The sequence below is a fragment of the Ursus americanus genome, chromosome 2 (assembly GCF_024610735.1).
Source record: "Ursus americanus isolate L20-20 chromosome 2, mUrsAme1.1.p, whole genome shotgun sequence".
Taxonomy (NCBI): domain Eukaryota; kingdom Metazoa; phylum Chordata; class Mammalia; order Carnivora; family Ursidae; genus Ursus; species Ursus americanus.
Window position 1 is genome coordinate 65739084 of NC_142128.1, and position 60948 is coordinate 65800031.

The 60948-nt window shown below is 54.4% G+C and overlaps 2 protein-coding genes across 4 annotated transcripts; both read left to right on the forward strand.

The window, feature by feature from the left end:
- Positions 1 to 13849: 13849 nt before the first annotated feature.
- KLHDC8A (kelch domain containing 8A) lies at positions 13850 to 21572 on the forward strand. 2 transcript variants are annotated; one of them, XM_045787530.2, is made up of 7 exons: positions 13852 to 14306; positions 14660 to 15261; positions 18280 to 18444; positions 18687 to 18902; positions 19512 to 19613; positions 20498 to 20552; positions 21075 to 21572. In XM_045787530.2, the coding sequence occupies exons 2-7, from the start codon at positions 14886 to 14888 to the stop codon at positions 21343 to 21345; spliced, it is 1185 nt and encodes a 394-aa protein (XP_045643486.2). In that variant the 5' UTR covers positions 13852 to 14306; positions 14660 to 14885; the 3' UTR covers positions 21346 to 21572. The 2 variants fall into 2 exon arrangements, with proteins under 2 accessions (XP_045643487.2, XP_045643486.2); XM_045787531.2 differs by having other exon boundaries at positions 13850 to 14306; positions 20498 to 21205.
- A 10310-nt stretch (positions 21573 to 31882) lies between these two features.
- NUAK2 (NUAK family kinase 2) lies at positions 31883 to 50327 on the forward strand. 2 transcript variants are annotated; one of them, XM_087856700.1, is made up of 8 exons: positions 31883 to 32253; positions 41340 to 41460; positions 44140 to 44291; positions 44642 to 44707; positions 46651 to 46770; positions 47338 to 47470; positions 48134 to 49146; positions 49764 to 50327. In XM_087856700.1, the coding sequence occupies exons 1-8, from the start codon at positions 32008 to 32010 to the stop codon at positions 49827 to 49829; spliced, it is 1917 nt and encodes a 638-aa protein (XP_087712826.1). In that variant the 5' UTR covers positions 31883 to 32007; the 3' UTR covers positions 49830 to 50327. The 2 variants fall into 2 exon arrangements, with proteins under 2 accessions (XP_087712826.1, XP_045643488.1); XM_045787532.2 differs by having other exon boundaries at positions 48134 to 50327.
- Positions 50328 to 60948: the final 10621 nt, after the last annotated feature.

The following is a 60948-nucleotide window of genomic DNA, read 5'->3' on the forward strand; positions in this document are numbered from 1 at the left end:
TCCCCTCCTTTGTCTGTCCTGTGAACCCCGGAGTGTCTGAGAGCTACCCATTTTGTCTCTGGGTTCAGGCAGAAGGGAGAAATCTTTTCCAAAATAGCCCATAGGATGGCTGGGTTCCCTGAGACAGGATTTGGGGGAGGACAAAGGCATCACGTGGACATTTCATGAAGGGTGTCTGGACTGGGGGCTCTGTCGTTTGGAAGGCGTCTGCTCCTGCTATTTGTCCATCTTCCACTAATCCTCTCCCGACTGCCTGCCTCGCCTCGTGCTCCCTCCTGCCCACTTCGACTGGCCCTCCCCACCGTGCCCTCTGATGTCAGGCCCCTCTCTCACTGCTCTAATTCAATGCCTTCTAATTGGATGCTCTGCCTGGCTAATGGCTTCCACCCAACGGCAGGGCTGACATTTACTTACTTGATTTCCGCCCCTCCCTGTGCTCTCTGGCCTTCTGTGTGAGCGGAGCTTAAATTAGGCAGGATTTCAGATCCAGCACCTTTTTATATTTCAGCTTGGGCCTCTTTTTTTTTTTTTTTTTTTTTTGGCGGGGGTGGGGATGGTGGCTGAGTAGAGAAGAGCCTTGGAAATAGACCCTGGGCTGATCAGTCCTGACACCTGCAGATAAAGCCAGCTTTGTGACTTATCTGTACCCCAGGACCCCAGCTGACTCCGGGCTGCTTGCCTTTGTTTGCTTTTTAACCTGGACCCCAGCCTGCTAATTTCAACTGGAACATGATTTCTTTATTTCATCACCTAATATGAAACCCCTGGCGAAAGAGTCGTTTTCATCATTGGAAAGGTTCTGGGCTGCACATCAGACCTTCTCGTTCCCAGGATTTCACGTTCAGACCGTCATTTAGGGCGGCCATCACCTTAATGGCTACCTTTGCCGTCATGGTCTCGCCTCCTCCCCTTCTCTTCCCCCCCGGACGTGAGCGTCACTGGAGAGATGAGGGAAATTCTCCCAAACGGATTTCACGTTTGAAACATCTTCATCCATCACTATCTTCACATCTGTGTCTCACTCGGTCTTGCAGCCCCAGACAAAACAGAGAAGAAAGCAGAGACCGCGCCTCCAAATATTTGCTTAGAATGGACCATCACCCACTGATGTTCAAATTATTCTCAGATTATGGATTATGGAATTTATTTATTTATAGGCATCGCCCCACAGGACAAACAGGGATCAGCAAGCTTCCCTTTGGTTTGGGGCCATCTGGCAGCATGGCTCCAATCTCCAGCATCACCAGGCGGCTCTCATTTAGGCAAGCTGTTTGCTTGTGGTCTGTAATCTGTCTCCAGGGATCAGTTTCACTTGATTCTTAATTATATTCTACTTTCCACCCCCTCCAGTCGCTTTACACACACACACACACACACACACACACACACACACACACACACACACCCCTTCTCTTTAATTGGGCTGTAGCGATCTCTCAGGCATTTCTAATGTGGTGCATAGCTCATTCTTCGGCTGCTCTGAAGGACAGCCATCTCCCCAGGCCAACACTTCATTAGGTGTGACAGCCTGCAGCCAATGGTCACCAGGCCACCCTATTAAGGGGCCAAAGTGCAGCTCCGAGGGGAGTGGTCCCGGCAGCGAGGCCATGGTGAAGAAATGGCTCCCAGAACAGGTGTTGAAGCAAACTGGATTACTGTTCGCTCCCTTAGACCAGGTCATGCAATGAGGAGCTGCGTTACTAAAGGCAACTCGGTCACCCAGGTGTTGCCTCTGCAGCTGAGAGATTGATGTTCAAGCCTCAGGAAACATCTAGAATACCTCGAGTCTCCATAGGTGGCCCATTACCGGCAACATCAGTAGGGCTGAGGTACAAGCACCTCCCCCCCACAGCCCCCCTCTTCTTGCACTCACTCTCTGCCCTCTTTTATGGGGAGAAGCCCGGGGCATAAGGAGGGAGTGACTATTCCCTACGTTGAAATGCTCATGCTGATGTACCTGGTCATATAAGCTCACATGAATGTCGGGGTGTCATTTACATACAATAAAATCCATCGTTGGATGGTTTTTGACAAATGTATGGACCGTTGTAGCCACCTCACCAAGTCTGAGCTCATAATGAGTCCTCACATTTAGCACTCATGAGACAGATCGGTGTTACTAGCTGAGTTTTAGAGCTGAGCAAACAGTTAAGATTTAGTTAAGATTTTCTTTTACTCCAGAGAGTCAATGCCCCCAAACAGAACTCAAAGTCCGAGAAAGGAGAAGGACCAGGACCACATCTCTGTGAGCCCGCACCTGCTTTCTGTCCACTCCAGACACTGCTCTAACTTCATGGACAGAGGCAGCCATGTTTTGTTATCCCTTGATAACAAGAAACTTCTGCGAGCTTTTCATCTAAGAAACTTCTGCGAGTCACTTCTCCAAGCAAAGTGATCCAAACTGTCCTGAAATGTTCAGCTTGACCTGCTAGACCCCGTCTAGCTTGGCCAGCAGTGCTGAGCGTTTCTGAGGGAGGTGCTTACCCTCTCTGAACGCTGCTGCCCCATCTGAGAATGGAAAGGCAAAGGTATGGGGTGGCTCTTTGGGACTCTAGCACCAGAAGGTCACTCCACCCCTCTGCCTTTTGCCCACTGCAGCCCCACCCCAGAGGGAGGAAACCTGCAATCAACGGATTAAGGGCTGAGGTGGGTTTTTGCCCCTTGCATAAATGCCCTTCCCTTTCCCTCTTCCTTCCATTCTCTTCCATCTGGCAGAGAAGTCCGGCTCCCTAAATCTTCTTTTTGTTGGTTAGTTTCCATGGCAGTTATTGTCTGTGTGTGAGCGAGTCCGCCCCTCACCCTCTCCCCTTCCAGAGCGGGCCCTCGCCGCTGAGGCGCGGCAGCCGGGAGGCAGGCGAAGACGCCAGGGCTCTGGCCGGGGGGCTCGGGTCCCCTTTTGGGGGGGCGGTCAGGCCTCCTGGAGCTCAGGGACCCCCGAGCTTCCGTGCATTCGGGGTGGGGCCTTCTGCAGACGGGCCTGGCTGTATCTCAGTTCATTGGCCAGAGGCAGCAGCCGTGGACTTGTCCATTGTGGAGGAAGCCCTGGGGACCCTGGCTCCAGCCAGCTCCTGGGAGGAGCCTCCGAGCCAGCCCCTGCCCGACCCTCTGCAGCCCCCTGCCCTGCTTTGTCTTTGGCAGATGATCACCTGATATCCTTTTTCCCCTGGTCAGGTAAGCTCTATTTCAATCTGTCTACGCAGAGTGTGGCTTGGCATTCTCCGCGGCTGCTGCCGGGGAGACAGGCGGTGGTGCTAACGGGAGGAGGGCTGCTCCGCCCAGACAGGCTGGCAGGAGATGCGGAGAGGTGAGGGTCTCAAAGTGCTTTCTTGCTCAGCTGGGCCTCTCTGGCTTTGAAGTTAAGGGTTCCTTCCCAGCTGGTTTTAACCCAGATAATTACATTCGAAGAGCAGCATCTCAGGCACAGACTGACTGACGTACAGCCAACATCCAGGACCGCTGGCTTCATTTCTGGATTCATTTCAACGTATTCCATATCAACCATGTACAAGTTGTTGTGCTTGGCTCCAAAGGAGCTGCACGAATGACCCGCAACCGGGTCCCTGCTTTTAAATGCTTACCATCTGGTGAAAAAGATAGAACACCTACACAGATGGGTATGCGGACTCCAGGATCAGGTAAGCTATTCTGGCTATGTGACCTTGGCCAAGTCACGTAGGCCACCCAGTCTCAGTATCCTCATCCGTAAAATGTGGATAATAATAGTGCCTACCCTACAGGCTAAATCACACACACACACAATCATAAAATTTAGATCAGTTCATGACGTGTAATGATCACCATATGCTTGTTAACTATTATTACTATTATTTAAATTATAGAAAATGTGTAAAGAATTCAGCTTAGCCCTCTGAATACCAGTGGTTATGGTTATTATCATGCAAGGCAATTATTAAGTGCTAACACAGGGCACTTACAGAAAGTTCTATGGAAACACAGGAGAGCTCACTCTCACCTGCAGGGATAGTGTGAGGCTGCTGGAGAAGGTGGCATTGGGACTGAGCTCTGAAGAATGAATGGGATTTTGGCATGCAGGGAGGGGTGTATCCAGCAGAGAGCACTGAGTTGAGGTGTGGAGAAGGGAAAAGGAAGACCTCTTGGCCGCCAACTCAGAGAGCAGCTTGGCTGGGCCCCAGGCATTGAGCCTGGCCAGAGGCTGGGCTGCATTTTGGGCTCCCCAGCAACTTGAGGACAAGGGCCAAGTTTGGGGTGTGACACTGTGAATACTGGAGTAACCTAGCTAGCATGTGGAATGTGGCACCTGAAAGAGACCCAGGCTGGGAGCCTGAGACCAGGGTTCGGGTCCAGAGTGAGCTCCCAATTAAACTGGGTGCTCTGAGGCTAACCTCTTCACCTGCTCCGGGTTTGTTACTCACCTATGAAATGGGAATATTGAAACTTGATATACCTGACAATTTTACTATCACTATTAACCATGGCATAGGAGTACGCCATTGTAAATCAGTATGTCAGTCTTCAAGATAAAGGAGAGTTAGGTGTATCATCTGTTCAGCGCTGGGGGAAAGGCAAAGGACTAAATCATTCAACAAGGAGGCTTATGAAAATCATCTAGTACAATGTCTGACTCATAATAGTAGTTGAATGATCTTTCTCATAATTGATTGGTTGACTCATTCATTCATTCAGTCCATGTTCTTGGAGTACCTACTGCAGGCTTGATGGTGGGTAAGAGGGGTGAATAAGACAGGCACGGGTCCTGCCCTGAAATGCTTACAAGCAGCTCACGGAACTGGCAACCTGAGGGTGTGCCTGTGCCCCGTGAGCAGCTTCCGTCCCCCTGGCCGCCTTCCAGCTTCTTACTGCTGTTAGACATTTATTTTTAGTTTATTTTGGGCTCCCAAGACACACCACCCCCATGGGTCTTCAGAACACCTCCTCTCTGCCCTCTACTGGCGGGGAGTTGTAAGGGCTTTGCAGTAAACAGCTCCATATTCATTACTCATAAATACCAAGCATTCCCTCTGCCTTCCATCACCCCTGAGATGAACTGAAGTGCCTTAATATTTTAAAAGGAATGAATTTGTAATTAGCACCTTAACGTTATATCAGAGCCATTCCAGAGGTTTTCTATTTATATGCAAATTGAACCTTCCCGAAGGAAAGCTAATAAGTGTTGAAAATAGATAGTAGGAGAGGAGGAAGCAGGCAGGAGGAGGGAGGGGGAGCAGATGTGAGGTTGTTACTGTGGCCATGTTGCTGCTGCCTGTGGTCCACACTCCCCTCACCAAATACCAGGCTCGGGGAGCCAGAGGAGGGGCCTGGGTTCCTAAAACCTGAGTCTCAATTTCCCCTATCTGTTCAGGGGAGGAGGGGAGGGATCTCCAAACCAGCAGCCATGGGGGTGGGCCCTTACTGGGCTGCTGGAGGTCATCTCAGCGTCGTGGTGGCCTGGAGAGGATATGGTCTTTGGCATCAACCAGACTGGAATTTGCATCCGGGATCCTCTTCTGAGTGGCTATGACAGCTCGGGCGATCTCCTCATCTCCCAGAGCCTCCATGCTTCCCTAATGCAAGCAACCGTTACTGCTCGCGCCTCTCAGGATTGCTGTCGAGGTGATAGGATAAGCAGAAAAAAACGTGCGTGGTATACAGCAGGTGCCTAACAAGTGTTAGTTTCTTTCCATTGTCTCAAGATATTGCTCTACCGATTTAACCTGTCAAGGTAAGTAAGAAAAGAAAAAGGTGGTATCCCTCTTTCCCTTAAAATAACCTAGATGAGAGGTGGGGGAACGGAAACATTCTCTGTAAAGGGGCGGATAGTAAATATTTTGTGCTTTGCGGGCCATATGCTCTCTCTGTTGCAATGACTCCACTCCACTGTCGTAGCGGGAAAGCAGCCACAGGCAACACGTAAGTGAATGAGCGTGGCTGTGTTCCAATATAACTTTATTTAAAGACACTGAAATGTGAATTTCATACAATTTTCACCCATCAGAAAATATTTTTCTTTGGATTTTTTTTCCCCAAACATTTAAAACTGTAAAAACCGTGCTGAGATCACGAGCCATAGGTGGCAGGCTGGGTTTGGCTTCCAGGTAATGGCTTGCTCACCCCTCCCCTAAGATGTGACAAGAGACCTTCACCCGTGATTTGGGTGGAGTCTGTACTCCTGAGGCTAGGACCCCAGGGGAGGGATGGCATCCAAGGAAGCAAATAGCCCTTTCTGGGCCAGGACCCCCAAGGACAAAAGGACGCACAGGATCCCTGGTGGTGGCCCCTGCTGGGGTGCTGGTCGTTAGGTCAGGGCACGAGTACAGGTGTCCTTCTACTTCTTCCTCGTGACGTCCAGGGAAGAACTACTGGCCCCTGGGTGCTGAGCAGGCAGACACATTCTCCTGGTGACAAGCCCTCGCCCAGCACCAGGAGGAGGGGGAGTGTGAGTCTGAAAGAGATCCAGGCTAGGAGCCTGAGGACAGGGTTCCAGAAGGATGCTCAAGGGCTCAGACCCTACAGCTGTCTCCTCAACTGGGAGCTCAGGGCAGCTTCCCTGGGCTCCTCAGCCCACCCTGGGAGTGCCTGCAGATGAGGCCGGGCAGGCCCTCTGGTTTGCCCCAGGCTTGGCCTGTTTCTCCCCTTTCCTGGGTTCTCTGACATCTGTTCGTAAACACGCACCCAGAGCGCACGTGCAGAGCCCGTCGTGCCTCCCCGCCTCGTCTCTGTCTCCAGCACGGAGGGAACACAGGTCACCGCACCAGATGGCAACCTCACTGCTGCGGCAGATTGCCGGCCTCCCGGGGGAGGGGGCGTAACTCAGGGCGCTGGATGATGCCTGTTCTCCGGTTTCCAACCCCCCTCCGCAACGTGCCTCTGCCCAGTGCCTTCTCCAGAACCTCTGGGGAGGAGGGCATGTGTGTGTGCACGTGCCTATACGTGTGTACGCGTGTGTGCATGTGTGTAAGGTGAAGCACCAGAGAAGGGAAAGGGGTGAGGAGAAATGGTGCCAGAATGAAAGGCACTCTGTACCTCTGTAGAGGCCCGAACCACGGGGGACCGGCCCCTCTCTCCAGCTGCAGGGCGAGCCGGACCCGCCTTTCTGGCACAGAGGGTGGTGGGCTCCTGGGGGTGAGCAGAGGCACGGCGACACGGGGACACGCAGAGGGAGGCTGCTCCACTTCAGAAGCCGCCCCAGGGCCTGGCTAGAAGGCAGAGGCCAAAGAGGGGCTGGGACCTCTGAGGGTGACTGTCCTCCCATACTGGCTCTCTAGTGTCATCTCAATACCTGTCCACCCCATGGACCCCCATCAGCCCCTTCCCAGCCCCGTGAAGGGCCCAGAGCCTTGGATCCCACGGGACATCGGGCTCAGACAAAATGTGGTGCCAGCAGGGGAGCAAGGAAGGAGAGCCAGGCCAGGAGAAAACCTCCTCCCAATTTTAGCGGTGACAGCCGAATAGAAGCCCAGGAATGTTACTTATCAGGTGAGCAGGATCCATCTGGAAATAAGGGGAACCTCTAGGGAATGGCCCCTTTCTCTCCAGGGAGATGAGACAACAGCCTCGCAGCGTGAGCTCCTGTCCTGCAGATGAGGTCGTCCTGCCAGGATGAGGGACCCCAGCGGGAGGTAGGCTGGAGAGCCTTTTGTTTGGCCTTCTGTTGGCAGAAGGCTTTACCTCTGGGCTTGCAGAGATCTATGGGACAGGGGTGAGTCCCCGCCTCGCTCACTCGGAGCGTGTCAGCAGGAGAGCCAGCCCCCCTCACCTCACCCCCCCCCCAGCACACACACATGCACCATCCATGACAGGCAGGCTGGCCCATCTGCCAATCAATTTTCCTTGCCGATTTCCTCGCTGGAGCAGCGGGGCTGGTGTATAAATCATTCAGAGCCCTCTCTCAGCTCTGCCAGGACGTGGAGCTCTTTTTAATGAAGAAGAATGGAGGTGGCTGCTGGCTCTGGAAATGGCGATATTAGCTTACTAATGGGCCTTTAAAGAGCCGTGTTCGAGTGGTGGTCGACTGCTGCCTTCCGCAGTCCGCAGCCTCTGCTGCTCCACAGAGCGGCCCCGGCCGGCATGAAGAAGGCTCTGCTATCCTCTACAGGAGAAGGGTTAGCCTATAAGCCCTCCCACCCTCTCCCCTGCCATGGCCCCAGCGCCCAGCCGGATAAACAGGCTCAATTTTGCATTTCGAGGAAGGGCCAGAATCAGGACGACGCCGTGAGCCCTCGAGTCCTCTCCCTCCTGTCCTGGCAGCCTGGCCGCTCGGCAAAGTCAAGACCCAGTAGGAAGCGCAGTTAGGCTACCAGGTGGGTGCCCAAGGCCCATGAGGAGCCAGCCCGTCCGCACTCGCTGCAGCTGTGGGAAATGAGGGCGGTGGCAGCAACAGGGCCAGGCAGAGGCCCTCCGTGAGTCCCTTCTGATGACTGGACCTTGGGCAGCTGGCAGTGCCTATGAGAGCCGTTGGAGCCAGACCCCTGTGTTAGTGCCACCTGGAAGAACGTGAGGATGTCCATTCTGGAACCTGCTGCTTTGTCACCTTGGTGACGTGCTTCATTCTCTCAGGCTCCCCACCCTGTATACCCCTAGGAGGGAAGAACACTCCAGCTGGGAGAGACCTCAAGCTATGTCCTTCCTCTTTCTCCCTTCTCATTTTACAGACACGAGAATGGACACAACTGGTCCAGGGGTGCACAGCCCAGTTATGACAACACGTGGCCAGAACAGAGGTCTCCTGACTCTCTGCCCGTGTCTTTGCTATTTCCAGTATCTCCCGGAGGAGGTGACACCAAGGCCTGGCAGCTCACCTCGTGCTGGTGTTTTCACTTTCTGACGCTCTCGCTCTCGGGCAGGAAGTTCTTCCTTGTTTCCTACCCAGACCCTCAGGCTTTATGCTAAGCCCCATTTCCATGTCCAGTCTCCTCCGTAAGCACAGGGAAGGGGCCGCGGTCTCTCCGAGAAGGTCTCGCTTGCTGCTGTCACTCATCTCTATGCACTAAACAGCACATGAGGGGGCTGCTTCCTGACTCTTTCTTCTAAACCGTTCAGCTCCTGAATCTGAAAACCAAAATGGCCCCTCCCCGTACCCCACCATCCCGTACCTGAGACTCACTTTCCAGCAGAGGCACCCCTGAGCTGATCCCCCCTAAGTCCCTCTAGGCCCCAGGCGGGTGCTCTGCCCTGGAGGAGAGGAGGGGGCAGGGCAGGTGGCTGAAGGCATGTGGCTAAGTCAACTGTCTACTCAAGGCTGTGGGGTCAGGAGGGGGCCATGGCTGATGTTGAGACCCGGCGGCAGGAGGCCCCGAGGAGGCTTTTCCATGTGGGGAGGGATTCCCCCTCCCTGGATCTGCTCGCAGCCTCGGTCTTGATTGGATGAGGTATGCTCGCTCCCGCCCCCTGAATATGGCCACGCTTCTGCTGAGGAAGGAGAAGGTGATTCCCTATAGGAAGGGCACCAGCTGTTCTCCATATCGGGATGCGGGGGAGATGTCAGTGTGCCAGGAGGGAAGAAATCCTGCCCAAGACGCAGGCCCAGACGTGGTTGGGCACAGGCGAGTGCGAGCCCTGGTAAGGTGCCTACTTTGTGAAACGGGCCCCTGCTGTTCGGGCTCCTGGCCTGGGTGCACTAGGACGTCAGGGCGCGGGGACTTGCCGTCACGCAGGGAGGAACAGACTACCTCCTACATGCCCACGATCTATGCCTGGCATCTCGTTCCTCCCATACCTCTAGAAAGTAGACTTCCTTATTCCCCATTTCCCAGGTGAGGAACTGAGATTCAGGGATATAAGTGACTTATTCATGGTCACACAGCCTGGGGTGGCCAAGCCAGGGTTCAGGCCCAGTCTGTGGGATTCCAGAGTCCCTCCACTTTCCCCCTACCCCATGCTGTGTGGGGCACCGCAGAGAAAGAACCACGGAGAGAATGGGATCCCGGGGTCCGGGAGCTCCTGGTGCGTCCCTCCAACCCGCATGGAACCCCTCAGAAAGCATCCAGGTGGTGCCCACTGACAGGAAGGTCAACTGTATTTCCGAGGAGGGAGACGGAGCTGCTCCAGCTTCTAATAACTAAACAACTCCTCTCCCCATCCCCCCCAAAACGTGCCCTACAGTCTGAATTCCACCAACCCCTTGCAGCCCTACACGGTTCCTCCGTCCATGGGCTGCCCTGCTGGGACTCTGCTAGTTAACACGGAAGAAACTGTCCTCCCAGCCCGCCATTGGCTTCCCCATGACCCACCCCAAGATGGCGGTGCCAGGCCCCTGCTGGATGCGTAATGAACTCAAATGTTACCGTGCGTTTTATCATACGTGAAATAGACCTTGGGGCACCTGGGGGCTCAGTCGGTTAAATGTCTGACTCTTTTTTTTTTTTTAAAGATTTTTTATTTATTTATGTGACAGAGAGACAGCCAGGGAGAGAGGGAACACAGCAGGAGAGTGAGAGAGGAAGAAGCAGGCTCCCAGCGGAGGAGCCCGATGTGGGACTCGATCCCGGAACGCCAGGATCACGCCCTGAGCCAAAGGCAGACGCTTTAACGACTGCGCTACCCAGGCGCCCCCAAATGTCTGACTCTTGATTTGGGCTCAGGTCATGATCGCAGGGTCGTGGGATCAGGCCCCACGTCGGGCTCTGCACTCAGTGTGGAGTCTGCTTGTCCCTCTCCTCTCTCTCATGCTCTCTCTCTCAAGTAAGTGAATAAATCTTAAAAAAATAAAATAAAATAGACCTCAGGTGCGACTTCAGAAAACAAATACTGAGTGACTTTTCCTAGAGCTGAGCCCCCTCCACAAGGCCGATGCAGCAGTATCACAGTCAGAACGGCTCCACGGTACCAGAGGAAGGCTTTACTGTTAGAGGCTTTCATCAAACTTCCCTTCCCCCGCTTCGCCACAGTCCCCCCCACGCCACCTTGCAACCAAGGCGGCAAGTCAAACACTTTTTAAGAGAGAAGAGAAACCCAGGCTGGATGCAATGTACGGTCTCAGAGGAGAAGGGTTTCGGCTTGACAGGAAGAAGAAGGTCCTGGCAGGGAAGGTGGCCTCACTCTAGGGCAGGGTGGTGAGGCGTCAAAGGGGTCACGGGACTCCCTGGCTCTGCTTGGCACGCCTTCAGGCCCCAGCTCGGTGCACTCTGCCCAGGCGTGGAAACCGCCCATGACTCAGGGAATCTTAAGTGGCGGTTGCTAGGTTACAAGTTTCCTCCATGTGCACTCAATGTAAGGATTAAAGGATGTCACCTGGCTGAGAGGAAGAGCCATGGGGGAAGGACTGGGGGAGATGGAGAGAAGCCAGGACTTCCAGAACAAGCAATTAGGCCATGGCCTGAAAGGCATCCCGTTCTTAGTACTTTTCCAAGGGTCTGAGTGCCTAGATCCCGTGGTCCTCACAGAGGGTGGTGTTTGCAAAACATGCACGTTAGGCTAGAATGGAGCCTCATCTGGGGCCGGATTCCAGTCCTTTCCCAGTGATGCTGCCCAGCACACAGTCTGGCAATGGGGAGAGAGGTCGCTGGAACCCTTTGGGGGCCTGGGCTCCTTCCTTCACTGTAACTGGACAAAGAGCCGGAAGCCAGGTGTGAGTGGAAAAGCTTAGTGTCCTTAATAATACACAATTCTTTCGTTTGTGATTGAACTGTTAAAGTGGAGGAGTGTTGGATTTGGAATTCACAAACCAAACCCACCCTGGTCCTGGCCCAGGAGTGGCCATAAGTCCATTACTTTTTCTCACGAAGTCTCAGATTCCCCATCTGTAAAAGTGCGGATTGATACCTGCCCAGGCCACCTTTCCCAGGGTTGTTTTAAAGATGGTGAGGAAATGGATGCTTGAGGGCTTAGGTTAGCTGGATGAGTTTTGCAAACGCAAAGCAGTAGGGAACTCTGCTGCCCCGGCTAGGGTGGGTGGGGACACAAGGAGCCTCTCCTCACTGCTTTGGTAAAAGCTGCAGTAGGCAAGGGGAGCCTGGGGCGGTGCAGTGGGTTAAGGGCCCGACTCTTGATTTTGGCTCAGGTCATGATCTTGGCTCAGGTCATGATCTCGGCTTAGGTCATGATGTCAGGGTTGCAAGTTGGAGCCCCAAGTCAGGCTCCACACTCAGTGCGGAGTCCGCTGCAGTTTCTCTTTCCCTCCCCCTGATCGTGCTCTCTCTCCCACACCTAAAATAAATAAATAAATAAAATTAAGAAAAAAAATAAAGACTCAGTGGTCAAAAGAGGCTGAAGACCCACCCCAACAAGCCCCTTTGAGGAACGCCTTCCAGTCTTTCTGAGCACCCTGTGCTGGTTTTGTGAAGACAGTTCAAGTTGGGGGTTAAGGGTCTGTTCCCTAGTCCTCCGGGGAGATTGTGATCCCTAGGACAGAAGAGAAATGTTTGGTGCTTCCTGTAAAACTCATTAATTCAGACCACATTCTTTTGGAATTTATGAGCCCTTACTGAACAGAGGAAACAGAACACAACCTTCCTCTGAAGGCTCTAGAGCTGCTTACTTTGGAAGTACAGAGAATTCAAACTAAAAGAAACTGGAATTTCTAAGCCAAGAACTCAAGTTATTAAGATGGGCCTGTTGTGAGTCTTGACTTCTGCTTCTCACAGGAAGTCATTTCTGAGCAAGGGACAAAATGTGTTTGTTCTTAGTCTCCCTTTTTCTGCACATTGTTGACAATAGTTGGTAGTAATGGTATTAATAGCGATTTATCAGGCCCTTGCTATGTGTCAGAAACGGAACGGAGCCTTTTGCAAACAGTATCTCATTTAATCTTCACAAAAACCTGCAAGGATCCATCCTTAGCATGGAATACTATGGATATTTCTACCAGAAATAGAAAGGAATGAACTATTAGCACACATACAAAACCTGGCTGAATCTCTACGGATTTATGCCAGGAGGGGTGTAGGTAGCCAATCCCAAAGGTTACATACTGTGTCATTCTATTTATATAACATTCTTGAAATGACAAAATTATAGAAATGGAGAACAGATTAATAGTTGCCAGGGGCTGGAGAGAAAGGGGTGGGAGCGAAGTAGGCGTGGCTATAAAAGGGTAACAGGAGGGAATCCTAGTGGTGAAAATGTTCTGTACCTTCACTGATCAGTTTTCACAGCCTGATTGTAATATTATTGTACTATAAGTTCTGCAGGATGTTCCCGACGAGGGAAACTGGGCAAAGGGTGTTACTTCCTACTACTGCATGTAAATCTACAATTTATCTCCAAATAAAAAGATAAATTAAAATCATTAAGGAAATTGGGTCTCAGAGTAGTTAAATAATTTCAGAGCCGGAATTCAAACCCAGGTCTGTCAGACTCCCAAGCCTGAGTGTTTCAAGACTTGACTGTATTCAAGGGAACCAAGAAGAAGGAGGATCCCACAGGCCTTACAGCCATGACTGGTATCACGGGCACCTTCGTTACAAGGGGACTACTGTCCTGAAACGGCTATGAGAACGTGGCTTGAGAAAACTATTTGGCATGCCCTGTGGGCTGGTGCTGAGTGCCACTGAATAACCAGGTTTCCCCCTTCTCAAGGTGTGTGAAGAAGGGATGGGAGTGGGTGCCCCCCCCATGTGTTCGTCTGTCTACCGTGGTGTCTCCGGTTACCTGTCCACACGTCTGTGCATTTGTCAGTTACTCTGTTTCCGGATGGGAGAGGCTAGGGTGATGTGTAAGTTATGCAGAGGTGTACGGGTCAGCGCACACGCTATGTTTGGGTGTACCTGTGTCAGGTCGGCGCGTGTCACACCCACGGAACTTGTTTCTATTAGGTTAAACCATTTGATCACACCTCCCCCCAACAAAGCTGACTGTTGAGCCAGCCTGTCACGAACTGGGTCTGTGTACTGTAGATAAACTGGGTAATTGGACTCTCCGTCTCCTCATGCAAAACAAACACTCACAAACCGCCCACCCCCTCGCTGAAGGGCGTCTGGTCCCTGTCATCTGGGTTCAAGGCTCCCGTGCCCCGCCTCCTCTGACCCTGTAGACAAGGTGAGCGGCTCCCGCGGGGCCCTTTCCCTCCCCCACGGGCGGGCGCCGCCAGCGCTTATGTAAAGAGGTCACGGCCTGCTCCGCGGCGGGGCGCACGCGGCCTCCTGCACAGGTGTGGCGGCTGCGGGTGGGGAGGTGCGGGGAGCCGCCTGGCCGCCCTCCTCCCCGCCGGCGGCTCCGCTTCGCCTTCGCGTTGCTCGTCCCTTCTCCTCGCCTGCATGTGTGGCGGCGGCGTGCGGTCTGGGGAAGGACAGCGCGCCCTCTCCCCGGCTCCCCGCCGCCCCGGGTGGGCTCCCCGCTCCCGGCTGATGCGCGCTCTGCGCCTCGCCGCCGCGCTCCTCGGGCCTGGCAGTGTAAGTGGCGCGGGGGCGTGGGCGGCAGGGCGCGGGCAGGGGGGCGGGGGGAGGGAGGCGGCGGCGCCCGGAGGTGCTAACTCCTCGCTCCGCCGGGAGGCAGCGGGGCGCCGCGAGCCCCGGAAAGCCTCCGCCCCGCGCGCGCCCCGCGGGCGTCCGAGCCGCTGGCCCGGAGGGGCGGGGGACACAGCGCTGCGGGGCGCGACGCGGTCGCGGGGTGCCGCCCTCGGCCGCCGCGTCTTCCCTTTAAAGTTGGCAAGGACCTGGGAGCCGGGAGCCCGCCCGGCCGGCGGCGCGAGGAGGCGAGGGCGCGGGGCCCCGACCGCCCTTGATTCGCCCCATCCCTCCCGCAGGGCCAGGCGCGGACGCCGCCGGACCGCGCAGTGTGGAGGGACTGTGAAGCGCTGGCCGGCGTCGGGGCCCTTGCCCGGGGTCGGGCGGGAGCCGGCGGACGGGAGCCAGATGGAGGCGGCGAGAGGGGGCGCGGAGTAGCGGGCGGCCCCCCGGGCTCGCACCTCCCGCGGCGGCCTGGCTCTCCGCGGGCACGGGGGCGCGGCGCGCGGGGCCCCCGGGGCTGCCATGGAGGTGCCTAACGTCAAGGACTTCCAGTGGAAGCGCCTGGCGCCGCTGCCCAGCTGCCGGGTCTACTGCTCCCTGCTGGAGAGCGGGGGGCAGGTCTATGCCATCGGGGGATGTGACGACAATGGCATCCCCATGGACTGCTTTGAGGTCTACTCCCCCGAGGCCGACCAGTGGACCGCCCTGCCCCCCCTGCCGACAGCCCGGGCCGGGGTGGCCGCCATCGCCCTGGGGAAGCGGATCATGGTGATCGGGGGTGTGGGCACCAGTCAGCTGCCCCTGAAGGTCGTCGAGATGTACAACATCGATGAGGGCAAGTGGAAGAAGAGGAGCGTGCTGCGCGAGGCCGCCATGGGCATTTCTGTCACTGCCAAAGGCGAGTGGGGCCAGGGCTGAGGGAGGGCAGAGAGAAGAGCGTGGGGGGCCACGGGGAGAGGGATGGAAACCAGCACTGAGTCGGGGCCCACTATCACAGTCCTGATCCCATTTGATCCTCATAATAGACACTGAAACTGAAGGCCCACTGGCCTTATTTTACAGATGGGAAAACAGACTCAGCAGGTGAAGTGTCTAGGAATTCCATATGATGCTAGAACTCCCCTTTACCAGGCTCCTCCCAGCAAGCTGGGCAGGCCTGGCCACAGAGGAGAGCTGAAGGTCTAGTGCCTGTCTCCGCAGACCCCTTCATTCAGCAGCACGACAGAGCCTTCTGCCCGCAACACCTCATCCCCTGAAATCTGCCTTCTAGGTACCACCACCTCCAGACAGATTTTTGAGGTCCTGGGGACGTTTGCTGCCTCTTTGTACCATCCCCAGGCGCTACTAGTGGGGCTTTGAGGCCTGACTCCTGGGCCTTTCCCATAACCCTAAACCTCCCCCTCTCCTCCTAATCTCAGAGATGCTAATGAATGGAGACTAGAAAGTTCCTGAGGGTCTTGCTCCTGCAGCACCTTGCCCAGGTTCACAGGTCTCCGGCCAAGCATGTGCTGACCACGAGGTTATTTGATCTAGATTTCACTTTCTCAAAGCCCCTTGTTTCTTTCTCATTGGGCCTGGTACAGCCCAGAGCACAGAGGGGGCTCCAAAAGCGCTTTTGCTGAAACACGAAGGGTTTTATGGGAAATGGTCCAACAGAAATTAGAAGAGCCCAGGTGCAGCTCAGACAGCCTTAGTGGGCTGCAACCCTCCCTGCTTCTCTGGCAAAGCCGTCTCGTTTCCCTGTTGGGTCTACTGTAGATCGAGAACCAGTATTTCATTTCTTTTCTTTTCTTTTCTTTTCTTTTCTTTTCTTTTCTTTTCTTTTCTTTTCTTTTCTTTCAAGATTTTATTTATTTATTTGACAGAGTGAGAGAGCACAAGCAGGGGGAGTGGCAGAGGGAGAGGGAGAAGCAGGCTCCCCACTGAGCAGGGAGCCTGATGCGGGGCTCGATCCCAGGGTGCTGAGATCACGACCTGAGCCAAAGGCAGACGCTTAGCCCACTGAGTCACCCAGGCGCCCCAGGAACTGGTATTTCTTGAGCGCCTGCTCTGTCTCTGGCACAGTTCTAGGTCCCAGGGAGGAAGGAGAGAGGCCGAAGACCTGGCCCCTACTTTCAGAAGTCTGGGTCTGACCAGTGAGAAACTCTAACCCAGAATCCCTCAGGGCAGTGGCCAGTGGGGCCTCCATGAACTCTGGGTACGAAGGACGGGAGACCTGGAGGCCCGTTGGGAAAAAGAGATGGAAAGGGTTTTCCTTGGTCCCCAGGCCTCGATGAATGCTGCTGGAAGATTAAGAGGTACCATTTACTGAGTCCTTACCATAGGTGATTTATATAGTTTAGCCCCTCTGATCTTCACAACTGTGTGATGAGGTAAGTGCTGTGATCGCCCTCATTTTAGATGGAAGCAATGTGGGGCGCGAAGACATTAAATACCTTGCCTGATGTCACAAGGCTAGAGAGTGATGAGGGCACTGAAGGGGTTCAGCAGTTAGTCAGGGAAGCTTTCACATGCTTGTGTGTCAGGCATTGAAGCAGATGCTGGGGCCGCAGCTTAACAAACTCTCGAACCACCTAGTGGAAGAAGCGGACGAGCATTATCTCGGTAGCGCACGGTCAGTAGGGTAAAGCCGATGCCACGGGGGCACTGAGCCGGTGCTCTCCGCCCAGCTTTGCCGCTGGGGGCACCCCGGTGACGGTGCAGGGATGGGTAGGAGCTGGCCCAGGAGTGGGGGCGTGGCGTGGACAGAGGGCTCTCAGCTAGAGGCGTGTTTCGGGTGACACACCGATGGGAGAGGCAGAGCCCGTGTAAGGGAAGCCCCCCCGATATTAGCAGGCCCGATCTCCCGACCTGAGGCTCTGCTTGGGATTTTTTTTTTCCTTTTTCAGTAAGCCTGGAGGTAGTACTCGATCGCAGGAAATAGTACTCATCCCTACAATTCCCTTGCAGAATAAAAGCCTCTTAGAGCCGGAAGCAGTGAAGACTGGCTACTAGGTGACAGAATCCCAGGCAGGGGTGGGTCCCTGGGAAGGAGAGCGGCTCTTGGGGTGGGGGAGGAGGAGAAGCTGTGTCTCTGGCAGGCTGCAGGAGGTGCTGGAGGGAGGCCCCGGGAAACGCGGATGCCTTGCTCATCGTCGCTGATGCAGTGTGTCCCCGAGGTGCCTTGAAAGGCTACCTGCGGCCAAGAGCAACAGAAAATGGGAGAGAACTTGCTTCTCCTCTCAGAGTGCCCAGCTTACTGCCCTGGCAGGGTTCCTTAAAGGGGCTAGTTTTCTGTCCTCCAAAGCCTCACCCTCATTCACCCCTAACCCTATCCCATCTAGTGCAGGAGGCCTTCTGGAGCCCGCAAGCTCCCGGTGTGCGAAGGAAGATAGCACTCCCCCATGGGGGTGGCAGACAGAGAAAACCAGCAGCAGGCCAGTGTCCCATAAGGCCAACCATAGCAGGGCGGACCTCATTTCCAAAGGCTCCCGCTGGGTCTGGAGAGTTCTAACCTGGGAGTGCCTAAGCCACAGTCCACCACTGGAGGGAACTGGAGGAATAGTCCTCCTCACTGGTATCCTCTCTGGCTGCCTGGGTGGGAGAAACATGGAGGGGACAAGACCTGCAAAGGGTGGTCTGGGCCTCAGCTCCACCAGAGTCTACCCCGTGTGAGGCTCAGCCAAGGGCTGGACACCAAGGAAGACTAAGGTTTGCAGGCCTGATGCAGCTTCAGGAAGACCAGGCTCAAGCCGTCAGGGACTTCTCACGGTTCCATCAACCACACTCAGTGAGGTCGCAGTGGTTGGGAACCTGACCTGACCTTGGTGCTGGTGTTCAAGGGGTTCATGGAGCCTGGCCTGGTAGGTGATTACTGAGGGGACTGTCTCACAGTGTCCATGAGCTGAGCCAGGCGTGTGTGTGGCCTTCTCCTTAGATTACCGAGTGTACGCGGCAGGCGGGATGGGCCTGGACCTCCGTCCGCACAACCACCTCCAACACTATGACATGCTCAAGGACATGTGGGTGTCGCTAGCACCCATGCCCACCCCGAGGTATGCTGCCACCTCCTTCCTCCGAGGCTCCAAGATCTATGTGCTAGGTAAGGACAAGTTATCTGTCCCACGTCTATCTCTCCTTCCCTCCCTTGGGTCCGTCCCCACGGGAAGCAGTGCCTGTGTGCTGAGCACCTCCTTGGCACTGGGGGGTAATCACGACGCCCCACCCCTCAGGGAGCTCCCTGTACGGTTGGGTAACAGTCAAAAGGGGAAACCCAGCCCTTGCCCTCAGGTACTTACTGTGGCCCCACCTCCTCCACCCCTCCAACCCCTTTCTGGCCCCCAGGGGGACGACAGTCCAAGTATGCAGTCAATGCCTTTGAGGTCTTTGACATCGAGACTCGCTCCTGGACCAAGTTCCCCAACATTCCCTGCAAGCGGGCCTTCTCCAGCTTTGTGACCCTGGATGACCGATTGTACAGCCTGGGGGGCCTGCGGCAGGGTCGGCTCTACCGGCAGCCCAAGTTCCTCCGGACGATGGATGTGTTCGACATGGAACAGGGTGAGCAGGCCACCAGCCTCTAGCTGCCCACCACCCCTCCGCTGACTCCCCCGCACCCAACCCCCCATTCCATCCACCCTCCCAGGGCCGCTGACCCAGCGGCATGAGCCTTTCAGAGGTCTGAACATTCTGGGCTACTCTTGGGGTCACTTTCTTTCATCTGGACAGGGCTCCTCTTGGCTGGCTGGTTATTTGTCTCCAAGCCTTTCCCATCTATTTTCTCGTCTTACAATGTCCTGGCAGAGCCAGGGGAGGGAGGGCTTTTCCTGCTTTTTACCAATTCAGAGACAGAAGGATCCCGACTCCCACGCTCGCTGCCTCTGGTTAGCCTTCTCTCCAGCTCAGAGTCCACAAGAACAGAGGTGGAACAAGGTGATTCGTTGTAGGGGATTATGATTCCTTGGACTGTTGCAAGCCTGGGAGAGGGGAGAGGCCATGGAGCACGTCATTGCAAACAGCAGGAGGAGAAGTTTATGCCCTGAGCACAAAGGGTGGATGGAGTGGACTTCTGCCTCGGGTGTGGGCTCTGGGGACTCAGTATGTATTTAGTGGGGGAGGTCAGTATCTAAGTCTCTCTAAATTTATCCTGCCGTGCTCCATGGCTCACAGGGGGCTGGCTGAAGATGGAACGCTCGTTCTTCCTCAAGAAGCGGCGGGCAGACTTCGTGGCCGGCTCTCTGAGTGGACGGGTCATAGTGGCCGGAGGACTCGGTAAGGATGGGGCTTCCAGACTCTTACTGCGGGTCTGGTCCTTGGTGGGCACTTGGCGTTCTCTCTGCATGAGCAGGAGAAGGTCCTGGCTGCTTGCACACTGCCTGCCTACCACTTTATCCCAAATAATTCAAAACACTCCCTCCCTCCCACGTAGCTACAAACGGGCCCCTGTGTGCTCTTTCCGTCCTCTTACAGAGGGGAAACTGAGGCCAAGGGAGCATGCAGGACATGCTGTAAACCATGGAATGCAGGCTTGCTGAGCACAGATCCCTGGGGCCCAATCCAGGAATGCCTGGAGACAACAGTGTGGCAGGGATTAGCGTGGTCCTCTTTCTCTGGCCACCTCCACTCCCTGGATACCCAGCTCTGTCTCGGAATAGGAAAGCAATCTGATCAGACAGATCTTTGGAATGGATTCAGGACTTGCTGGGTTACTCCTAGCAGAGAATAGTGGTATTTTGAAGGCAGGACCCCAGCTTCAACAGGGGACAGATAACATGTGTAACAGGATTTGTAGGCACCCAGAGCTCACTCAGTGTGGACAGACTCCCACTTTGCCTAAGCATGAAAGGAGCTCAATATGAGCCACACCATGGGGACAGCTTTTTAGTAAAAGGCAAAGGAAACGAAGCAGCAGAAACTTCTGGTAAAAGCAGAGGGTGGAGGAGATGAAAAGAGGGAGAGAAGGCAGGAGGGGCGAAGTAGCTGTTTGACAAGAGCAAAGGCCCAGGGTAGGGAGGGAGCCAATCTGCGGCCCAGCAATGGAGGTCCCTTGGCTTCTGCTTTTGGGTTCCTGAGAGAACCAGGGAGGTGGGGGCACTGTGGGGCCGGGATCGGTGGCTGGGCTCCTTTGTAAGGTCCAGGTCCCTTGGCACTTTCAGGGAACCAACCCACGGTCCTGGAGACGGCAGAGGCATTCCACCCAGCGAAGAACAGGTGGGAGGTCCTCCCCCCCATGCCCACGCCCCGCTGCGCCTGCTCCAGCATCGTCCTCAAGAACTGCCTCCTGGCCGTGGGGGGTGTCAACCAGGGTCTGAGCGACGCAGTGGAAGCGCTGTGTGTCTCGGACCCCTAGCTGTCCCCGGGCCCAGCACCTGTGCCCCGGACCAGATCACTCCACTCTTGACAAGAGAAATGGTCTCATCAGAGCCATTTGGGTGACTTCCCAGGAGGCCAGCTCCTTTCAGCAGCTAGTGGGGTCAGGCCCTGGGGCTCTGAGGGACCTCCCTCCACCGCCACACCATCCCAATCCCAGGAAACCATAAGAAGACACGCTGACTCTGCCAGCCTCCAGCTGGAGCCAGCTGAGCTCTGGGGAGCCCCCTCCCTTACTGCTCAGGCAGAGAAAGGTGCAGAAGCACCTGCTACCGCCCTTTCCTGTGAGTTCTGCCTCCCCCGGTGTCCAGGGTAGGAGGTGGGTAGGGCAGAAGACAACGGCTATCACTGTCTTCTCCCCAGCTCTGCACAAGTTGGAGGGTCTCTTGGGATGGAAGATGGTGAAGGCTTGCAAGGAGTCCCAAACCCTTCTTCTCTCCCGTGGTCCACATCCCTTCCCCATTTGGCGGTCACCTGCGGGCCTGCCCTAGCCCTCATCTGCTCAGCAAGAATTGACCTTGGAGCAGGAGCCGCTGAATTGGAAGAGAAGTCAGGTTCAAATGGACGGGTCCAGGTCAGCAGCCTCGGCCAGGAAGAGCCCATGCCTCTCGGGCCCTTGATAAGAATGCGGTGATGAGGAAAGAAGGAGCAGACACCCAGCCCCAGCTCTGCTTCCAGCGTCTCTCCTCACTCACTTTCTCCTTCTGTCACGCCTCCCCGGCCCTTTTGTCCCCAGCGGCCCCAGAGTGTTTCTGTGCAAAACCTTCTCATGTACACTGTGGCATCAAAATCCGCGAAGGCTGGATTAACTGCACTCGGGTTAACACAGCAGCACAATGATTAAAATCTATATTCCTATCCTCTCGGGCAGCTGGTGCGGGGGGGGGGGGTGGACAGGTGTCTCGACGGGTAGAGGGGACCCCAGGAAACATTTCCTCTGACATTCTCAGATTAAATAGGGCCCCAGGTGACCAGCTGTCCTTGGCTGTTCCCACCAAGGAGGTTCCATCTCCAAACCATGGCCCGCCACGTCACCTCGCTCCCGGGACAGCTGCATTTCTTCCTTGTCCTCGGTGTTGAGACTCCGCTTGCAAGTTAGGAAAGGCTGCGCTCGTTAGCTGACGTCTTCACATCCGGCCTCCACATCCACATCCTTCACTTAGCTGAAGTTCGCTCCTGCCTCACCCCAAGGTGACAGGGGATTGCTCATGGACTTAAAGACTTAAAGCTTGTAGGGCACCTCTTCTTTTTTTTTTAAGATCTTATTTATTTGAGAGAGACAACAAGCGGTGGGGAGGGGCAGAGCGAGAGAAGCGGGCTCCCCCTGAGCAGGGAGTCTGATGTGGGGCTCCATCCCAGGACCCCGGGATCATGACCTGAGCCGAAGGCAGACGCTTCACCGACTGAGCCACCCAGGCACCCCTAGAGCACCTCTTTCTGATTCCCAGTTATTTTTAAAAGCTGTACCAGCACCAGGGATACAAAGAAAAAGCTGCCTCGGGAGGGGTTGCGGGGCAGTCAGCGGGCACTTACTACGTGATGGTGTAATTCGTTCTCCAGAGGCAGGAACAGAGGAGAAACACCGTCTGGGTCTCAGGGCTCAGGGGGAGCCTCCTGGAGGATCCCCTTCTCCTTCAGGACAAGTGGAACCTGGTCTTTAAGGGGGCGGGGCTTTTCTCCCTTCCTCCAGCCCCAGAAGGGTGCTGCCCCCTGCTGGCCCAGCCTGGCCTTCCCACCCAGGCTAGAGGCGGCCTGTGGACTCGGGTGCCCCCTGGTGAGCAGACTGCAGGGGAGCCTTTCCTATTGCTTCTGGACACCTCTATTTTGGTTCTGTAAGTTGCTGAAGTGACTGTCAGAAGAAGGTGCTGGAAGAGCTACAGATCCTGGGAGGGATGGAACAGCATGTTTGGGGAGCCACTCCCAGGTCCAGCCCTGGTCTGCCCCCGCCACCCTTCTGCTCCCATTTCTGCACTGTCCCCTTCCGTCCTCCTGAGAAAGGTGTTTACAAACAGGGGTCCCTCCACCCTTTCCAAGAGAAGCCAAAGCTGTGTGTGTGTGTGTGTGTGTGTGTGTGTGTGTGTGTGTGTGTGCTGGAGGAACGGGCTTTCCAAGCACACAAAATGGTACCAGGTCTGTGGATGGGACTGACTGAGGCATTTTTAAATGGTTGGAACTTCACGGGTACAGTCAACTTGAAAAACGCTCTTCCCATTATAAGAATGGGGGACGGGCCCCCAGAACCCATGAGGGCCACTGCGAGCTGGAGCTGGTATCCGCTAAGGACTTACCTCTTGGAGGTGCATGCTGGGAAGGACTCTGGGGGTGCCCCACTGGGCTGGGGAAACAGGGACTGTCAGGGGTAAACATCATGGTCTGTACCTCACGGTGCCCTGGAGGCAGCTCAGGCTCTGTGGTGAGCCCGCCTGGCTCCAGGCCTCACTCCACCCACCCCCCCCAGGCTTTCCTGTCAACATCGCTGTCTGGAAAGGTCCCTCCCCTCCTCATTCTCACTTCATCTCCCAATCTGTAGAACAGGAGTAAGGATCTGCCATCTGACAAGGTGGTGAAGCCCTCACTTCAATCCTTAGATCAACTGTATGAGGTAAGGGATGTCCCATTTTGCAGATGAGAAAGCTAAGGCTCGAAGAGACCACATAACTTGTCCAAGGTCCCAAGCTAGTAAGTGACTGAACCATGTCTGATTTCAAACGTCCTGACCACAGCACTCCGTTGCCTCGAACAACGCAGCACACAGAGGAGGCAAGGACATCAGCTGCGACGTACTCATGTAAGGGGTTCGAGATGTCGAACCCAGAAAGATGGGTGCCTCTTGCACCCTCGTATCCCTGTGAGCTCGGGCAAGCCTGGGATCGGTCTGTTTTAGGTGGGGAAACAGTGACTTCCACAAGTTGTCATGAGCTCTGGAAATGGGGGAGCCCAGTCTTTCTTGTTTGTCCTCATGTACTCGGCACCTGGTTCATGCCTGGCACCCAGCCAGCTCCTGATAAACGTGTCTGAGCGAGTTTAGGGGATGGTTCCTTGAGGGGAAGAACTTGGAAAAATTACTGGAGCCCCAGTCCCCATTCCTCATTAGCCAGATTGGACTCTCCTGAGTCCTGAAACAATTTCTTTAATTCATGCAAAACACCTCCTAAGAGGAAATATTTGGCAGGTGACTCGGAGGGTCAGTGGGGTGAGGGGCTGGAGGCGCGGAAGTATCTGAAGACTGGACACCTGAGGCAACACCTTGAGTTGGTAAGTTTTCTAGACGGTTCAGAGAGAAGTCTGTCTCCCCCCAGCCTCCCCCCACCCTCCACATTGCTGGAGTGAGGACCTCCAGGCTTGCCGCTGGTGGCCTGGCTTACCTGGGGCCTAGGTGGGCCTTCCGGGCTCCTCCTTGTGTCAGCCTGGCAAGGGAGGGTGTGGCTGTGCCCTCAAGGCAAGGGACTCCTAAGGCCCCACTCACTGTCCCCAGAAGGTGGGCTGCCTTGCCCTCTTTATCTGGAGGATGAGAAGGGGGACTTCGGGGGCACTCTCCCTCCCACTCAACAGAAAGTGAGGCCTGGTCCTCACATCTTTAAAAGCAAAACATCTGTAAGGGGATAGTAATTTACAAATCCCTTTCCCAGGCTCCCCTATCCGGATCCAGTGTTCCCATCCATGGGAGAAGGGGACTGGATTGGAGCTACCCTTCCAGATGGGTCTCCAGCACCTGTGGGAAGCCGGCCCAGCCCTGGTGACAAACGACCATCCCACCTTCGTTCTTCTCATCACAGCCCCCTCAGGCTGGTCCCTCCCCAATTTCCGTGGCCACCACCCTTGTCCACACCCTCATCCTCCTGCATGAGCACAAGTCACAGCCTCCCCACTGCACTGCACCCCCGGCCCTCTCCTCCAGCCCACCCTTCGCATCGCTGTTAGAGCCTCTGCGCTTCGGAAATCTCTCTCGTCTCCAAATCCAAGTGTCCTTGCGGAGCTTAGCATCCCCAGCAGCTCCCCCTACCCTTCAGGGGATTCCCAGCCTCCGTCTGGGCCTCTGAGGCCCTTGGCACAGGTCCCACCTCCCAGCCTCCCCTCTGCCCAGGGTTCCTGCCCCTCGTGTACCTGGTGAATGCAGCCACCGCCCCCACACATCACCCCCAGACACAAAACTTTCTAGGTTCTCCTCGGGACCACGACAGTGCCATTCACCCTCGGAGGTTCAGAACATCACAGCTTGCTGGGCACACAGTGTCCAAATGGATAACAAATAATTGATGGAATAAATGTGTAGCAAACAACAGGACTGAATGAAGCCAGAAATCAAAGAGCTGAGAGAGCACCAACGTTGCAAGTAACCTCTACAATGGCCCCTGTTCCCCGGAGCCCATCTACAGCCTGTGGCTGGCACAAAGCATCAGAGTCAGGAAATCAGCAGTATTTCAAATCCCCTCGCTTAGGGATCGGGTCCCCTCTCCCTTGGCTGCAGGCTCTGATGGGAGGGATAGGTCAGGATTGGGCTTTTCATAAACTGTGGGGGACAGCCTGCCTGTTAATCCCGGCTTGTGATAACAGCCCCCAGCACCAGATTGTGCTAGCGTCATTCAGGGCCAAGAGAAATGCTGGCTCCTGCCTTCCCTTAAGGAGGGTCAGGAGCTGGTGACCGGCTCAAGAATGTGCTTTGTTTGGGGTTTACATTCCAGGAGCAGCTTGGGAGGCCAAGGGCTCAGGTTGCCAGTGGGAGCCAGACACGGGGCAGGGAGGTGGCACCAGGCAGTCCTCCCCACCCCCCCCACCGGGCATGCCTCCCATGCCCCGTCCTGCCTGGTCCTCTCCGGACCACCCACACAAGTGCAGGGGCGCAGCTGTGGAGGCAGAGCCAGGAGGAAGGACACACTCAGCCCCTTCAAGGGAGCAACATTTAAGTGGAGTGCGGGGTACTGAGCTCTGAGCCGCTGCCGCAAATGCCCCACTGCTGGGGAGACTTTAACAGGCTTCTGTGTTCAGGGTCTCTTTTGACTAATTATGAACTGAGACGTAGGGAAACTGAGTCATCTGCTCCAGGTCATGTGGCCAGCCAGGCGTCGAGCCAGGTGTAGAACCCCATCCTCTGACTGCCTTTCTGGGGCTCGCGTACCCCTTGCCTCATGGACATCGACAGCCCCTGTACCCCAGGATCCAACCTAACTAAGGCCCTGACTTCCCAGGGTCAGTGAAGGATCAATAAAATCGTGGATGTGAAAGTGTTGACCCTGTAAAGATGAGAATTTATTTTTTAAAAAGACTTTATGTATTCATTTGTCAGAGAGAGAAAGAGAGAGAACACAAGCAGGGGGAGCGGCAAGCAGAGGGAGAGGGAGAAGTAGGCTCCCTGCTAAGCAAGGAGCCCCATGTGGGGCTTGATCTCGGGACCCTGAGATCATGACCTGAGCCAAAGGCAGACACTTAACTGACTGAGCCACCCAGGCGTCCCTTATTTCTATTTCTTACGTCCCATCTCAGTCCATCTTGCTCTCTGATGACTAAAGCAAGAGCACAGCAGAATTACTCAATGGAAATTACCCGGTGACTGGGTGCCCAAGGGATGAATCCCATGAAAACCCCGGGCCTAAGCCTAGGTGCCCCCGCTCCCACCTGCAAACCCCACAGCTATGGGAGTTACACAGGCTCAGAGACTGAGAAAAGGACACAGGAATGAAAGACAGCAAAAGAGAAAGATCTTTTCATTTTGCCATCAACAGCAGGGTAAGAAGACCCTTTCCAAACCCTGCCTAGAAGCCCTGCCCCAAGTCTACACAAACAACCACCCATCCCACCTCCCAACTCTCAGAATATCCTCGTTCTGGCCAGAAAACCAGCACTGAGAGTAATTCACAGGCCATTCCTCTTCTCCCCCCAAGTCAGGCTCCTCTCTCCCTTCCCCAGCACAGAGCTCTAGCCCTGGGCAGTTTCAATGCTTATCTTAACAGTCCTGTGCCCCAGATCAGATCAGCTGTAGCTCAGGGAGTCTGATAAGCCCCTTGTTGTCACAGCGCACAGACCAGACGCACATGGATCTCTGCCAGAATTGGGGGGAGGAGACTTGAGAGCGCCAGAGCCCAGCAAAACCCCAAGCAGACATAGGAAATCATCAATCTGACCTCTTCACATCTTGTTTCATCCCACAGAAAGCCCACAAGACAGTCATGAGGCACATTTCGGGTTGAGTAAACTATGACGTAGAGAGTCATAGACTATTTGAGACTCTGGGCAAGTCAAGTATCTCTCTAAGCTGAGGTATGATGGCTGAGAGAGCTGTTTCTGAAGCCAGATGGCCTGGACTCCGGTCTGGGTCCACTACTTGCCAGCTTCGTGACACTACAGTTCTTGAATTTCTCTGTGTCTCAGTTTCCTCATCTATGCAATGGGGATAATCATATGCCGGCACCCACTTTACATAGAGTTGTGGTGAGGGTGGAATTCATGTATACAGTGGCTAGCACACAGCGTGTGAGCTGTGTAAAAGCCAATTCTGGCCCACAGAGTTGCCAAGAGATGTGAGAGCGTCATGGCCAGTTAGTGGCGGGGCAGAGTAGAACCTAGAGCCTGGGTTCAGATTCCTGAGCCAAAACATCATTCCAGTCTGGGGCTGGGAAAGGGAATGGAGCCCCTGAATGTCTTGTAGTGATGAAATCACTTACCAGGTGGGCAAAAGAAGGGGAGTGATGGAGATTTCTAATTCATCCTTTCTTACATATAGCAGAGGAGTCCCAGCAGAGTTGAAATGAAACTCAGAGTAGGTTTATCCAAATCTCTTTTTAAAGACGAGGAAACTTTCCCAAGAGAGAAAGTCCTTGGCCATGACCCAAGTGGCTGCATTGGTGGTTAAAACAGGAGCTGGCCCCCGGGACCCCTGACTCTTCCGCTGCATGAGCTCTCCCTGCCGCTCCAGGCAGGAGACAGGCAAGCTTTCTGGTTTGGGGAGAAGAGCTAGGGTCATGTCCCTCCCAGGCCTAATCTGTGAATAAGATTCAGTTTCCTGTTGTAATCGAGAGCCTGGGGACTGCTTTCGGTGTTTGCTATACACGATTCCCCCAAATTCCTGGTAAGGCTTACAGAATTTAGATTGTAAGCAGCTCATTAGTTCCAGCTTGTATTTCCAGAGCCCATGCGGGCGCCACAAAGCAATACCATCCTTAGGAGCTCCAGCTGCGATGCTGGACCCACAGGGTTAACTTCTCAGCTCTGTTACTCCCGGTCAAGGCTGGGTGGTCTTGGACAGAACATTGTACCTAAGACAGAACCAGGGCTGGCTCAATAAATGTTAGATGCTATTATATCTATTATTGTCATTGCTCAGTACATATTTGTTGAGTGAATGAATGAATGAATGAATGAATGAATGAATGAATGAATGAATGAATGAATGACGAACTAACAAACGAATGGAGTGATTGGCTCATTGAAGGAATGATTACGATTACCTAAGCCGACCAAAGCTTGCAGTGACAGCTTTGGGCATCCCGTATAGCATGCTAGGCTTGAGTTGGCCAGTAGGGAGCAGCATTGAGTCAGGCATCCTAACTTGCCAGCCACTTCCAGAGTTTACAACACTCTCCTTGTACTTCCACCTTCTGATCTTGGAGGGCCACCTCTAACTCATCAGTTCCTATCCAGACAGTTTCACCAGCACCTGAGAGGGGAGGGGCAGCACCTTCAAGGCCATACTGTCCACCACCTGGGGGTGACTGAGAGCTGTAACCCGTCCTCAGAGCTCCAGGGAAAGGGAATATAATGGTTGGGGGTCTTAGGCTGGAAGGGCCCACCAGCCTGTAGCAGCCCTTTCCTCAAAGAAAAGGAAAGATGGGCTCAGGCATCAATACTGAGGTAAATCGCAGGGAGGAGGTGCTCTAGGGCCTGGGAGCCCGCCTAAAGTTCATCAGATCCAGAGAGTGCTTGGCTGGCTCTTCTCTACTCTCTTGCCTGCTTCCCCCCCACCCACACACACTCAGCATCGCCTCCCCTCACCCACCTCCACCCCATCCCTGAAGGCCTTTCCCCACACTTCTCCCTTTAAAGTCCTCTGTCAAGCCCCTGAGTCAGAATAGGATCCTTCCTTTCAGGCTCCCATGACACCTTATACTTCTCTTGAGGGCCTGCCTACTTTCTGCCTCGGGTTATATGATAAATTGTGTATTTATCTCATTTCCTTTACTAAATTGTATACTTCCTGAGAGCCCAGAGCTAATTCTTGGTCACCCCTCAAGGCTTATCTTAGATATATTTATTTTTCAGAAGAAATGCTTTACCCGTCACCCCCCAAAATATGGTTTTGGTGTCCCTTACCTGCCGTCCAACCAGCACCCTGCACTCCATGCCCCACAGCAGTCCTTACTCTGAGCCACATTAACATCTGTTTTTACTAGTCTAGACCCACACAGACACACATGCACACAGGTTATGAAGTGTATAGGGACTGGGACAGATGCTTATTTCTCATTGCTTGCCTGACGTGACCCAAAGAATGGTTATCCCCAGAGCCCTTCACACAGCGATCCGTGATGGGACATGGGGTTGGGGGGCCAGGCTTCCCCTTCCCAGGAGGGGATGATGGGGCAGGCAGGATTAACATGGCCTAGCTCAGCCCAGCTTTCCAGCCACATCCGAGCACATGACCCAGGAATGTCCTAAAATCTGCGGCAGCGAGGCCCCAGATATAATCAGATTCCCTGTTAGGGAATTCTCACTCTGTTGCAAGAGAGCAGGTCTTCCTTCAAGGAATTCGAGAGTTGAGTTTCAGCAGTGAACTGCACTTCCGAGTCACAAGCTGTTTTGGCTCTGAGTCTACGTCTGCCTCCTCTGCCTGTCTCTGTGGACAGACAGCAGCCTGGTCCACTCATCACTACTGTCTCGTAGTCCCTCGGGGGCCACCAGAGCGCACCTGGCTGGAACAGGACAGATTTCTTTTCTCTGGCTTCTTTGATCGTACATGGCTTGCCCCCTAAATGAGGATTCACTTTCTGGTCAAAGGAAGCTGAAGTGGGGTGGGGAAGGCCCAGGAGGCGCAGGGATCGACACCCCCCCCCCCTCCCCGCCCAGCCAGGGCCAGTTCAGGTGGCGATGGAGGGAAATCAATCGTCTGGAGACACTTCCGCTTTAGTGTCTGAATTCTATCACATATACGTTTCTTTGGTCCATAAGCATCTACGGCGCACCTTTTTTCGTGCCTAGCGGTGCGCTGGCAGTATTGGGGATATCTGGCAGAATTTATAGGAGTCTAGATTAAGCCTGAAAGGGAATCTTAGGCTCATGTGTAGAATTCTTTCATCTTATTTATGAGGAGGTGTTGATTCATCTGGCTAATTGTCTCCCGTCTTTCGTCCTTCCTGCTGCAAGCTGCCCCTGACCGACTTCCTCCTATTCAAGCTAAGGGCTCCCTCCTGTTATACACCCCAAGGGCATTCTGTTCTCCCATCTTGAGCACATCTGCCTCTGTCGAGGATTTGCTTGTTTATTTCTCACAAGACTGAGAAATCTCTGAGGGCAGAGACCATGTATAGCCATAGGCCCAGCACATAGTGGGCGCCAGTATTTATAGAATGAGTAAGTGATTGGTAAAAGGCCACAGAACTGGTTGGTGTCAGCAGGACTAGAGCTCAGGGCCCTGTGCTTGCTCTAATATTACCCATGCTTCCTCTTATGAATCCTAATCCATCTGGATGGCCCCCGCTAGCTGGGCCCCCAGGATGAATGCAGATCTCAGGGGAGAAAGAAACCAGCAGGTCAGGGGGACTGTTACCTGGGCCTCATTCTATTTTGGCAGATGACTCAGAGCAAGAAGGGAGGCTGTAGAGGGAAGAATAGCAAGTCGGCTACTCCTGCAACCATCCAGATTTGGGGAAGGGAGGTTGTTTTCCTACCTAAGTGGATCTTCTCCAGCTACAAAGGAAGAATTCTCCAACCCTAACTCACACTAGAAAGGATCAAAGGATCAGTGGAAGTAGGAAAGTAGGCAGACACTAAACACAAAATCCAGTCACTGGGGATGTAGTCCTTCTTGATCTTCAGCATGCCCTGAATACACAGCTGGAGATACAATTCTCCTTTTGGGTGTGTGTGTGTGGGGGGGGGTGTATCTGAATCCCAGCTCTGCCAGTTTCTCTGTATGGCTGTATGACCTTTGGCAAAGTAAGACCCACTTCAAAAAGTTGGGTTAGTATGAAGACTCATGGGGAAATGTCTCTTTCTCCCTACTACACTTCACATTTGGAGGAAGGAGGCGAGCCTATGGATATTCTCATTTCATTCTAAATGACACTTAGAATGGGGATTTTAGACCTAGTGCTCCATGCCTTAAATACCAAGCCAAATCTCATGACCCACCACCAGTCCTCCTGGCTCCAAAATCACAGAAAGGAAAACTGAGTGGGCAGCTATATACAGATTTAGGGAACACAAGTTAAATAATAGGAGTGTAATGCATTTTTTAATGAATGGGTGTTTCCCTTTGCCTTGCTCCACCTCCTTCCAACATTTCATAAATTCCACTACATCTTGAGGGAGCCACTTAACCCTAGAAGCCTTCTTTGACGAAGAGGTAAGAACTTTCCAGATCTGGGATCCAGTTAAGTTTGATCTAACCGTAGACAGGTGAACTCAGAGCCCTGAAACAGCTCTCCACCAGCCCTCCCACTTCGTTGGAGTCTGCCTCCATCCCACTCCATTCTTCCTTTCCCCTTTATGGTCTGAAAGAAGTGGTCAAGTGACTTCATAGGTTTTGGTTTGAGAGTTGCAAATTAGTCAGGATGGAGAAATGATACTTCGGTGACCTCTAGTACTGTCAGATCGCCCCTCGATAACAGAGAACACAGTACAAAAGGACAACAGGTGGCTCTAACCAGGACAGAGTGCCACTCAGAGGCAAGAGCAGTTCCAGGGCCTCTCAAAGGCTCCAGACCCCAGTAGCACCAACCAGCCAAGGAGCCTCCTCTGGTGTCTCCTATTCCCCGAAGCCTGTCCCTTTGGGGCCCAGTGGGCGGGGCTCCTTTGACACCTTTGCCAGACTCGGCCAGGGGAGGAGTCGGGGCCGAAGGCCCGGGCGAGCCAATGAGGACGGCCCTGGTTTCGTACGGCCGGCGAGCAGACCAATGGGCGCGGGGCGGGGGCGTGGCCAGGTCCTCTGGCTCGGAGCGTTTATAACAACTTGGAACGCGGCTACTTGCCGCGCGCTGTTGTGCGGCTGCGGGTTCCCCGCCCCGGGTGCGGGTCTTGTACCCCGGGCTCTAGCTGTCCCCGCGCAGCCGGCTTCCCCTCCACCCTCGCTCGCCTCCTGCCCGCCATGGAGCCGTTGGCTTTCCCCCGGCGCCCCGGCCCGGCTCCCTCTACCGCCCCCGCCCTGACCGCCGAGCTCGCCCGGCCCCTGACCGACGGGCTCATCAAGTCGCCCAAGCCCCAGATGAAGAAGCAGGCGGTGAAGCGGCACCACCACAAGCACAACCTGCGCCACCGCTACGAGTTCCTCGAGACCCTGGGCAAGGGCACCTACGGGAAGGTGAAGAAGGCGCGGGAGAGCTCGGGGCGCTTGGTAAGTGCGACTCCCTCCCGCGGCGCTGGCCGGGCGCGGGGCTTGGCCGCCGACGGTGAGGGATGCTGGCTGGGCCGGGGGCTAGAGCCCTCTTCGATGGAGTGGCCAACCTTCAGTCTTTGCGCGCGCGCGCGCGCGTGCGTGTGCGTGTGCGTGTGTATGTGTGTGTGTGTGTGGTGCCAACCGGGGGTGAGGCGTGCATTGGACCTGAGAACCCCAACACTAGCCCGCATATGATGACGGCCCGGTTAGTGAAGCCGATGGCTGGTCCAGGGTGCATAGAAGATGCATAGTGTCCTCTCTTGAGATGAGAAGACTCCCTTGCCTACAGAAGATGAGCCTTAAACGTTGAGTTTTGCTTGGAGCATAGTATCCAAAAGAGTGTAACACGAAGAGGAGCTAGAAGGTGCCTGATCTTAGTATGAATTTAGTGAATGAGTGTGTGCTCGGATGAATATGTGAGGTCCAGTTCCTCAACTTGGTTCTTACAATCTGGCAGCCCAGCCTACTCTGGGGGTCTGCACTGGGGTGGGGTGGAGATGGGCTTAGGTCCTTCCCAGTTCTAAAACTGACTCCAAGTTTCATTAGGATGGATTTTTTATTCTGGGAAATGTGAAACCAGGCTCTGGTGCAATGTCTACTGTGTCCCAAGATACCTTTGGGTTTGGGCCTTTTCAGAAAAATGTCCAGTTAATGTGGGGAGGGGGATGTAGGTAGTAGTAGTGATAGTAGTGATAATCTGTGAGACCTTGAGCAATTTATTTTATCTCTATACTCAGTTTCCCCTTCTGCAAAACTGAAAACAAAACAAAACAAGGAAACCCACAGCCTCCCTCCCAAGCTGCTGTGAGGATTGAATGAGCTACAAATGTGAATTTAAATTGATCCTGATACACAGAAGCTGCAGTGAGAACCGATATTTATATCTGGAAAGGCAAATCCTGGAAGGGTAGCAAGTTTGCCAAAAGTCAGTTAACAAACATGTGTTTCATGTGCATAGGAATCACCTGGGGGGCTTCTTTTGAAATACTTATTCTCTCGTTCCATATCCAGACGATTTTATTCCGAAGGTCTAGGATGGGGCCAGATAGCCTGCATTTTTTAAAAATTGTATTTATTTATTTGACAGAGAGTGGGAGAGCACAAGCAGGCGGAGAGGGAGAAGGAGAAGCTGGGAGCCTGATGCGGGTCTCGATCCCAGGGCCCTGGGATCGTGACCTGAGCCAAAGGCAGACGCTTCACTGACTGTGCCACCCAGGCGCCTCCCGATAAACTGTATTCTATCAAGCTTTTTAGGGCAGGTGGTCAAGGGACTGTTTTGTAAAATTCCATCAGGTGCTGGTTATGAGACCAGTGTATTTGTGCGTATCCATGGTTTTTACCCTATGGACTGCGGGAGCCGTCGCCTCCCCAGATTGTTTGCTTTCAGTCAGTAACTGGTTTGAAATTCAAGAAGTCATTTCATTGGTGAAGGAGAGTGGATGCTGGAGAAAGGGTGTGGATTATGGCCTCATCAATAGGGGCGAGTATGTTTTTCCTGCTAAGGCCTGGCACAGTCCCCGGTTGCCTGCTGCCAGGTTACAGCTATTGGGCAATCATGTACTTCCTGGCTTTCCTTTCTTTTTCTTTCTCTAAAGTGTGAGGGCCCAGTGAGGCTCTAGGCTTGAGACCCCTGGGCTCAGGCTTTGTCAGGGGCTTAGCTGCAAAACACCATGTGCCTCTTGTTGGAGGACAGACTGGGTTGGGGGACTGGGGTGGCCCAGAAACTGGGAAACTGAGATTGAAGTTGAGATCCCATCAGACTCTCGACCTGGATCACTGTGTGTGTGTGTGTGTGTGTGTGTGTGTGTGTGTGTGAGAGAGAGAGAGAGAGAGAGAGAGAGAGAGAAAGAGAGAAAGAGAGAGAGAGAGAGAGATATCATTGATTCTGGAATGAGATAAACCAGCTTTCGGTTTTCAAACCTCAGTGGCTGTAGGCAGGGATTCCAGCTCTTATTACATCAGAAAAGAGAGAATTCAGAAGGTACTCCCCGGCCTTCTGCCTCTCTCTGTGTGCAGGGAGCTAAGGTCAGTAGGCACGGGGCCACCCTGATCCACAGACCACTCTGTATTTCTGCTGGAAATTTGCGCAGGGTCTCTGTCCTGCTTGGAGAGGAGCTGCCTGCGGGGCTAATGGTTTCTCCGTTCTGGAGAGGACTCCTCTTCCTCACCCCACCCCCACTCCTGCCTCTTCACTGTCCTCCCTTAAGAGAGGCTGACCTGGTGCCTCCGGATCTTCTGTGAGGGAGAGGGACATGAGAATGGTCCATGACATCCCTCAAAATGAACGGAGGTTGTTGGTGGGGGGCTAGATTCAGAGGAAAGCCTGGCGGGTGACTCCCATCCCAATATTCTCTCTACCTTTCCTGCATATTTCCCTTTCCCAGCCTGCCCAGATGAGATTATCAGGGGCCAGATGGGACTGTCCGAAGGGAGGGGCGAGTGGGCAGGACTAATGGCTACTCCAGGAGGGCATCAAAGGACAAACAAATATTTGGTCTGGATCTTCTCCTCTCCGAGGACATTCCTGGTGTCCAAATGACATTTCCTCCTGTGACTCTCCCAGCTCCCCTGACTGCCCCTCCCCCCAAAAGAAAAACACCTGCTGGGGTCCCTGGAATGGTAGAATCCACCAAAGCCTTTGGGATGATCTGCATGGCTGTCTTCTCTGCAAGGGGAGTCCAGTGCATAGTGATCTGGGACAGGGATGCTTCTGTGGCTTGTAGTTGTTGGACTGCTGCATGGGATGTCAAAACATTGGAAAGTGACCGAGATGGTCTGATCCCTTCATTGACAGATGGGGAAACTGATGCCCGGAGAGAGGATGGGACTTGTCGTGTGGCTGGTTAGTGGCATGTCTGAAACGCAGGCTCCTGACTTGACCACCCCAGGCCATGGGTGACCAATACTGAGTCTTGGACGGGGAGTTGGTCTTGAGCTAAGCCTGGGCTTGCCTGCGTGTGCTTTGTCATTCCAACAGTGAGCACAAGCCGCCTTTCCCAGGGCTCCAGGCAGTGCTGAGGGTGGGAAGAGTCACTGGGAACAAACTCCCACCCCCACACGTGCTGACGATGTTGAGGGATTCTGGATGAGTGAACTACATGACATTCCTGGTTCTGACCTCGTCAGGAAGGCTGTGTAGCTCAGAGTCAGACCATGGGTTTCCAGCTCTGTGACCTCTGTGCATCTCCGTTTCCTCCTCTCAGCGAAGGAATCGGACCAGAGGGTGGGCCTTAGAATAATTCCTACCTCGTGGGGTTCTGAGAGGATGACATACGATCGTGTTGGTAAAGGGCTCAGCACAGGAGCCGACACACACCGTGTTATTATCCCAGCAAGGCTGGCTTTGACTCTCGGCCCACCCCTCTCCTGGGGTACCCCATCCTGGCTCTGTGCTGCCCTGAGCAAGAGACAGGGTTGTGCTGTGGTTCCCTAATGCAAACCACTTTGCTCTTTGCTTTGTTCAAAGTCCTAGTCTCTCCTTCGGCCCCTGCTCCAGAGAAGGGCTCTGCCTGGCCAGCCGCCAAAGGCCTCTTCTGCGTGACGCTGCCCTCCCAGCCCCGACTACACCTGCCTGCTCAGCAGCCGGGAGGGAGGCTCCGGCTGCAGGCGACTCTTGTCCTTGGGCTGTGGCCAAACCACACAAGAGGGCTGGGCAGGGAAGCGCCTTGCCCGGCAACCTGGCGGAGCGGGCAGGAGGGTGGCGAGGAGAGGGCGGGCACAACACGGGGTTTAGGGGAGGTAGCTAAGGCTCCCCTCATTCCCGGAGCCCATTCCTGCTCCCTGCCTGGGTCTCTGGCAGGCTTGGTGGGATGGTGAGCCACCCCCAGACCCATTCCCACTCTGCCCAGGCTAGCCCGGGCCAGCCAAACCTCTCCTCCGTTATCTAAATGGGTCATCCTCCAGCTCCTTGCCCCACCTCCCAGATGGCAGCTGCTCCGTGAAAGGCCAGAGAGGAGTCAAGGATCTTGGCTCCAACTCGTGGAGATGGCTGTGACCGGAGATGCCCAGCTTGCACCCTGTCTCCGGGCACCTGAAACCAGCGCTGCTAGATCGCCTTTTTCTAAGACCTTTCTGCCATCCTCTCCGGAATCCAGATTATTCCTGATCTGAGTTCCTGCAGGGGAGGAAGCATCTAACCAATTGAGCCCCAACACTCATTTCCCAGGTGTGTTTGCAGATCTCTAAGTGGAACGGGGTGCCTGGTGGTACTGCATAGCCTGGCCCAAGGCAGGGGGTGAAGTCCTCCCTTCTCCAAGAGTGGGAGGCAGGGAGCCCAAGGCAGGGCAAGGCCCCTGCAAAGAACTTTTGTCTTCTGAGATGGCAGCTTCTGCAGGCCACACCCTACCATCTTGGTTCTGCCTTGGTGCGTCAGGGAACCTTGGAAGTCAGTGTACCTTTCTGGATTTCAGTGTTTGCCATTTGCAAAAGGAGATGGGGCATTAGTCCTGCTGTCTTTGCAAAATGGGCCAGTGTCTATAGGACTTTTGCCCAGGCAGATTTACACGGACATAGCACAGGGCCTCCGAACAAGCCCATTCCAACCATCCTTGGCCAGTCCCTTCCTGGCAGAGTAGTCAGTGACCCACTTCTGAAGAAGCTCAGCAGAAAATGCTAGAGTTTGGAAGGGAGCTTAGAAGTCCTGATGTACAAATTCATGAATGGTTCCTTTCTTTTTGGCCTTTGTACAAACCTTTCTCTCTGCCTATATGCCCCTCCCCAGCCTACCCCCTTTGGCTTGGCAAACCCCACTTCATCCTTCAAGACCTATGATGAAGTTTTCTCCCAGAGGTGGTTTTCTCTGCTCCCCCCAGGCCAAGAAAACTCTCATCAGCAGTCCTGGAGCCCCTGGGCAGGCAGGGACTGCAACTGTCCTGTTCATCACGGTAGATTTCATTGCCATTCCTCCCCCTGGACTGAGGGCCTTGGTGCAGGGACTATTCGTTTTCTGTCTAAATCTCCAACACCTAGTATAGCACCGGGCACACAGTAGGTGTTCAGCGGATATTTGAAGAATAAATGCCCTTTCATTTTTCAGATGAGGACTTTAAAACTAGCCACACCAGTTAACCAGATTATTTAAGTGGCTTGTCTTGAGTTGCATGGCTCCATAGAGACAAATAAGAATCAGATACCTAGACTCTTGACCCCCACTCCATTGACCTGGCATTCACACTTCTATTATCACATAATTATTGTGCCTGGGGGTCCTGCCCCACTGAGTAGGGTGGCCATATAACATATCACCTAAACTCGGGTGCTTTTACTTTGGAGAGTAAAAGGCGTTCTATTTTTTTTTTTTAATTAGGGTGAGCTTTCCTATTTTTTTTAAAGATTTTATTTATTTGGAGATAAAGAGAGCGAGAGAGTGCAAGAGTAGGGGGAGGGGCAGAGGGAGAGGGAGAGAGAATCTCAGGCAGAATCTCTGGTGAGCACAGAGCCCGAGGCGGGGCTCGATCTCACAACCTGGAGATCATGACCTGAGCCAAAATTAAGAGTTGGACACTTAACCAACTGAGCCACTCAGGCGCCCTAAAAAGGGCTCTGTTAATAATTCTATCAGAATGAACCAGGATTGTCTCCAGGCAGGTGGCCCTCCTACCTCTGGGAGATCCATTCAGCAATTGTTCTCCTCCTTGGCTCTAGTGAGTATATTTTAATTCTGGAGGATGGTCGCTTCACTAACTAGCGTATGAGAACAAAGGTCCTTCAAATTAGTCCTGTAACTGAGGTTGGCTCTCCACCCATACCTCGGAAGAAGGGCCGAAAATCTTATCTGGGTGTCCATCCTATCAGTCAGGGGCCAGCCCAGCAACTTAGCAATAACTACTTACTTGTGGTTTGTGCTGACCAGCAAACAGTCGTTGAATGCTTTCTGTAGGCTGAGCGCCTTCTGGGCCCGAGCTGTTTCTGTATCTCCTTTACTATGACAGACTAGCCGGCAGATGGCGAGGGGCCTGTCCTGTGGGGCAGGAATAGGTGGGGGAGCAGGGGCCCAGCCCCCCCAGGGCAGTGAGACATCGTTCTTGTATGTCTGCTTGGAGACTAGTGGAGGCCTGATGACATAACTTGTTTCCTTCATAGGAAGTGCCAGCCAGCTGTGGTTTCCTGGGACCTAGTGTGGATAACCTGAGGTGGGGAGGATGTCGGGGCGGGCGAGGGCCCTTGACCTAGCCCCCTGAGGCCAGAACGTGAGCTAGCAGGAAGATAGAACCATTCACGGAGGATTAACAATCCTGACTGGAATCATAGGCTTCCAGAGTTGAAAGAAATGGACCCCGGGTTCAACATCTATACTCTCTACTGACCCAGGGACTCCTAGCTCCGCTCAGACCCTCTTTTTTGGAACCTCATCTCTTTTGGGCCTTGTCTTTGTGAGACCCCCCCCGCCAAGCCTGTGATGACTCGTCTCCTTGCCGTACAGGTCTGCGTGGACACAGCGGCAATACACCAGGTTTTTGCTCTTATGTGCATCTTAAGCTCTTGACTATTTCTGTGTCATTATCTAGATATGTGATTTATATATGATTTTTAAAATACCTATTCATACAATGTTTATGGCCCTTTATCTGAAGAGCTCATAGGACTTTATCTATTGTCTGATTTTTAAAAACAAAGAATTTTAGAAAAGAACGAATCCATGAAAGCTCCCCCTCTGGGAGAGAAAGGGGTCTGGAGAGAGGTTGATGCTGCAAGTTGAGTCTCCCTCATTGGGGGATCCCATCCCCCCCCCTCCAATTCTAAGCCAGGATTTTTCTGCTTAGCTCATCAGGGTGGTTTGGGTCCCTGAAGAAAGGCCCTGAGGGGCAGCCCCGGCCCGCCCCGGCCCCTGCAGCTGCAGCGGGGGCCTCTCCAGCATCTTGGGAGGAGGCTCCATGGTGACAGGTCCCTCCTGTGGCCATTGTCCTCTCTGCCCTGCTCCGGGAGGGCACAAGAGCTGGGCCTCCCTCTTTCAAGGATGCAGCTCCGGGGGAGGAGCGGGGTGGAGGGCACGCCATCCCTGGCCCGTTGCCGGGGTGACCGAGCCCGGCCTTTGTGCGCAGCTCCCCTTATGGGATTAAGGCTGTTCCGCATTCTTGTCCGATGGGGAGCGCGGGCCTGCATGGCCGCTGTCCCCGCCAGCCGGAAGCCATTGTCTGCCTCCAGAGCCCTGTGAAAGGGTGGATTAGAGGCCCCTCCCCTGGAGCTGTGCTTACTTTTTTTTTTTTTCATCTCCTTTTGAACCTTGAGGGGAGGCAAACGCTCCTGGGACGTTGAATGCGGAGCAGTTTCCCTCAGTCTGGGCCTTCAGATTTTGTCCCAACGGGTCCTCCTCCCCTGAAGAGGAAGTCTTGAATTTATCATTCCTGTCCTTGGACAGGACTGGTCAGGAGCTGATCGGCCCTGTGGCACCCCACCCGGCCCCCGCCCAGCACCTCAGGGACCTCCCACCCCCTGCACTTGTAGGGCTGGTCCCGGCATCAGACGGGAAAGCACCCCACACGGCTTCCCTCAGCCTGTTGTTGCACAGAAAAGGCAACCGAGGCTCTGAGAGCAGGTGGGTCTGGCTCCTGGGGACAGGAGAAGATGACTCAGGTCCCCGGACTCTCCCCCAGGCCGCGTCTTCTGCACATGAAGGGCCCTTGTCACTCTCCTCTTTCTGCCCCCATGGTTGCTCAGGGGGTCGAGGCAGAGAAAGCAGAGGCTCCTCAAGTTTTCTGCTTACTGGCCTGGCATCTTGGCAAGTCTCTCATTTCCCGTTGCCTCACCCCACCCTTCCTGAACTCCCTGCGCTTACCAGCCCCCCCTCCCCGGGCTAGATCCTTATATGGTATTTTCACCTTTGCAGAGGAGACAGCAAAGCCCAGGGGACTCGCACTTCCCTGTCTGGTTGTTTGTTTGTTGCTTGGAGAGGGACATTCCTTACCTAGACCGAAGGGACTGGTGTGGGTTTTTTCATCATTTGTTTGTGGTTAAAAATATATATAACATATAATTTACCATTTTAACCATTTTAAAGCTACAATTCGGTGACCTCTTACGTACATTCACAATGTCATGCAAACAGCTGCACTACCCATTTCCAAGATCTTTTCATCACCCCACACAGAAGCTCTGTACCCGTGAAACAGTAGCCCCCCCCCACCTCCACGACCCCCCACCCTGGGAATCACTGTTCTACTTTCTGTCCCATGCATTTGCCTATTCTGGTTACCTCCTATACGGCCAATGGGACAGGCGCCCCTGGGGGGCTCAGTCAGTGAAGCTTCTGCCTGGCTCACGTCATGATCCCAGGGGCTCCCTGCTCAGCGGGAAGTCTGCTTCTCCCTCTGCCCCTCCCCCTGGTTGTGCTCCCTCTCCCTCCCTCTCATGCTCTCTCTCTCTCTTTCTCTCTCTCTCTCTCTCGCGTGCGCGCTCTCTCTCTCTCAAATAAATAAATAAAATCTTCAGGGAAAAAAAGGAGAACCGTCCATCTGTACTTGTATGTCTGGCTTCTTTCACTTAGCGTAATGTTTTCAAAGTTCATTTCTGTTTGTGCCAGTTAGTCGCTGTACGACCTTGAAGCAGGTCATTTAACCTCTCCGGTGCCAGTTTTCTCACCTATCCGTGAGGACGATGAAACTTTCTGTGCCTGACTCTCAGGGTGGCTGGGAGGGCCGATGCAGTAGTAATAATGCGACAGAGGCTCATTCAGCGCCTCCTGTGTGCCCGGCACTGTGTGTGGCGTCAGGCATCCGGTGCCGAGCAAAACCAGGCCAACCCTTGTCCTCATGGTGTCGTACGGTAAGTTTGCTTTGTAAGTCATAAAGCACTGGCCTTCCAAATGCAGGTTGTACCTTCCTTGTTCATCTGAATAAGGTCACTGGCCCCTACTTCCTGCGGTGTGGCCTGTGCCAAACCCAGAGAAGGAGCTCTCCAGCCTCTCGGTCACCGACCCGGGGGCTGGATGACATGGCTTCTCTGGTGCACGCCTGCAGGCGGCCAGGCTCAGAGCTCCCAGAGTATCCTTAGGAATGCCTGTACCTGCCAGAGCTTTCCCCTCAGTCTCCTGCATTCTCTGTTCCTAGGTGGCCATCAAGTCAATCCGGAAAGACAAAATCAAAGACGAGCAAGACCTGATGCACATTCGACGAGAGATTGAGATCATGTCGTCACTCAACCATCCGCACATCATTGCCATCCACGAAGGTATGGAGGCAGGGCATTTGAAGCTGCGTGCGCGTGAGTGTGTGTGTGTGTGTGCGTGTGTGTGTGTGAGCAGTCAGAACGGACAACACCGAAAAGTGAAAAAGACACAGGCTGTGGAGTTGGACAAAGGGTGGATTTGAAACCCAGCTGTAAGACTTTGGGCAACTAATTTAATTAGGCCCTGGGTAGGCCTCAGTTCCTTGTATGTAAAACGGAACAATCCCACCTATATCCCCGGGTAGTTGCAAAGTTCAAATGAAATGTCACTGAGTATTCAGCTCATGGGAGGAACTCAACAGACTGTAGGCTTTTTTATTGTTATTGTTAGGTTTTCCATAATGGAACACTACCTCCCCAACCCAGTGAGATCCTTAGCATTCTGGGGGAGGCTGGGACACACATAGACCTGTACCTGTCTCAGGGGCGTGGAGGTCATTCTTCACCCGTCCCAAGAGCCAGGCCTCCTACAGTCTGATCCAGACTCTGAATCATTCCCTCCATGGGGCTGGCTCCCACCTTTCCTCATCTTTCTTAGGCTCCTCTTGCTCTGACATCAGTGTTGGCTTTCCACGCCATCTGCCCTGTTCCCTGTGACCCAGACAACAAAGTGAGCAAGAGAGGGTGACGAGGGAAAGAGGGGGAGCGTGCTCCCACACACGCCTGTCTGCTTCCAGCCTTTACATAATAACAATTAGATGGGAAACCAGGAGTAGCAGCAGCAGCAGGAGGGAGGGAAGGAGGCCTGTGGCTTTGCCCTCTGTCTGAATACTCCTGGTAGGGGAGTAAGAGCAAAGTCTTTCTTGGGTTCTGTCCATGGGAAGACTAAGAGCAGAGCCACTGACACGGCCCCGTGGCCTGAGCTCCCCAAGGAGCCCAGGCAAGTGGCTGAGAAGGCTAATTGTAGCTTTCTGTATTTCCCCCAGGGAAAAGTGGGTAGATGACAGAGTATTGGTTAAGCCAGTCTGAGCTTGGTGATTGGGCAGAGAGAGAGAGTGAATTCTCCCCCACACCCCTACCTCAAGCTACATCTGGGAACTGAGTCTTGAAGCTCAGTAGATTCTCCTGCCCCTCAGATTCCACAACTGAGGTAGGGGTGTCACAGTTGCTGTGTGACAGGCGGCACCCCCTCCCCGTCCATCTCCGGCCTGCCACAGTCTTCAGGAGAGAAGGACTGGGGTGGGCGGGCTCCAGTTTTAGGAACCTAGCAGCTCTTCAGAATGTACCCTGGCTGGCTCTTGACCTCCAGTTTCATGGCACAAAGGTTGCCTGCACCCCTGCAGACATCTGGAGGACCACAGGAGTAGGGTCTCACCGGGGAACCCCCCAGGAGATGGGACCACCATGCATCAGGACCACTTGCCCATGTGGGAGAGGAAAAGAGCACAGTCCTCCTGGCCATGTATCCAACCGCCTGGCATGTGGGATTCCCCGGGGAGAAGCCTCCTCTCTCCGCACCTTCTCCCAGGCTAGACAGCAGTAGCTCTGGGGCTGGCTCAGCAAGCCAGACTCCTAGGACTCGTTTGACACAGAGATGCAATGTCACGGACGTACAAGCTCGGACGCACACCCAGCCAGTTTGATGAACCAGTCCTCCCCTACCTTTCCAGGCAGCTCGAGCCAGGACAAAGCCTGAGTGGCCCATGAGCTGGGATGGGCTCATTGCCAGGAGGTCAAAGGTGCTGAGGGTGCTAGAACTCTGTCTCAGCTTTCCACGGTGCTCTGTGGTTTACAAACCACGTTCATGTACCTTTATCCCTCTTCAGATGCTTAAGGCAAACATCATGACGGGCATTATTTTTCAAGTGTATGCACGAGGATGCTGATCATAAATGGAATAGTCGGCACCATGTACTGACGGACCCCATGCCAGCTTGCTCCGCCAGCCCCCGAGCTATCGCTGACTTCTCCCGACATCTTCCCCAGCTCTGGGAGGTTACTATTATATCCCACTCTTCAGATGAGGAAACGGAGGCACACTGGTTGAATAACTTGCCAAGCTCACCCCATTAGTAAGGGACGGGGCCAGGATTCAAACCCCAAACCTGAATTCTTGCTGATGTATCTGGACAAGGTGTGCCCACCATCCCAAGGCACAAAGTACCAGATTCTGAACCAGAGGACATGACTTGTCATTCTCATCCATTGATGTTCCTGTCTTCCTGGGAATTTGCAGGCTGGTTTTAAGAACCCTCAAAACCTGGGGTGCCTGGGCAGCTCAGTCAGTTAAACGTCAGGCTCTTGATTTCAGTTCAGGTCATGATCTCAGGGGCGTGGGATCGAGTCCTGTGTCAGGCTCCGTGCTCAGCACGGAGTCTGCTTGTCCCTCTCCCTCTGCTCCTCCCCCTGCTCTCTCTCTCTCTCACTTAGGTAGGTAGGTAGATAGATAGATAGATAGATAGATAGATAGATAGATAGATAGAAAGAAAGAATACTCAAAACCCTGAACTTGCAAAGAGAGGGAAGATAAGCCAGTTCCCTCGGCCTCACCTCACGGCTCCTGGAAGATGTCGGGAGCTTCCGAAGCCCTGTTCCTGCCCTTACTTGGCCCTGTCCCATCCCGTCGGCAGATATCCCTGCAGAAAGGTCCTGTCTGGTTTGGGTCCGGGGAGGAGTGTGTGACCCCCCGTGGGGAGCAGTGCGCTCTGAAGGGCCTGACATCCCCACCTTGCTGTGCCCCAGTGTTTGAGAACAGCAGCAAGATTGTCATCGTCATGGAGTATGCCAGCCGGGGTGACCTGTACGACTATATCAGCGAGCGGCAGCGGCTCAGCGAGCAGGATGCCCGCCACTTCTTCCGACAGATAGTCTCCGCTGTGCACTACTGCCACCAGGTGAGAGCCCCCCTGCCCGGCCCCACTCTGACAGGCGGTCCTTGGGGCTCTGGGACTGGTTTACGCCAGACAGAGTCCATGACCTGTCTAGGATCCCGCAGGGAGACAGAAGCAGAGGCAAAACTCAATCTGGACTCTGGGGCCTGGGGACGTTGGCGTCTCTGGCTGTGGCTCCTAGGGGTGAAAGGGTCTGTGACCCGTCGTACTGTGTTCCCACAAAATCCCCAGCCTACCCATGCTCCCCCAACTTGGCCCCCTTTGTGTTTACCTCACTTTCCAGACTAGGCCTTCGTGTCCTCCTGTCCTTCTTGGGGACCTCCCCCTGACCCCCTTTCCTCCCTCCCTTTCAGAATGGGGTTGTCCACCGGGATCTCAAGCTGGAGAACATCCTCTTAGATGCCAATGGAAATATTAAGGTGAGCCCCACTTCTGTGCTTCCCTCAGCTCCCTACCTCACCCCAGCCTTTCTGCCCTCTTTCCTCGCCAGGCGTCTATCTCTAAGTGCTTAGGGGATTCTAGAAGCTCAGATTTAGATGTTGGTACCAGTAGGGAACTCAAACATCATCCATTCCAGTACCTCGTTTTATGGATGAAGACCTGAGGCTTCAAGATAAGGAGTGACTTACTCAAGGTCCCATGGCAAGGGAGTGGTTACATCTGGGCTAGAACCAAGGTCTGCTGATTCCCCAGCCAGTGCTCTTGACGTAACAGGCTGATAGGAGCCTAGATCTAGGATTAGCTTTTGCATGCAAGCTTGGGACTGGCAGGGAGAGAGAGCCATGGCCTGAGTTCTCCCTACCTGCCTGCACGCACGCATGTGTGCACGTACACACAGGCACGTGCGCGTGCACACACACACACACACACACACACACACACACACACACACTAATCTGCTGCCATTCAGTAGCCCTTTGGTACTTTCCTCCAGAGACCAAGCACCCCAGCACCAGCTTTCTCCCTCCTGCAGCTCTGAATTCCCACACCTAAGTCGTTAAGCTGAGATCTGAGAGGTGCTGGTCGCATAAACTCAGGGCTGGAAGGGGGAAATGAAAAGGGCTGGCCCCTGCAGGTGCCTGCAGGGCTTGGACCCTGCACTAGGACACTCCTCAGAATCTTCCTGAGCCCAACACACAGTCCCTTCCCTTCAGTGGCCCTTGAACCCATGCCCTGAAGTACCCAGGCACTGAGTTTATTCCCCTTACCCGGCCAATTCCCGGAGCAGGTGGGGCTTTCTTTGATGCTAAGCAGGGGGAGGGGAGCCAGAGCCAGGAAGCTCGCATAACCAGACAGGCACGAACTTTCCCGTCTAACCAATCATTTGCCTCTTTATGGGCTTCAAATGGTAACTGCTTGATAAGAGGCCAATAAAACCATAAATGAAGGAGCCAGAGTTTGAAAAACAGCCCTCCCCACCCTGGGCACACATGACGCTCTGCTGGGGGTGAAGAGGCAGGGAGCAGCAGGGCATTGGCCTCTGCTTCTATCTGAGGATAGTTGGGGGAAAGGGTCTCTCTGGGGAGTGAGAAGATGGGCTTGGGACCTCTCAAACCCTCGGTATCAGATGGCTCAGGGAGTCCTGAAAGAAGATTCCTTCTTCTGGGCTCTAACCACAGCCCTGATCTTTGTTCTGATTTCACCATTGCTTCTTAGCTATACTGGGGTGACCCCAGGTTCCTGCCACTGCATTCCTGCCCAGCTATGGGCAGAGATGAACCCTTTGCTAGGAAGGGCTGGCCAACCCTTGCCCGGTAATCACTAATGGGGCTGGCTGGCTTCTGAGGGCCATGGTGTTGGCATGAGAAGTCGATTCTCAGCCTACATCCGGTAGACTCTTCCTGCAGTCACTAAATGTTGGTTGAGTCCCATCCATGGGTTACACCTTTGCTAAGAGCTGCAGGAGGGGTGGGGACAGAAGGAGGTGAGCAGGGGTACATGCCGACACAGTAATATGAGGAGGGAGACTGAAGAGCAGGGACTACCGCCAGCCATTGGAAATTGTGGGGCTTTGTGGGAAAAGGAGGTCTCAGGGGAGTGGGGCTTGCCGGATCAGGAAGATGTTTATAGGCAGGAGAGTGCATCCCTGGAGGGGGTCCAGTATGAGCAAAGGGACCTGGGGAACAGGGAGCACCCTGGAGCCTCCACACACCTAGGCATTCCTCGCTGACACAACCTCCTTGAGGCGCGCTCTTGCAGGGCCTGAGCGGTGTTATCCGTGCCACGTGGGGCAGGGGTACTGGCACCCTTTCCTCCTGTGAGGGCCTGGGTTTCCGTGGGATCTGGAGAGGGGCGGGCTGAGAGCTGCAGAACAATCCAGGCCTTGGCATGACCCCTGCCTGTGTTTGACCCGCTCCTGCAGATCGCGGACTTCGGGCTCTCCAACCTCTACCACCAGGGCAAGTTCCTGCAGACGTTCTGCGGGAGCCCCCTGTACGCCTCGCCCGAGATCGTCAACGGGAAGCCCTACACGGGCCCGGAGGTGAGTGTCTGCTCTCCACCCGCAGCCTGCCTCCGCCACTCTAGATTTTCTGAGCGAGGTGGGCTGGTTTTCCAGTTCTTCCCCTCTTCAGAGCACAAAATGCCGCCCCCACCCGTCACACAAAAGTAAGGACTTGCCAGGTCCTAGCAGGAGCGGCAAAGCTGGGCCGAGAACCTAAGTCTGCTGACCCCCCAGTCTGGTTTTGTGCCCCCTCACCTTCCTAGTTCCCGTTCTCTTTCCTGGCACCCGGCCATTTTCCCTGGAGAGGTGGGCTCTCTCACCACCACCCCAGCCTGCCCAGAGAGGATGACCTCACCACTGCTCCTGTTGGTGGCCGCCCCTCCTACAGGCAGACAACAGACAACACCTTTCCTCTTGAACTTCAGTCCCTCTTCAGCGGCACCCTGTTTGCTCCTGGGTCGTAGAGGGAGGTGGTCCTCAGATGCCCCAGCCCCCTGAGTTCTCCAGCGTGTACCGCTTTCTTCTCTGGTGTGATGGGACGCCCTCCAGCCTGTGACATTCAGGCATCCTCGCTAACCCTCTCTCTCTTTCTCTCCCCCTCCCTAGGTGGACAGCTGGTCCCTGGGTGTCCTTCTATACATCCTGGTGCACGGCACCATGCCCTTTGACGGGCAGGACCACAAGACGCTGGTGAGACAGATCAGCCACGGCTCCTACCGGGAGCCGCCTAAACCCTCCGGTGAGTGAGAGATGCCGGTGTTGTCCTCCAGGCCCCATGTGTCCTTCCCTCATTCCTGAGGCGGGAACCAGCCAGGGGCAGGGAGGTGAAGAGGCCCACCCCCTACCTGCTGTCCTCCGTCTCTGCCTCCAGGGTCTGTGAGTCTGAGAGGGAAGGGGCGTCCCTTCTCTCCGCTATGGGCGTGCTGCTTCATACTTGGGAAGTGCTTCTGATAGTGTAACTGGGGTCCTCTTTGCTGCAGTCACCTCGTTCCCGACTGTTCTAGGGCTCATGCTGAGAAGTCTCCTTGCCTTTCCACATCCCGTGGAGAAGGCAGGAAGGAGGGTGTGAGAACCTTGGTTTACTCTGGAGCACAGCCCCTCCCCTCATTTCCAGGGAGAAACACTAACGTAGAGCGAGGCTAAAGAAGGGATCCCGGTCCTGAGGGGCCGAGGGCTGGAAGAAGAAATGGGCGGTGGATCCCAGAAAGCTGGAGGCTGTGGGGAGCCGGCCAGGCTGTGGCATGTGCGGAGCCCAGGCGGGACTGGTCGCATCTGACACGGGGCTGTGCGGTCCTAGCGCACATTGGGGTGAACTGGTGACAGGGGCTGCAGGGTGCCCATTCTCGCGGCTGCCAATCTGAAGCCCCCCCCCCCCCCCCCGCCGCCGTCTTCTGTCTTCCAGATGCCTGTGGCCTGATCCGGTGGCTATTAATGGTGAACCCCACCCGCCGAGCCACCCTCGAGGATGTGGCCAGTCACTGGTGGGTCAACTGGGGCTATGCCACCCGTGTGGGGGAGCGGGAGGCTCTGCACGATGGAGGGCACCCTGGCAGCGACTCTGGCCGCGCCTCCATGGCCGACTGGCTCCGGCGGTCCTCCCGCCCTCTCCTGGGGAACGGGGCCAAGGTCTGCAGCTTCTTCAAGCAGCACACGCCCGGAGGCGGGAGCGTCGCCCCAGGCCTGGAGCGCCAGCATTCGCTGAAGAAGTCCCGCAAAGAGAACGACATGGCCCAGTCACTCCAGGGCGACCCGGTGGACGACCCCTCCCTTCGCCCTGCCAGGGGCAACCTCAAGCTACCCAAGGGCATTCTCAAGAAGAAGGCACCGCCCTCATTGGAAGGGGCCAGGGAAGACCCTGAGCCCAGCCCAGGCCCTGCGGACCCAGGACAGGCTGCCCCCCTGCTCCCCAAGAAGGGCATCCTCAAGAAGTCTCGGCAGCGGGAATCTGGCTACTACTCCTCTCCTGAACCCAGTGAGTCTGGGGAGCTCCTGGATGCAGGGGACGTGTTCGTGAGCGGAGACTCCGAGGAGCAGAAGCCCCCCCAAACCCCAGGGCTGCCCCTGCATCGCAAAGGCATCCTCAAACACAACGGCAAGTTCTCCTGCACGGCCCTGGAGCGCCCAGCCCCCACCACCTTCGGCTCCTTGGATGAACTGGCCTCCCCTCACCCCCTGGTCCGGGCCAGCCGCCCCTCAGGGGCTATGAGTGAGGACAGCATCCTGTCCTCTGAGTCATTCGACCAGCTGGACTTGCCTGAGCGGCTCCCCGAGCCCCTGCTGCGGGGCTGTGTGTCTGTGGACAACCTCATGGGGCTTGAGGAGCCCCCCGCAGATGGCCCTGGGAGCAGGGGCCTGAGGCGCTGGCGGCAGGACCCTCTGGGGGATAGCTGCTTTTCCCTGACAGACTGCCAGGAGGTGACAGAGGCCTACCGACAGGCACTGGGGGTCTGCTCAAAGCTCAGCTGAGGGGGTGGGGGGGTGGGCACTGCCCCACCCTGGGCAAGTTCTACAATGCAGCTGGCTGCACCCCGAGGGGAGACTGCCACGTCCCCCACCTCCCAAGACTAGCCCCCCCCCCCCAGCCAGAAAGGCTGAGCTGGTTTGCAGTTGAGTCCCGGAAAGGGCTGGATGGGGAGTGGGCAAGTAAAGCACACGGAGGGCTCAGGTCTTCAGCCCTGTGGACCTGAGAAGACAGTAGAGGAGAAGCTAGTAGAGAGAGAGAGAGAGAAGGGGAAGACCTGGGGTCAGCCCAGGTGGCCCCCTTCCTGTTCACATGATAGGGTAGAGCCACAGACGTCAGGAAAGAGCACGCGCTCAGAGCCTGTCTCCTTGCACTGACAAGTTTTGTGCATGGTGACTTCCTGCCAAGGTGGGGGATGGAAACCCTTGCCCTATGGGTCCCATCCCCACCTGCTGCTAGAACTGGAATGTGGCACGCCCTCATGTGCCCGGGGTGTCCTGGGAATGGTCTCCTAGGGGGTACCCTTCCTTATTTATCTCAGCAGTAAGAGAACACCTCTGTCTCCTCAAAGGTTCTCTCCCCTTTCCCGTCCCTCAAACCCGGCCCAGGCCCCCCGGAGTCGCTGCTAGGGATCTGAAAGACTTGAAGAGGCTCAGGCTGCTGCTATCGGACTTCATCTCACGGGGCCCGGATTCCCCTGGACCCCACCTTGGACCTCGAAGACTCTAAACTTCTCTGGCCTCCAAGCTGCTCCTGCTACTGAGAATGGATGTACCCATTGCCCTGGGCTTCCAGGACCCTGGAATGCCCTTATTTATTTTTATGTGTTCAGCTTTCTGTCTTTTTACAAAGTGAATCTAGCTGCTTTCAATAATGGGAGTACCATGTTCTGGGACAATCCACTGTGACGTCTAAGTTTTGTGAACAGGGAGATCTTTTTGCAGTGATTCCCTACTGATCATGGAAGGGCGGGTATCAACCCACTGTCAGGAGGGCGGGTATCAACTGCACTGTCAGGAGGGCGTCTCTGGCTCCTTCACTCCGTGCCCTGACTCTGTCTACCTGATGGTCCCTCTTCCTTCCTCTGTGGCCAGAAGGAACCACTCCATTAAAAACCAGAACTGTGATTGGAAAATAGCCTCTGTTGTTCTGTTCGGGTAGGTGGGGTGAGGTTTCAGCCTCCTTTTAACCCACACTCCCCCTGGGCTGTCACAGGTGGGATCTGGAGCACCTGCTTCATACAAAAACAAAACACAACCACCACAGAAGCCCAGCTCTTAGCTCCCAAAGGCTCCCGGAGACAGCGCTTAAGCAGGTGGGGGAGCCCGGACGGTTGTTCCCAGTTTGCTCTTCTTGCCTTCAGCACTAAAGGAAGAGCTGGGTTTGTTGGCTTAAACACAGCCCCGCCCCCACCCTCCCTCATCTCCCACCCCTCCCCCAACCATCTCTATTCCCTGCAGCTTGAAGACACCCCCTCCGCCTTTATTCTCTCCCTCCAAAGAAATCCCCTTTCCTCCACTGCTGGGCAGCTGCTACCCCTCTGGCCCCACGCCACCCGCCTCCTCCAGGAAGTAAAGAATGCTTGGAATGCCCCCCCTCGTTGGCCTGCCCTCTCAGCCCCCTGCGGAGCATTCCCCAAACTCCAGCTCCATTGAGAAACTCCCAGGCTCTGAGGGCCAGGATGAAAGGGAGGAAGAGGACAAAGTGCAGGCCCGCAGCTGGCTGGCTCCGGCTTCAAGCGGGCTCCCTCCCCCCTCCCTCCCCCGCTCCCTCCCCGCAGGGGCAGTCACTGGCCCCGGAACATCCCCAGTCCCGGCCAGCTCCGCAGCACACCTATCCTCCTGCCGGCCGTCAGCGCCTGCCAGGGTAGAGCATCTGGACCTTTGCTGCTCCTCCCTGCATCTGGGGGGCAGGCCCAGTCTCGGGGTGTGGGGAGGAAGTGAGGAGGCGAGGCCACTAACGGGGCCAAGATGCGAGAGCAAACCAGAAGTTACCTAGGCTACACCTGGGGTTTTGCAGTTGGGGATCTTGGAGGTCTGGAAAAATACGGAGGGTCTTTACCCTCCACAAGCATGCCGTTCCGCTTGGAGCTGGCTGTGCTCACATATTCATTCAACTCTGGAGTCAAGCCCTGTTTGTGGGCTAAGCTCTGTGGCAGACTAGGCGAATTGCTGTGTCCCCAGTGCCGCACTTAAGATCTTAGCTTCAAGGGGCACCTGGGTGGCTCAGTCGGTGGAGCGGCGGACTCTTGATCTCAGCTCAGGTCTTGAATGCACTGTAGTGTGTTCGAGCCCGGTGTTAGGCTCTGTGCTGGCCATGGAGCCTACTTTTAAAAAAAAAGGAAAAAAGATCTGTCCTCAGGGAGGTTGCAGACTGGCCAGCAAGCTGGCATGCATAAAAATACATAAAATTCAAAAGAGAAATTGGTGTCAATTCAGGTAATGTTGAAAGGGAGTTTGGGTAACCGAAAAGCATTGTATCTTAAGAGATAATAATGGGGCGACCATTTATTTGGTACTTTCTATTATATTTTTTTAAAGATTTTATTTATTTATTTGAGAGAGAGGGAGAGAGAACACAAGCCAGGGGGAGGGGCAGAGGGAGGAGAAGACTCCCTGGGGAGCAGGGAGCCCGATCCCAGGACCCTGAGATCGTGACCTGAGCCGAAGGCAGACGCTTAACCGACTGAGCCACCCAGGCGCCCCTATGAAGTACTTCCACATCAAGCACTTTATATGTGTTATTTAACGCTCATGAGAGTGTCATTAATTCGGTACAATTTTTATCATTCTCATGTCACGGAAGAAGAAGTTAAGTAACTTGCCTGGCTATCAAGTGGAAAAACCAGAACCCAAATCCAGGTCTATGGGATGTCAAATCCCAGCAGGGGTGGGGGGAATGGAGCTCCGAATACTTACAAATACTTAGGGAGCATCTTTTGTGCACCAGGCTTTTTTCTAGGCACAAGGAATCTGGCAATTCCCTCTGCCTGAAATGCCTTTCCCTAGTCTCCACAAGCCCCAAAAGGGAACTGAGAAAAAAGAGGGTGGGTGGGAGTGGGGGGAGGGGAGAAGCTGAAGTTGGGGGGACAGGATGGGAGAGGGGGGAGGCCACAGTGGAGGGAAACTGGCAATGTGGTGGAGGGAGAGGCCACAGCCCCTGCAGCACTGTCCTATCAGCATTATCTGGGAAGGGGGTGGGGTGAGGGGAATTTCTGGGAAGGACAGGGAACAGAGGTGTTTGGTCCTGAGGTCTTTGTCCTTCTTGGGATCTGTTTGCTTCCTGTCTTCGAAGTCAGGGGTGGGAGCAGTAGGCAGGAGAGGGGGTGGGCATGGGGGAAGCCTGCTGGGGAAGAATCTAGATGGGAAGAGATAGTTTGTTACCCCAGCTCCAAAGAGACCCAGACTCCAGGCTGTGGATTCCATGCAGCAGGGCCCTCTCCTCACCAGCCAGGGAGCTTCATACCAAAAACATTCCAGAAAGCAGGTTCAGAGAGATGACGCTGGGCCCCCAGGGCAGAAGGCTAGAGCCCTAGGAATATTCAGTGCCACATCAGTGCTTCCGGAATGTGAATAACCCAGACAACGGACGGGGGGGGGGGGGGGGCGCTGAGGGAGCGACAGGGGAGGGGGGGCTACTGGGAGACAGGAAAGGCCTTCTGAAACCGAGAGAAGAAACGTCTCCGTCAGAATCCTGTCCCATTCTTGGTCCTTTCCTGGAGCAAGTCCATCCAGGTTGTCCCTGAGTAGAAATCCCCTTGCTGGGGGGTACCGAGACTCCTCTGTGTGGAGGGAAAGAAACCCCCCTGGCATGGTAGCCTGTCTCCCCCCGGCCCCCGTCAGGATGACCCCTTGGTTTCTCCAGGAGGGCTGCCCCGAGCCCTCCTGGGGAGCTCACATGAAGGGAAAAGGGCAACCAGGGTGGACCCAGGACAAAAGACTAGCTGAAGAGCCTGGACATGTTTCGGCAGAAGAGGGCATTTTTAAGTATTATGGGAGACCACATAACAGATGACAGGGGTGGTCTTGTGAAAATGTGAGTAGGCTTGTAGGCTCGTGGCTCAGAATGTAGGAGCAAGACCAACGGGTAGGAGCCGCTGAGGCGCAGGATTCCCTTAGATAAGGCAATCATCTGCAGAAAGCGTTCTTCATCCCTTCAGAAAGGATTTGCCTACAGAGGGCCCGCAGCGTGCACGGCTTCAGGCTCTGGGAGATATGTCCATGAACAAAACCGACAAAAATCTCTACTCTCATGGGGCTGCCAGGGGGAGCCAGGGGGAGGTTCTGTGCAAAGGGAGGGAGTGGCATAATCTGACTTTTTTTTTTTTTTAAGCTCCTCTAGCTATGGGTTGAGAATAGCTGGGTGGTAGGGGGAGGGTCTGAAGGACTGAAAGGAGGACTTCCGTTAGCTGAGACAGAAAAAGGTTTCAGGTGGGGGTTTCGAGGGAGCACTTGGACCTCAGTGCAGATAAGAGGTATAAACAGTCTGGAATCTGGGAAAGAGCTGTGAGTCGGGTGAGAGACAGAGATTTAGCAGTTGTTGCTTGAAGAAATTCCTGCTTTGGGTGCAGACTAGACAATCTGCCCGAGTCCCCGAGTTATGAAGATCCTAGGAGTTCATGGGCTTGGAGAGCAGGTGTCTCCATAGCTGACCCGCTGCTGGAGAGCTTGGAAGTGGGGGCGGTGGGTGGTGCTGAGCCAGGGGGCAGTTTTGCCTGGTTGGGTTCAGCTTTCTCCTCTTGAAGAGGACCAAAGGTTTTCTCTTAGGGATGGGGGAGAAGGTTGGAGGGAAATGGTCCTTCATATAGTTGAAGCTTCCGGGACTCGGCTTCCCCATCTGCACAATGAGAGGGCTGTATTAAACACTTCTCAAGGCCCTCCAGCGCTGGAACTTTGGCACTGCCTGTCTTTGAAGGCTTTCACGGGTTTCCTAAAAACGTTGGGAATGTCGCCCTTGGGCCAGGATTCTGCCTCTGACCTTGGCAAAGGGGATGGAAGTTGCCTTGTGCCACCAAGGCCGGGAGAAAGAGCCAGCTCCCTGACTGCCAGCCGGGCCTTCCTGTGTTTTGGAATTTCCTGCTTCAGATCATGGGGGAGCTTGAACCCTGCCCACGGAGGCCCAGGGAATCTGCATTTTAACAAGCCTGGCAAGTGGCTCCAATCACACCAGCGGTAGAGAATTTAGTCCAGGTGAGGACCCGTAAGCTAGCACTTGGAGTAAGTTCCCCACCACTGGTGTGATTGGAGCCGCTTGCCAGGCTTGTTAAAATGCAGATCCCCTGGCCCTCCGTGGGCAGGGCTCAAGCTGCTGCCTTTAAAGGAATCTCACACCGCTGGGCATGCAGTTTCTCTCCGGAACACACATCTTTTTCTGTCATTCTGCCTCCTTCTGGCTCTAAAATTCTCCGCTCACTGAAAGTCCCCCATCCTTTTCAGTCATCTCTTCCCGGGTCTCTCCAGCCTCCAATCCCCTCCCCGAGCTAATCTCACCTTCTCAATGAGCTAATCCCACTGCCTAGATGAGCTAATCCCACCTTCTCGATGTCACCATGTCACCGTTTCCCCTCTCCGGGGGCCTTTAGGTCAAGCTGGGGGAAATGAGTCATCCCCTCCGGTGGGGGAGGGGGCTTCAAGTCCATAAATGGGCAAAAGCTCTGATTTCAGCTTTCCGTCGTCTGGAAAGGACCAGTCTCTCCCCTCCGTCATCCTCCTCCCCCCTCCCCAGAGGAATTCCCCAGAGACAAGGAAGGTGTGGGGTGGGGAGGCTGGTGTTGACCAATGCAATTCGAGAAATAGCCCAGCTTTTTAGAGAGATAGGTTCCAGTTTGACTCAGCTTCCCTGATAAACAGACACTGACGGCCAGGATTTTCCCAGCCCACGAGGCCAAAGCCCCATTTCCGGGTGGAAGTGTTCAGCTCTGCCTTTGGAGTTGAGGGCCCAGCCAGCACCACCCTCTCTCTACACATCCCTGCTTTCTCCTCATGACCAGAATGCCAGCTCCAGGCTGCACTGACCGGGCTGGGGGGTAGGGGGAGTGGGCTCTGCACTGCGAGGCCTCTGAACTCAGCTACTGTCTCGGGATTGGCCCCACTCCCCAACTGGAAGCTGGGAGGAGAGGGTGCCATGACTTTCATAGCTCCCCCGTCAGATGCTGCATCACCCTCCTCGCTTGGCCTGCAGTGTCTCTCAGGCTTCCTGACCCCCGCCTGTGATCACCGCTGTGTCCTCCAAGCAGGCGGGTGCTTGCTCGTACCTTCATCCTCGAAGCACGGATCTTCCCCCGTTAAGGGGCACTGCTGGCCCTGCCTCCCGCCCCAGTGCCCAGTCCCCTGTGACTGGAAATGCCACGGGAGAGGCCGGGTGCTGCCTGAGGGGAGCTGGGTGGCCCGCCAACAGAGCCTCATGTGGTGGCCAAGTTTCTTTTGAGTCCTTTGCACCCTTCAGGGTCTGGGTCAGCCCTGCTGCAGAAACCCGGCTTCCAGCAGGCTGAGGGGCAGATTGCAAAGCTCCAGATGCAATCAGAATGCCAATTCAGTGACTTACAATGACAAATGTAGCTGCTGTCAAACCAACCAGATCCTTGGGTTTGCTGACGAGCACGTTCTCTGTCTGTGGACCGTTTCACGGAAGGGGAAGCCAAAGGTCAGTGGACCGTTTCACGGAAGGGGAAGCCAAAGGTCAGCGGGAAGGAAACTTGGAGAGCACGGCAGGTGGGCCGGGAATGCTACAGAATGGGCTTCACAGACTGCCAGGCTCTCCTCCGCCAGGACACCCTTCCCCAGTGCAACTCTGGGGAGAACCCCACCCACATCTTTGGGGTGACACAGAGACACTCTCACTGGCCTGACGCGTCCTTTCTCGAGGCAGAGCACATTACAAGTGTTTAGAGAGTCCCTTTCCTAGTTCGCTCCCCACCCGTCATATTGCTGCAGGGGTCAAATGAGACAACTCACCCACACACCCCGTAAGCAATACTCATCAAAGAAAACCAAGGGAGTGAGAGTATGTGCTCAATAAATGTTTAATAAAGGGTCTCCACCTGCTTTGCAGGCCCCAGCCTCTTATAAAGGGGAATCTGATAGTTAAATCAGTGAAAACCCATCCCCTCATAAACCCATCAACACGTATTGAGAACTTACTGTTGTTCTAGGTGCCTTGGAAAATACAGAAGCAATAAAGGGACGGTCCCCTCCCTCAAGGAATTCCTATATAATGAAGTTGAAGCCATAAAGGAACACCTACGGGATGACGGTAAGCAGCACAAGTGGGTGTGCCAAGGGTGTGTGTCCCGCACAGATAATGTGTAAAATGCTCAAGTCCCACTGGACTTGGTTGTGATGGGACCACTAGTGTGGACGAGGGACCGGCCGCTGGCTGTGTGCGGTCCTCACTCTTTGGTCACTAGGTTCGTCAGTAGAGGGATAGCCCTGCTGACTGGGGGCTCCAAGCGCCCAGGTCCTAAGGCAGGCCCTCGAGGCCACCCAGCTGCAATGTGAGAAAGCCACAGCCCATGTTAGACTCGCTCCCACCCCATCTAGCTGTCAAGGGAAACAGGGAGGGTCAGAGGGAGCAGACACACAGCAGGTAGGGATAGGGGAGAAAGCGGGTTACCTCGGTCCCTCCCTCGCCAGCCCGGGTTGAGGGTAGGGTGGGGCAGCAAGCGGCAGGCTCATCCACCCTTTCCCAAGGAGCCACAGCTACCAGCAGGCTCATCCATTCTTTTCTCCCTGCCTGGAGGGGTTTACCTTCTTTATTTCTTACTTACTTTAAAGGTCTCCTTATTTATTTTAGAGAGAGAGAGAGCAAGCAGGGGGTGGGGCAGAGGGAGACGGGGAGAGAGAATTTCAAGCAGACCTACTGTCAACTTGGGGCTCGATCTCACAACCCCGAGATCACGACCTGAGCCAAAATCAAGACTCGGACAACCAACTGACTGAGCCACCCAGGCGCTCCTGGTTTACCTTCTTCAGATGCTTCTCAGAGCCTCAAGATGAGGCAGAGCTGCAAATCTCTCTCTCTCTCTCTCTCAGCTGAGTCAGCTTGGTCCACTTGTGTCCCATGCCCAGGCCCCTTTGATCAGCATTTCACTAGACCCACCTTTCTTTCTTTCTTTCTTTCTTTCTTTCTTTCTTTCTTTCTTTCTTTCTTTCTTTCTTTCTTTCTTCTTTCCTTTTCTCTTTCTTTCTTTCTTTCTTTCTTTCTTTCTTTCTTTCTTTCTCTCTCTCTCTCTCTCTCTTTCTTTCTTTCTTTCTTTCTTTCAAATATTTTATTTGTTCATTTGACAGAGAGAGGGAACACAAGCAGGGGGAGTGGGAGAGGAAGAAGCAGGCTCCCAGCGGAGCTCCCGGGATCACACCCTGAGCCGAAGTCAGACACTTAACGACTGAGCCACCCACGTGCCCCTAGACTCACTTTTCTACCCCCACTGGGGCAGGGGGTAAGTTCCAGCCTCAGCTTCCTCGCACCCGCACTACTTAGCTCAGAAAGAAGAACCAGCTTGGAATCACATTAAATGACGTGTTCAGTGTCATCCTGTCCCCACCCCAAATTAACTTCAGGGACTAGAGAGCTGGTGCTGACCATCACTGAAGTCTCTGGTGTTGCTCTAGAGTCCCAGTTCCCAAAGAGTGGTCCAGGGGACCCCTAGGGGTGTTCCCCAAATCCTTCCAGAGGACACCAGGTTACATAAGGTTAAAACTCTTTCTGATAATATGACAATATCATTTACGTCTTCACTCTCATTCTCTGATAACTGTACAGTGGAATTTTCCAGGGGGTTCATGATGTGTGATGTTACAACAGACTAACGCTGAAAGAGATGTAAGAATCCAATTCTACCCAAGAATGTGATTGTACTTAACACTGTGAAGTGTACACTTAAAAATGATAAAGATGGTGAATTTTTTGCTATGCATTTTTTACCACAATTTTTTTTTAATTTTCAAGAAAAGAATCCAACTTTCTTTCAGTAAGCCAGACATTAAAAACATTTGCAAAAACGTACACCGATGCTTCTCTTCTCGCTATTTCTGCTTATTTGTTTTGGAAAATAGAGCTTATTTTTGTAGAAATGTTTTTTTCATGTAAACACGTAATGAGTTATTACTATTACTTTTTAACTGTTATTTGAAAATCAATTAACAAATATTTTTAAAATTTGTTTTAATTTCTAACCTGGTAAACATCAACTCAACACAGAAAGGCTCTTTGAGGGTCCTCAATAATTTTCGAAAGTGTAAAGTGATCCTGAGACCAAAACACCTGAAAGCCACTGCTCTAGTGAGAAGGGACAGAGCAGGTGGGGTTGTCGGGTGAACTGCAGGATACCCACGTGAATTTGAATTTCAGATAAACAAGTAATGTATTAGTGTAATTTTTTAAAAAGATTTTATTTATTTATTTGTAAGACAGAGGGAGACCACAAGCAGGAGGAGGAGCAGAGGGAGACGGAGAAGGGAGCCCGATGTGGGGCTTGATCCCAAGACCCCCTAGGACCCTGGATGCTTAACCAACTGAGCCTCCCAGGTGCCCCCATGTTAATATAATATTGCCTGGAATGTGCTGAACTAAAAAATTATTTGTTGTTTATCTGAAATTCAAATTTATTTCTTTTCATTTATTTTTTTATGAGGTCCACACGCAGTGTAGAGCCCAACACGGGGCTTGAACTCACGACTCTGAGATCAAGACCTCAGCTGAGATCAAGAGTCAGAAGCTCAACCAACTAAGCCACCCAGGTGCCCCTGAAATTCAAATTTAAATGGGATCTCTGTATTTTTATCTGCGACATCTGGCAACCCTGATGGCAGGAAAGATTTAGGTTAGACGGAGAAGAATTTGGGGCAGACGTTGGGATTCTGACCCTGGAAGGAGTGGAGAATTCCCCATCCTGGACAGCTTTTCGGGAAGCAGATGTGCCACTGGCTTCTAGTGCGTGCCTGGGACTAAGGGTCACAGCCTGGGGGGACAAAGGATCTTCCGTGAGCTGGGCCCCAAGACTCACCCGCCCTCCCAGAAACCTAGGCGCTTGTAGCTGAAGAGCCAAAGCTGTAGAAAATGAAACACCTCTTAGGTTGCTGTTATTTAAAGAGGGAAGTAACAGTGGCGGGGCCGGGGGGGGGGGGGGGGTTGTGTGTGAAGAGTAAGTGGGGCAGGGGAGGATGTCAAAAACATGAAGCAGTGAGGTCATTCACCTCTCCTCTCCCGGTGCGCTCTGCTAAAAATAGTTGTGGTTGAGGTCGAGTCAAGGGCGGTTGGGAGGCTGGGGGTGGGGGACTCTGGGTGGGGCTGTGCAGAAGTACAGCTGGGGTGGTTGGGGTTTTGGGCCAGGTGGCAGGAAAAGCTAAGAAGTTTGGGTCAAGAAATAAACAGACACCAAGAACTGGCTTCAGGAGCAGCCCAGAGAAGGGCCCTCCCCTCCAGCTAAGAGAACAGAGGAAGGATGGGCCAGTGACAGGTCCCTCTTCCATCAGCCTTGGGAAGATCTAAGAAGCCCTTTCCATTAAGAGAGGCAGTTGTGCCTCAGAAATAAGACTGGCAGGGAGGTGACCATGCTTTTTAATTTTCTCTACTGTGTGCTAGACATTGTCCCCAGCCCTGAGGATCCCGGATTGATGAAACTGTGGTTCCTGCCCTCCAGAGCCTGAAGTCCAGGGGAGGAGACAGCAGCATAAAACCCATACAATCCCATGAATTCACCGTGACAAGAGTTCATAATGGAAGGCCCGAGTGAAGCTGAGCCCCTCCCTCGGTAACCCCCCAGTCGGCAATCCCCCAGTCCTGGCCCAGGCTGCAAACCTGCAGAGCAACGGGGGGCGAGCTCCTGACCCCTCCTCTGCCCAACTTTGCCACCTGCAGCAAAGAGAGGGAACCTGGTTTGGGAAAGAACAGAAAAAGGACAGTTTTTCTCTCTGGAGCCTTCTCCTTCACCTATCGCAGCTTAGGAAAAGCAGTTAGATGCTTTTTCAGAGGGTTTGTAAACACCATTATTGGCTTTCAATTAAGAGACAGTGGGCAGGAGGGGGCTGGCCTACTTTGTGGAGGTCTGGGACCCAGCTCAAAGTCACAGAACATGTGGAGGCGGAAGACAATTCCTCGTTCCTGGTGTCTAGAGCTTATGGGACCAACATGGGGTGAGCCCCTGCTGCTGGGGGCCAAGGGAAGATACCGAGTCCAAAGTTCAAGGCTGCTGGGGCACAGTCCTTAGAGGGGTCAGAGAGTGACCAGGCAAAGCTGAGTGGGTTCTGAACACAGGGCTGGGTGGAGGGAGCAAGGCCCTCTGCCAAGGGCACTAGGGGAAAGCTTCTTGAAGGGAGTGAGCTGGGCCTTGCTGGCTGAGGAGTTTTCTGGGTCAAGTAAGGGGGTTTTAGGAAGCAAGAATGTCTTGGCAATTTAACCCTGACCTCAAAGAGTCAAGTATGGTGTCTGTGTGTAAACCTCATCCACTCAGCTACACTCAATCCTGAGCCCTTCCTCCTCCCCCACCACATTTATTCTGGGCCAAGGGAGGGGTCTGCACTCACCTGGGGGGGGGCAGGGCCTCTTTCTCTGTCCCTTGGGTTCCAGGCCTGGTTTCTGCCCCTGTCCCTCCCCGCTACGAGTCACAGCCTGGCCACCTGGCCCTTCTCGGCCTTTGCCAGGAGGGAGGCCTCTAGAGCCACAGCTCACCGTAGATGCTGGGCCAGGTGAGCCTCCGCAGAGCAGCGGCCGAGCCCGCTGGGCACGTTCGGGCCCTGTCTCCCCAGCAGCCAAGAGCA

Coding starts and splice junctions, on each gene's coding strand:
- KLHDC8A (XM_045787530.2), top strand. CDS start 14,886: ATGGAGGTGCCTAACGTCAAGGACTTCCAGTGGAAGCGCCTGGCGCCG. Junction 18,903..19,511: donor TGTGTTCGACATGGAACAGG/GTGAGCAGGCCA, acceptor CATGGCTCACAG/GGGGCTGGCTGAAGATGGAA. Junction 19,614..20,497: donor CATAGTGGCCGGAGGACTCG/GTAAGGATGGGG, acceptor TGGCACTTTCAG/GGAACCAACCCACGGTCCTG.
- NUAK2 (XM_087856700.1), top strand. CDS start 32,008: ATGGAGCCGTTGGCTTTCCCCCGGCGCCCCGGCCCGGCTCCCTCTACC. Junction 41,461..44,139: donor CATCATTGCCATCCACGAAG/GTATGGAGGCAG, acceptor GCTGTGCCCCAG/TGTTTGAGAACAGCAGCAAG. Junction 44,708..46,650: donor ATGCCAATGGAAATATTAAG/GTGAGCCCCACT, acceptor CCGCTCCTGCAG/ATCGCGGACTTCGGGCTCTC.